General features: G+C 42.2%; 2 protein-coding genes across 2 annotated transcripts; both read right to left on the bottom strand.

The window, feature by feature from the left end:
- Positions 1 to 7,467: 7,467 nt before the first annotated feature.
- LOC142138440 (olfactory receptor 52D1-like) lies at positions 7,468 to 8,397 on the bottom strand. The gene has a single exon (XM_075195122.1). It carries the CDS (start codon positions 8,395 to 8,397, stop codon positions 7,468 to 7,470), a length of 930 nt encoding a protein of 309 aa, XP_075051223.1.
- A 51,711-nt stretch (positions 8,398 to 60,108) lies between these two features.
- On the bottom strand, positions 60,109 to 61,038 carry LOC142138418 (olfactory receptor 52D1-like). The gene has a single exon (XM_075195077.1). It carries the CDS (start codon positions 61,036 to 61,038, stop codon positions 60,109 to 60,111), a length of 930 nt encoding a protein of 309 aa, XP_075051178.1.
- Between the last annotated feature and the right edge of the window lie 11,051 nt (positions 61,039 to 72,089).

Here is a 72,089-nt window from a genome sequence, read left to right as displayed (position 1 = left end):
GCCAAGTAGCATACCCCTATTGAATTTGGGGGGAGCCACCTGTAGGCATTGCGTCCACATACATAATAAACATCATCTGGTAAAAGGTAGGGGATATCATAAAACAGGCAATATGTAGATACCTGTTGTCCTAAGTGACATGAAGTGTCATTTTCTGCTCTGTCATTGTCAAAGGCAGGCAGTGTGCCGTTTCAGGTGAGATTATATCTGTCATATTGACATTTTATACACTCCTGACTCTTTAAAAAAATAGTACCTTTTCCGGATTCCATCTTCACTGTTTGGTTGCATTCAGAATTACAGTGTGATAAATAAGGTTGGGTGAAATTCACTATAACTTGACAGCGTGATTTAGGGACAGACCCTAAAGGGAAACTCTTATTCTGGTAACTAATGCGTATTTGGCCATATGGGGTCCATATTGACTCATTTATAGCCCTATTGGATTCTATTCCCTTATTGAAACAATATTTTAAAGGACCTTACTCCCCTTCATGGTTTTTCCTGGGTCACCGTAGCCTTTTTGCAGTGGCTGGTGTGGATCCAAGGATCCTTTCCTTCAAGTCTCACAGAAGTGGGTGTAGTCAACAGAACTTGATATGGCCCCTCAAACCGTGGTTCCAGAGACCTCCTCACGTGTCTTTTTACGAAGACGTAATCTCCTGGCACCAGGGCATGTGTTCCAGTGCAATCCTCTGGATCTGGGATTGAAGAGAAAACTCAAGAATGTATGTTAGTGAGGGACTTCTGTAGTTCTTTCACATAACTAGTCAGTTCACCTTGGTGTTTCACTAGAGATTGTGGAAAATAACACCCTGTCTTTGGCGGCCCCCCAAACAGTATTTCATAGGGGCTCAGCTTGTGTTTCTTATTAGGTGTTGTCCTGACTGAGTATAGGGCGAGGGGAAGGCATTGCAGCCAGGGCATCCCTGTGCTTTTCATGGCTTTCTGTATTTTGAGCTTGAGTGCCATTTAGCCTTTCTACCTTGCCACTACTCTGTGGGTGGTAGGGGGTATGGAATGCTTGAGCAATTCCCAAGTCTGACATGATAGATGTCATCACTTCTCCTGTAAAAGTAGTACCTCTGTCTGATTCAATCACCTCTGGAACCCCGTATCTACATACTACCTCAGATAGCAGCTTCTTGGCTGTGTTTTTTGCTGTGGCTTTGGATATCCCCCACGCTTCTGGCCAATTAGAGAATAGGTCAGTAGCTACTAGGACATATTCATATATTCCACATTTGGGTAGCTGAATGTAATCTATCTGTATGCGCTGAAAGGGGTAGAGGGGTTTAGGTGTCACCCTGGGAGGTACTGTTACTGTATGACCAGGGTTGTGTGTGTTACAGATGGCGCAGGCCTTTACCAGATTACTGGCAGCTGTGCTGAAGCCTGGCGCGATCCAGTGTCTGAATACAGTGTTAATTATTGCGTCTTTTGAGACATGGGAAGGCCCATGCACTAGAGCAGCCAGTGTAGGAAAAAGGACTCTAGGGAGACAGTGTCTGTCTGTTGTGGCCCATATGCCCTCTATGTGTTCCGCCCCCCTCTTTTTCCACTCCTCTCTTTCAGATACTGCTGCTTGCTTTTGGAGGATTTTCAGCATTTCCAGATCTATAGGGAGGGTGGGGGGTGTTGTGGACACTAAATAGTGTTGTACTAGCGGTAAGTCTGCTGCAGCTCTTGCAGCCTGGTCTGCTAGTCTGTTTCCTCTTACTTCCATAGTCTGCTCTCTGGTGTGTGCTTTTACCTTTATGACTGCCACTTCCTTGGGCAGTTCTAATGCAGCAAACAACCTCAAAATGATTTCTGCATTTTTAATGGGTTTACCATTAGAGGCCATAAAGTGTCTGTTCTTCCAAATACTTTGATAGTCATGTGCAACCCCAAAGGCATATCTGGAGTCAGTGTAAATGTTAGCTGTTCTCCCTTCTGCATACTGACATGCACTTATAAGTGCTTCTAATTCAGCTTGCTGTGCAGATTGACTTGGTGGGAGGGGTTGCTGGAGTACAATATCTGTTTCTGTTGTAACTGCATAACCTGTTTTGGGAGAGCCCTCCTCATAGTACCTAGACCCATCTACAAACAGGAGTAAATCAGGGTTGCTAAGAGATGTCTCTTTAACATCCCCGGGAGGTTTAGTTTCCAGATCCATTAAGGCTAGGCAGTCATGATCACAGAAAAAAGTTTTTAGTTGTGTTTCCTGTTTTGTCACAGTCTCAACACTCTCTGTATTGTCTGTGTCTTCAGCGTCTATACTGTTACTCCCCTCTTTTATATCCATGCAACTTGGGAACAATGTTGCTGGATTTAAAACTGCATCTTTTTAGTGTAACGTTTGAGGGTGTCAGTAGTGCTACTTCATATTTAGTTAATCTAGCCGCTGAGATGTGTTTTGTTCTAGCTTGATTCAGTATTTCCATGACTGAGTGTGGTACCTGAATGGTGAGAGGGTGATCCAGCACTATGTCTGCAACTTTTTGTAGCAATAAAGCGGCTGCTGCTACTGCTTTTATACATGTTGGGGCTCCCACTATGACGGGGTCTAATTTTTGTGAGTAGTACCCCAATGGTCTTTGTCTACTCCCATGTTCTTGTGTTAGTACGCCATGAGCGTGCCCTTCTTGTTCATGGCAGAACAAGTTAAACGGTAGTTCATAGTTAGGGAGCCCAAGGGCTGGGGCGCTTGTGATTAAATCTTTGATCAGCTCAAAAGCTGCTTTTTGTTCAGCTGTTGACCAAAACATATTGCAACTTCTATTCATTGGAAGTTGGATCAATGCAATCTGGATTGCCTAAATGGTCTTTTTTTGCTGGAGATCTGTGAAGAAAAAAACTTTTGCATAAAGATTAACATTTATTCACTAGGAATTACAGTAACTGTTATTAATTCACGTTGAACAGCTGCTAATACGACACTTGCTTAAAAGTTTCTCTTTGTAGCTTAACTGTGACGCTATGCGTTCCATGCAATGAAAAACTGATTTCCTCAAAGAGGCAGTCCCCAATATCACAAACAGGGAATGTCAAAGTGACGAGACCTGGTCGAGTGTTCAAAGCCACTCCTTTCTCATCATCTTTGTAAACCAAATATTCACACATATTTCCAGATTCTGTGATTTCCATGTTTAAAGTACAAATATATATTCACAATTCTCGCTCACAGACGACATTTTATCTCGTAACAATTCTTTATGGGCATAACAAACCCTCCTGATTTCTGAGAACATTTATCAGCGCCATTTTACACAGATAAAAACAGCTTGTAATATATCTCCATGTAAAGCTCACTCCCACAATTCTCAACTTCATTAAAGAGAAAGCTATTTTTCTCAAAAAAAAATTAAAAATTACTTTGTTCAAATATAGAAACGGCTTGTTGGACCCCAGCCAACTTTGTTCTGAAACCAGTAATAGTGATAATGTGCATTATTTACAGTCTTGTGACGGACCAAAAACTTTAAAACTTCTTTTGCATCTCTTCAAAAACATTACATTTACAACTGTACAGCTTTTTCAACCTTGAAACATGTCTCTTGTAAAACGGTCAAGACAGACAAACACGGATCTCTCTCACACAGTAAGAAGGAGATAAAACTCACATACAGAGAAAGAGAAAAATTAACTGCTATCTTCCAGCCTACTGCTGTGGAACTACAAGTCCCAGCATTAGATTAAATACACATTAGCTTCAACATGCTAATATCAATCAGCACTCAGGACATATTTTTCCTATTGAAAAATAGAAACATACTTGGAAGAACCATTTTATCAATGTTACATTGTCAGATAACAAAAAAAACACAGAGTGCTTCTTATCTCAACACACTGAAATCTTTTACACAGAATAAGGGAGGGGCACATCTCACTCTTCAGCTGCGCAGCATTTAAACATACATTTTTAGTACACAACCTACTTGATTCATTGTTTTAGTCATTATATCATTTAGCTTGTGATACATTTTCTATTTAATCATTGTCACTTAAATTTGTTAACTGTAACATATCACAGCAATCATTGTCATTCTCTAATTCTTCTGACATTTTACACCATGCAACACATCTGTCAAAATAACCTTTTTCTTTCAGTGTTTTCTCATTGTCTTTAATTAGTTGTTTAAAAAATGGAACCTTTAATATACCGGTTTTCAGACACCCCTGCAGCTTTGAACAGTTTTCTCATCCCTTTTGTGAAATCCTTGCCTTTATGCTTTCGCATATACTTTATGGGGTCTAGATCCCCGTACTTTTCGGATTTCTTTCCTGTCTTGGACCCTTTATTTCCCATAATGGGATTACCTTATGGTCCAATATATTTTGAATGAGAAAACTTTTATTTGTTCCTGTCTTGCTTTACAACAAGTTTGCAGCTGGTCTGCCTTTCTGAATGTTCCTAACTACTTTCATTAAAATCCATCAAAAAACACAATCACGTATACAATCAAGATTATTTGCAGGGTCAACTGTGTGATCTGACTGAGTTCTGTGGTGTTATTCATGTGTACAGATGTATCAGGTGTATGGCATAGAGAAGACAATATATCAATACATGTAACAATACAAGACAGATTACACACAAGTACCTTGATACTCTTAATAGTATCTGTTGCCAGAGTTCAGGGATCTCCGTCAATCAGACTGCAGTACCCTCGAGCTGGGATAATTCCCCCTCCACAGAGACAGCTCTAAGAGCAAAAATAAAGCTTTTTGCTCACCAGCGCTGGATTAACGTCTGTCTGACTGGAAAGGGAGAACCCCGTTGTCGGGAGGTCTGATGTATTGGAGATCCCGGCGACGAGTCCCCACTGAAACTGTCAGAGATGACCTAAACGGGTCCTTTCTCCTGAACTCCAGCTGCTATACCTTGTGGGTATCGATCGATAGAGAAACAGACAACTTCAGATGTTTAGGCTGAAAATGATTCTGATTCTGACCAGCCCTAAGTCAGAGTAGCTTTATTTATGCATAGTTTCACAGACAAAAGAAGATAAGGAATCCAAGGTTTCTGAAGGCATCCTGTTCAGGTCAGCAGTTTGTAGACAGGATGTACAGCAGGTGTCTTATCTCAGTCACGTAGGCCTCAAATGGGGGTCGTGGGCTCCCTGTACTGAAACTGCTGGATGTGCACATTCTTGAGAAGAGACATATTGAAGAAAAGATAAGAATGTGAGGCAAAGTTCATTAGGGAATAGTAATTATACAAAATGCATTACTTTAAGAAGTTCATAAAATGTATATCTCTCACATACTCTAAATAACACCACACGGGGTATTACATGTGTATGTGGGCTGCAAGAGAAATCAAGAGGGAATGTAACTCTCTCTGCAGTCTGTTTCTGCAGACTCCCTGGGACTTTATCTATCCCTAGTCAGGAGAGGTTTGACTAATACCCCTCTTTGCCTCAAAAAATGTATATATATATATTTATATATATGTATGTACACACATTGACCACTCCTCTTCTAGACTAAAGAGTGGGTTTGGAGAGGAGCAAGGTGTCCCCATTTCAGAACTCCTCTCATGGAAGTAAGATAGTAACAGCCTAAGAACATACTTACCAACTTTTGAAAGTTGGCTTCCGGGAGCCTTCCGGTGGAGGTGGGCGTGATGTGGCGGGGCTCCAAAATTCGTGTCACTTTGGCCCCGCCCTGTGACTTAATGATGCAAACACAGCATTTTACAGCAGGGGGCGGGGCCAAATACCGCAATTCCCGATGAATCACAGCGTTTTGGACTTAATTCTGCTCACTTCCCTAGGAAGTGGGTAGTTCCGGGAGATTGCCACACTCTCCCGGGAGTCCGTGAGACTCTCACAAAATGCGGCAGTCTCCTGGACATTCCGGGAGAGTTGGCAAATATGCCTAAGAATCATTATAATATTTCCATAGGTGGTTGATCTGTTTGCTATTGATTGGTTGTTAATAGTTTCCATGTGTATTGAACATGTGTATTTAACAGAGAGTCGGGGACTATTCACCTACAGAATCAATATCAATGAAATGTTTTCATCATCCTTCTATTACTTAAGTAGAAGAAATATCTTCTTTGGCTCATCAATATTACTAGGATGCAGACCCTTGGATCTGTCAATACATAGTTCCTACTTATGAGGACATTGTGCTGCCCTGTGGTCTAAATTGTTAGATTTTACATTTTGAGAAAAGCAATGAAATGAACAGATTGTGGCCCCCATATATTTCCAATTGTAGCTAAATAAAAACATAAATATATATGGGCAGCACGGTGGCTTAGTGGTCAGCACTTCTGCCTTACAGCACTGGGGTCATGATTTCAATTCCTGACCATGGCCTTATCTGTGAGGAGTTTGTATGTTCTCCCCATGTTTGCATGGGTTTCCTCCGGGTGCTCCGGTTTCCTGTGGGTGCTCCGGTTTCCTCCCACAATCCAAAACATACTGGTAGGTTAATTGGCTGCAATTAAATTTCCATTAGTTTCTCTGTCTGTGTGTGTGTGTGTGTGTGTGTTAGGGAATTTAGACTGTAAGCTCCAATGGGGCAGGGACTGATGTGAGTGAGTTCTCTGTACAGGGCTGTGGAATTAGTGGCGCTATCTAAATAAATAGTGATGATGATGATGAAAAAGAAGTGATAGTTCCACTTCCATCTTCTCGCGCCCTTTGACCCTGTCCCATTCTCACTTTCCTTGTGCTCTCTGTCTGCCTGCCCCCTTAGATTGTAAGCTCCTCTGAGCAGGGCCTGATTCATTAAGGATCTTTACTTGAGAAACTTCTTATTTCAGTCTCCTGGACAAAACCATGTTACAATGCAAGGGGTGCAAATTAGTATTCTGTTTTGCACATAAGTTAAATACTGACTGTTTTTTCATGTAACACACAAATACTTGATAACTTATTTGTACACTGAAATTTATAGTTGATATCTGTGTGCTACATGAAGAAACAGTCAGTATTTAACTTATGTGCAAAACAGAATACTAACTTGCACCCTTTGCATTGTAACATGGTTTTGTCCAGGAGACTGAAATAAGAAGTTTCTCAAGTTAAGATCCTTAATGAATCAGGCCCCCTGTTAGTAACTCTTCACCTGTTAGCTCCGCCCACACTCTTGGGCACAGTTTCCCCGCTGTGCTGACTTTCCCCCACCCTTTCTTATTAGCTGTGCGCTGAACTACCTGAGTAATAGCGCTACTTGTTTATTGTACTGTAGTATGTACCCTGTTCTGTCCTACTGTTTCTTCATGTACGTGCTGCGGACACTTGTGGCGCCTTACAAATAAAATTAATAATAATAAAATAATAATAATAAACATATTAAAGATAGCAACTGCATGTGGAATTTCCACACCTATTAATACAAATACCCAGCAAGTGATAAATGTGGACCAATTTGTTCTTGAAAAACTAAATGTTTTTTTATTTACGTATGTTGCATACTCCAGAATTTTTTGTTAAAAAACATATTTAATTTATTCTTAGCAATTTAAGTTTTGCCATGAAAAACTTTTTGCACTATTTTCACTTTTATAGCCTTCATTTTCAAACCATACAGGAGAGGATTCACAATTGGTGGCACCACAATGATTTCCACTGACATGAATACCCTGAGTCCATAAGGGACTCTGGTAGGGACAAAGCGATAGAGCAGAATCTCAAAAATACAACCAGTAACAAAGATAATGATGGATATCAGCTGAGGAGCACAGGTCTGCATTGCTTTGTCTCGGACATATTTTGATTTTGCACATTCCTTTAGAATTCTAATATAAGATAAAACAATCAGTAACGGATTCACCCCCATTGCTACTACAGTGACAAAGAGCCCAAATATATTATTCACTGTTGTATCAATGCAGGAAAGTCTCACAACTGACCAGTTGTCACAGTAGATCTTGAGTATGACATTGTCACATAGAGGAAGTCTGGATGTTAGTGCAACATGAATAGTAATTAATATAAGAGAATGCATCCAAGCTGCAAACATCAGTTTGAATGCTGCAGTTAAGGTCATTATGGTGACATATCTCAGAGGGTTGCAGATACACACATATCGGTCATACGCCATTACAGCTAACATGGTGATTTCACATACAACATAAGTGTGAATACAAAACACTTGTATAATACAAGATGTGTAGGAAATATTTTGATTCTTATAAATTAAGTTTATAAACAGACTCGGTAAAACAGCACTACTGCCATAGAGACCATTTACACATAGAGCGGATATAAATATATACATAGGTTCATGTAAGCTCTTGTATAACAGGATTGTAGTGATCACTGTACAGTTGGATAGAACAATCATCATAAAACCGACCAATGTTATCATACTGTAGAAGTAATTCATGTCTGTAATTTCACCAAACCCGAGGATTAGCACAGAGGGAGGAGAGTATGTTGAATTTTGCATTTGTGTTCTCTGCAAAATTATTTCCTAAATTAAAAAAGGAGAAATAGTAAAATTAGTATTTTTGTCTTTTGAATTGTGTAGTTGACAAAACTACAGTATCATCATAAAAATCTATATTCACTGCTGGATGACCTTAATAAACTTGCAAAATGGCGAGGGTCTAATGTTCAGGACCACCGATGGTTGTGAGATATTAATCCCCTGGATGCCTATCATTATTCTCAGGCATTTTAAGGTAAGGAAATGCTGAGTTTCTCCTTAGTACACTGACTGCAATCCTTTAGTAGGATATATAATAGGACAATTAATCAGTATATTAATGAATATTTTGACTGAACTTGTTTGAAATTTGTACTTGTCAATATTTTTTCTTAGTGTTATAAAACCCTTTGGTCTGAGTTGTGTTGCTTCAGTGAATACTTAAATTATTGTTTATAGTATTTAACATTTATATCGGATTTAAGGTATATACACGAACACACAATTCTTTTTTGGGAATATATGTTGTTGTTTTTCTTCAATATGATGATCTTTTTATTAAAAAAAAATAAGGGCACATGAAGAAGTAGAATTTTAAATAAATTATTTTGCTTAAGAATTACATCTTAAATAGAGATGAACAAACTTTTCTGAATATTCACATTTGGATACAAAATTGTGCACATTCTGCAGCAGCTCTATCACAGCGACACCAGACATAAATATAAATTGATCATCATAGTACCAGCTCTGGACTATAAACTCTTCATACTGAGAACGTGAGCCCACTGGTTGGAGCACAGAGACTGTGTCATCATAATTGTCGCTCATCTGCAAAATGTCCCTTTTCTGCTGTGAATCTTAATCCAAATTTTGTATCAACTTTACGTATCTCTAATTTTAAGTAATTGCTAAAGATTTCTCAATTGAAACAACCCCCAAGAGATTTTTACCTCATATAATACAATTTTACTACTCAAACTGTGAGATTTGTAATTTGTCACTCATAAAATTTCTCAGGTAAAATCCGTGTTTAATATAAATATATTAAATTTCATAGTAACCCTCTATTCAACATAACAGAGAAGAAACTTGATTAGACTGACAATTGTATCAACCTAATATAGTCATCAAAAACAGCTACTGTAGATAGAGGGCAGCTGTGTAGCTGATAGATTCAAATATAATGAATGGGGAAAAATGGGAAATTGTTTCAAATAAAAGTACGAGGGAGGGTGGGGGGGGGAGTTTTAAATAAGAAAATAAAATGTACAGTAATGTTTCCTGCTTCCAATCACATCTGAGGTGATTAAACAGTCTGTAAATGAAGATAATATTAGTTGTCACAATGGTGACTGCTCTGAAAACAGCCCCTGACTGGAAGAGCTGACACTTTGACTGTACAGTTTCCATGGACAGCTGTCTGTATATTAACCAGAGAGCCACATCCTTAGCGTTTGCTGGACTCCAATGACTGTGGTACCTGTCACTATGCAAAGGGAGCTTCAGGAATAGGAAGGAGAAATGGTCTCCAGTACGCAAACACTGGGCAGCTTTATATTTACAGTGTGATTTAGAGCTGAGCTACGATGCGTCTCACCCCCCCCCCCCCCCCCCCTGCAGCAGTTCAACAGGATTTTGACAATTGCACCTTCTAGATGGATTTACTCCTAACTATTAAGAAGGCTCCAGTTGATTAATAATGTATTGTTTATAAATCATCAACATATTGCTTATTCTATAAACATTGCAGTCACACATTTGATGAAATAGAAGCAAAAAAGAAAATATTTTGCCCCCAACTTTTAGTTTGATTAAACTGCAACATTTATGACATTAATAATAAGATGGATTTTCTATAAAGTGTATTGCAAAATCTCCTTTCCAACAACAGATTATTGAAAGAAATGATAGCACATTTAGTCTTTTAAATTACTTCATGAATGTAAATATAATAGTGTTATATGTCCAGTACTGATGATTGTTCTGCAGAATGAGCCACATGAGAATCATCTCTAACTTCAGTGTTGGCAATTTAATGAACAATACTCACTGATACAGCAATGTGAAGCCTGTCCTCTGTTCTCTCAGCACTGTGTCTCTGTGATGGACTTTTATATAGTCACTAATTAATTGTGGATGTCAGTCACAAAGCTGGAATAAACTGAATTGTAATTAGTGCTGAAGATGTACACTAACAATTCCCCTGCTAATTACTGAGCATCATCCTTCAGTGAGTTCTCACTAGATATATGATAAAGTATGTTCTGTATAACATGTACTAGGATTTAATGATAATTCACCATTCCTTTTGCAATATGGGAATGAGGCATCTAAATACTGATTTACTAGTCACAATAACCTTAAACACTAAACATAGATTCCTCCTCCTAAAACAATAAAATGTTTAACAGTTATTGTTCTTATTTTAAATAACCTCTGTTACACTCTTAACATTCACTCTAAATAATTGACGCCAGACATAAATGTGGAATAATAGAGGAGTTTATTTAGAACTAAAAAACTCTATGGTGGAGGAGAAAAGTGTATACAGTACGGCACGGCCCATAACCGGATATCCCAATGTGGGTCTATTACCTTCTGGATATAAATCAACATGGATAACATTTTCACCCAGGCGCACATATTATCCTTCACCTCCACTTAGCGATCAATTATCCTGGGCATACCAGAGCCCACATCCCCTCTTGGCTGAAAGGAGCACACCCAACAAGCCAGCCTTCAAGGGCGGCACTTTGCCTAAAAATATAGCTGGGATAATGCCCCAAACCAAAGTAGTTTCTGCCACAAAGCATTGGTCGCTGACTGTACAGTAATTTTCGTCCACGCCTGATTCTTTAAGAACCAAGACTCGCCATCATACCTAAAGTTACAATAACTAAACTCCTATAAATCTCCCCGAAAAACAAACCCAGACCCATCCAACCCATAAAGGTAAACACCATGGGATCTAAACAGGAAGGCATTAAGGTATGCCAGAATGGAGGAACACAATACAGCACCTGAAGGACAAAAGAGCAGAAAAAAAAGAACGCAAAATGAATACGCTACTCCACTACCAATGACACGGTCCTGTATCTGGACACAACGCACTGAGCCCTCCCAGTGAAGCCAAACAAAATGCAAAATGACCACTGCAGAGCCAATCACGCACCAACATATACCCCCGCTAGAATTCAGCCAACCAAATCCTGTCACCACTTGCCCGAGCCATCTGTAGGGACCAACTGTCAGTGCTAACTCTCAACCAGCTAACTGGAACTTGTAAGAACCGTGACAAGCAGCTTACATCTAGCAAGGTCTGGTCTGTAAGACATCCAACAGAGCCTAAAATAAGCATGCTGGACAGCTGCTAAGACAAAAAAGCCAGCAGGATATGCAAAAGAGCACATGAGGGTGCGAACAGGGTTTTTATTTTGTGTTTTGTATGTATAATAAAAAACCATTTGTGATTAATATTCTGTCAATGTGCAATCTCCATATTATTCACAAAGCGCTGTGACTTTTTCAAACTAAAACCATTTAATAACATTCTAATTTTGGGTGTGCCGAGAACCAGTCAGCTAGGGTTGGTAGGTGTAACACTACACCATATGCAAGGAAAGGGCTAGTTTCCAAAGGAACGCAGACAAAATTAGATTGGAATTCCATTTGGGCTCAGGCAAGCAGTTATGACACTATCAAGGGAGATTAATAATGTAATCCAGCTTTCAGGTTAAATCTACAAAAAAGCATACACACTAGAAGGCAAGATATTGAGTAGGCAAACCAGAGGATGATGTCATGTTTTACAAAATGAATGCAGAATGTCAACATCACGTATCTTGAACACAAACCAACTGGAAAATTGTCAAGCCAATATATGAGATAGTATATCATAAAACTTGGAGACCTAATTTCACGTAAATCCCAAACAAAATCAAGCACTTAATAAATATGCTGACCATAGGAAAGCAGCAGCAAATGTTAGTAAGTAACAAGCCCAGGAAATAATTTTAAGGACATCGGAGGAAAGGCATAGGAGGGCTCAGCTGCACAAGGAGTGACCCAAAAAGAAGAAAACACCTGGGCTGGGGGAACAGGGGGACACTCTAGGACCCCTAGTCCCGTAAGCAAGTGCAAGTTTTTCATGATTCATATATCAATTTCCTGTTACATATCTGAACAGGTGCTGCCTTGTTCTTTAACAAGCTGGACTAGTCGCCGTGATATCTGGGCTGGGGGAGCAGGAGGGGAGTGGGTTGGGGGGGTTAATAATACCAAGACACCAGAAGCTCCAGGTATAGCTATTATAGTGAAGTTGGGCCCTGCTCTTAAGAGCTTAGAGTTTAGTGGAGGCCAAACAGATAGCAGGCAGGAAGGGACTTAGTAGAGAGGATCAAATGTAGGAAGAGCCAGTAAAGGGGCTGGGAAGAGAGAGGTGATGAGAACGAGCATAGAGAGAGGGTTAGGAGGATGGCTGGTAGGCTTTGAGAAACAGGTGAGTTTTAAATGCCCGGAAAAGAAAAAAATACCTAAATGTTCCTGGTGCTGAAAATCTATGTACCCAATTATTGGAAAGCTGGTGGCTCAATACCTGCAGCTGTACAGAACCTGTGCATTCTAAAACAGAAAAACTTGAAGAGAAAATATTGATAGCGCTGGCAATTGAAAACACCGCTATCCAATCATGAATACGTGAAATATATAAAATAAAACACAATTTTATTACATAACAGTAGATTATATTATAAATATTGTATATATATATATATATATATATATATATATATATATATATTTATTTTGTGGCAAGAGCCCGCTACTGCAGAAGCACACGCGTACAACTTCTTCCTTTTTATGGTTCTTTATTGTCAGGATGGTAATAATGTTTTGACACTGTATACTTGCACAGCAATTATGTAGACCCTCAACGCTTACTATACATAGTCCAGCTCTCTGTCCAGATCAGCCAGCTAGCCCAGCGTTGATCTCCCTGAACAATGAAACAAGCAAGGTTTTATACCTGACACTCCTCCCACAGGCCTAGCTTGATGGACAGGTGACACACCCACCTTCTCTTTAAAAGGAAACGCCCATCCCTGGCTCTGTTTAGACTATCAGACCCACCCTGTCTGTTTGCTGAGAGGAAGCAGCTTTTAAATCATGTAAGTAAACCAATTTTAAACTACACATATGTTTTTACCTGGTTTAATCTCCACCTAGGTACATAACTGTGCCAATGTTTTACTCTACTTCCCTGCTTTCTCTGCATATTGCCAGCTAAATGCCTCCTTTTGTTACTATATATATACATGAAATGCAATTCAGTGCACTGATTTCATCACCACTATATATAATTCAGCAAATAATCACATAGGATATCAAAACAGATGCATATCACATAAAATTGGCTGCCTGGAAAAATATAGTACCAACCACGTATCTTGTAGCACAATTATTAAAATATCCTCTTTACACCATTAGACCTAAAAGTTGTCCGTTTCTACAATCTCATCAGGATATTCAGTCACATGGATATAACTTTAATATCATGACTTGCTATGGTATTTCAAAGTAATCAGATGATCCCTCAATTAGATAATATTACAAGTTGCTAAATATAAATCAAAGCTTTCTCTGCTGAAAATAGATATGTCCGTAGCAGATGCTTATGATAGCAGGTATACACCATGCGTGTGATCTCAGATATGTTTGTTGGAATCTTCCAGCCTATAATCGGGACTCAGGCCGTGAGGTTACAGTAGTCTGTAGAGCACTGGGTTCTGAATCCATGTAGGTGCCACTAGGTCATACAGGGAATAGGGGGGAGGGGGCAGAAATGAGAGGGCAGATTAAATAGGGCTGGGCAGGAGCAACACAAATACCCCATCAAAATTTTTAGGAAAAACAAAAAGGGCGAAAATGGAAGAACAAAATTCCAGGAAATAAAAGGCAGACAGACAATTACAAACAGGGGTTCCACAACTCCAGTAAAAGAGAGAAATACGATGAATATGAACACTAGGGTGGAGGCACAAGGGGTACTTATCCCTCAACCTCCTGAATCCTAGAGACAGAAACCTGCCAAAGACTTTTATAGACTGAACCTTAACCTTCTCTTAGTGACAGTGGACGTACCCACATCCCTTGCCTGCTCCTTAACCATTTAGAGAGGTGCAACTAGTTATGAGCACAACCTCAGCTTTTAATTTCCCTTGTGTTTAATTCATCCCTCAGATATTAATCTTGTTAAATCCATTAGTACTTATTACTCCTCACTTTATCATCACTCTATCATCTTTACTATTGAAAGATACATTAGCCCATCACACATAACAACTGTTGGGAAAGTTGATTGCATTGGACATTTATAAAACAATACTAAGTGATAAGGGGTTTTATGAACTTTATTTATTGAAAGGTCAACATTCAACAGGTTAAATCCATCTACATGAAAATACTAATAAAAAACTTCAGAAAGTAGTAACTAAATACTTACTAAAATAACATCTATAACATTATGAAAGGGCCATGAGTAAATAGATTAGTGACAATGTTAAACTTTTAGTTATGGGGCGTTGGTTGCAGGAGGATAAATGGGGAAAAGGGAAGAGGAATGATTGCCCGCAGAAAGTGCAAAGATTTTTTCTGATAAAGTGATATTTTTTATTTTTATATCTTATTTTATTTATAAAAAACGTATTTACTGGTCAGAAGTTTTTTTGAACCCTAAACAAGTACATAGCATAGGCCCATTATATGCCTTCTCCAATGTTCATAACAATATAGTCAAACCCCACGGTGGAGGAAATGTGTTTATGTAAGAAAGGAGGAAAGGAAATCCTAAATTAAGTTAATTAAGTCTATTCATCTCAAAAGTGACAGACATCTATTTTGTAAGAAGAAGAGAAAAGAGAGAAGTGTGCTTGTTTGAGGCACTCCGCGATCTTCTAATTTGTAAAATATCTGAATCTTTATTAGTTATATTTAAAATTGAAAATAAATCCCTCCAAATGTAATAGCGAAATATAAAACCAATAAAGTGTTCCTAAAGTGAATTAAAATAGCAAAATAATTTGCTATGCCTCGCTACTATGATAATAAAGCTTTATAATCAATTTGTCAATATATTAATATACATCACTCCATTCTGATACTATCTTAATCGGATATAATAGTATAATACAGCTAGTGGTGTGATCATAATGTGATTTGTAATTAATCAGACTGTCTTATCCAATTCATTGTTATCATGACATTGCTGTATGATTATACTACAGATTTATTAAAGTCTCTCTCTAGCAATTCTACCAGTTGTATTGAGATTCACTGATTTTCTGACCTTATTTAATGATATAATGCCGTTGGCTACTAAAAGGTCTCAGTCCTGCCGTTAATACAATATCACGCACACACACTCTGTTATCCTAGGCTTAATGAGATTGAGCGCTGTCTATTATTGTAAGTCTATTAGTCAGACTCTTACAATGCTGCTGACAACTACTGCAAGGTTTCATTCATACGTTGCACGCTCTCACACATGCCCGCTAATATGACAGGCCCATAAGGCACTTATGTGATTCTCATTAAGTTAAACAAATTAATAGGAGTGAGGATATAAAGTAGCGAGGCAAACGCCAACGCGCGTTTCGCTACTCGCTTTGTCAAGGCAACCAGAAATGAGGAAGAATGAGGGTATTTAAGCTGTATAACACGCCCATTTATCTGAAGTGTAACTCTCCAATTGGTGGAGCGCCGTGTTATATGATTCCTATGAGTGATAGCATGTATGGCCTATCTTGTTGATGAAGGAATTCTAGATCCGCCCCTTAAAGTCGATTATTGGTAGATCACAACCTCCACACTGCAGTATGTAAACATCGGGGTATACATGGCCTGACACAAATTGTACTGATCTACTTGATAATATATCAGTACCGTTGTAGGTCTGAACATCTCCATATGATCATATAATGAGGTCAGTATAGTGAAAAATAGAATTATTTACATAATAAAAACAATTATGAAAGGTGAAAAAATAATAATGATAATAATATGTTACAAAACGTGAGGTGAAATAAAACTTAAATGGTGTAAATTAAGGCCCATATGCACAACAATTAAGAGGGCATTTGGTGATGAACCTATTATATTTCCGATGTATAAAATGTGCCTTCCTCATAGAATACATTAAGAAAGTGAACAATATTATTATATATTATTTTCAACATAAGGTGTAAAACCTGATATAGTTGTACTGTCAAAATATTAAACAGTAAAGTGACAATATGAAATGTGACAATAATCTCTTATATGTTAGGGATTATAAGTGATCTAATTATAATTCATAAGTAGACCATCAAATTATTAGAATCATTCAGACCATGTGGAATCAAGCTATTCATCATAAAAATTTGTCTCGCTTCTCGTTTGAGGAGTTCTTGATGGAAATCGCCTCCCCTGATCCCCAAGGAAACCTTTTCCATCGCAAAGGCCTGTAATAATTTGGGGCTACCCTCATGATGTAATAGAAAATGCTTAGCAACTGTAGTTAGAGGTTTAAATTTATCTCTGTCTCGAGAAGCATTTTTAATGTTGTTTACGTGTTCTAAGAGACGTTTCTTGAACGGCCTGCTTGTCATTCCAATATATTTCAACCCGCAGGGACAGGTCAAACAATAAATCACCCCAATGGAGTTGCAGTTCAGAAATTCTGTTATTCGCCAGGTCTTAGAATACCGATCAGTGTAATCCTTAGTTCGTATAGCATATTCACATGCCTTACACGTTCCACATTTAAAAAATCCTGTAATTGTCTTAGAGATCTTTTTGTTTGGGGTAAAATGACTATGGACTAAATGGTCCCCAAGATTTTTAGATCTTTTCCAAGTCATAGATACTTTATTATTCAATATTTGTTTAAGATCTTCATCTAACAATAGGACATTCCAATGTCTCTGAAAGATCTCTGAAATTTCTTTCCACTCATTACAGAATGATAGAATCATTCTTACTGCAGAGTCCTGGACTTTAACAACAGGAGAAGGATAAATTAGCGAGTCTCTGTTTCTTCCTTGAACAGAGTATGCTGCTTTTCGTATTATTTTGTTACTATAGCCACGTTGTTTTAGTCTCGTCTGTAATTCCTGGGATCTAACTTGGAAAGTGTTTTCATCTGAACAGTTACGTTTGGTCCTAAGAAGTTCACCCTTGGGTAGACCTCTGAGGACGGGAGGAAAATGTGAACTCGTGTAATGCAGTAGGCTATTGGTAGCTGTGGATTTCCTATAGATATCCGTACATAGTTTGCCATCTGTACTGATTTATATTTTTAAGTCAAGAAAGTTGATGGTGTTCTCATGTATCTCTGAGGTTAATTTCAAATTGAGATTATTTCTATTCAAAACTCCCGTAAATTCATGAAATAAGGTATCTGGTCCATCCCACAAGATCAAAACGTCATCTATATAACGAAGCCATAACAATACATGGCTTGTATATTTGTCGTTGACATCATTGAATACAAATTGTTGTTCCCACCAGCCTAGAAAGATGTTAGCATACGTCGGTGCACAAGACGTGCCCATAGCAGTCCCTCTGACCTGCAGAAAGAACTTATCCTCAAATAAAAAATAATTCTTGGTTAGAACAAAGTCAAGAAGTTCAATAAGAAACGTATTAAATTCTCCATGGGTCTTCATATCTAGGAAATGTTGGACTGCTATGATTCCATTCTGGTGTAATATATTCGTATAAAGGGATTCCACATCAAGGGACGCCAGCATTGTACCCTGGGTCACAGATAAATCATTAATCTTGGATAATACATCTAAGGTATCTCTTGTGTATGAGGGCAGACTTGTTATAAATTCACGTAGATGTTGATCTATAAATTGGCTTGCTTTCTCTGTTAAGCTTCCAACCCCTGAGACTATGGGTCTCCCCGATGGAACTTTGTCATTCTTATGAATTTTTGGTAAAGCATAAAGAGTTGGAATTTTTGGATTCTCTACCACAAGAAATTCATAATCCATTTTTGATATTATTACATTGTGGAATGCTCGTTTTATTAAATTCATGTATATTGACAAAAAGTTTGCAGTCGGATTGAAGATTAGTCTCTTATAACACGCAATGTCTCCAAGTTGGCGATATATCTCAGCCTTATACATTGTGACTGGCCATAGGACAACGTTCCCCCCTTTGTCAGAGGGTTTAATCACTATGTCCTCCCAAGTCTTTAACTCCCCCAAAGCAGTCATTTCTTGTTTAGTAAGATTACATTTAGATTTTAAAAGTTTAGATTTATCCATTAATTTATCAAGATCTCTTGACACTAAATCCCTATATATTTTAACTTGTGGGCATATTGACGGATCGGGAGAGAATTTTGATTTTTTCTTGAGTTTTTAACCTAAAATCTTAGTATCCTTAGGTATACACTGATCAGTATTAGTATCTAATTCCTGTAAAATCTGCAAAGCCTGTCTATCTTCCTCAGTTTCCAGGTCAATTTGTTGTGAATTAGCATTATTCATGTCTGAGTTAAATCTCTCTTTATTGGAAAAGAACTTTTTTAAAAGGAGTTTTCTTGTAAATAATGACAGATCTTTTTCCCATTCAAACCTATTAAACGTTTGAGTTGGAGAGAAAGTTAATCCCTTGCTTAGTACTTCAACATGTATAGTGTCAAGTTGTCTATCTGACAAATTTATTACTCTCAAAGTATCTTCTATGGTCTCTGTCGTCTGTTGTTCCTCCTGAACATTTGGGGACCTTCCTGTCCTTCTATATATTTCCTTTTTTTGTTGTCTTTGGGCTTTGCCCCTCCCCCTTCGTATCGGTTTGTATACATCTTGCCTCCACCTTCCATACTCCTTAGACTTCGTCCTAAAAAATCCCTAGATTGTAGATTGTGATCTCTATTATTAGGAGAGGTTTCAGATGTCTCACCTTCCGAATATTCTATTTCAGAGGTACTGAGGGAGGTGGTAGGTCTTTTGTATTTTTGAGAGTCCCATTTAAATATTTTGTTTTGGGCATAATCATTTTTATCACGAATGAATTTAGTACGCTTTTTCTCCATGATGAATTTTTCGTAATCATCCAGATCTGTCTTTATCTTATCATAAGCTTTCTGAAAACTGTCTATTCCTTCAAACTCCTTTAATTTATCTCCAATTCTTGTAAAATACCTTGTGTATTGTTCTAATAATAAGTTATCATGTTTCAGTAATACATTGATTAGATCTGTAGAACATCTTGTTAAAATGGCTTCCCATTCTTTCTTTAGGTCTAGTGTAGCTAACTCAAAGGCCGGATATAATCTCGGTCTTAGACCTCTGGGAATCATTTTTTGTTTGATGTAAATATTAAACATAGTTTTATTCTAATACACTTTTGTTTGTTTGAACATTACATTCTTTAATTCCATCAGGTACTCTGACCAGCCCTTGTTATCATTTCCCTCAAGGGAATTACCATCAAGGAAATCAATTTCCATATCTTTCAACCATTTCTCCTGTCTGAGATTTAACTCATGACTAATACTGAACGATGCCATTATATTTTGTTTTAAGAATAAATTGATATGTAATCAGAGGGGGATACGATAGTCCAGCCGTTATTATGCCTGTGCTATTTTGGCCTCAATGTCTAGCAGGAGATTGTTACCTGTTAGCAGGGCCGCCATCAGGGAAGTACAGGGGGTACCCTTGTACCGGGCCCGGGCTCACCAGCAGAGGGCTCGGCGGCACACACTTACCAGGGGATCCGCTGTCCTCCAGTCCCAGCGGACTGGAGGACAGCGGGCCCCCAGGTAAGGTAGAATGCAGAATGCAGAATGCGATCGCAGGGACGGATCAATCATTCCCCTGCGATCATGTGATATTCCTGTGACATCCAGGAAGCTGTCAATCGTGATCGCAGGGGAATCATTGCTCCGTTCCTATGTTCATGTGATTTTATATATATATATATATATAAAGTGATTATATATAAAAAAAGTGAATATATATATATATATATATATATATATATGTATATATATATATATATATATATATATATATATATATATATATGTATGTATGTAAAAAAAAGTGATTGTACATATATATATATTTAATCATTTTTCTTTTTTACATAATAAATAAATATATATATATATATATATATATATATATATATATATATATATATATATATTAGGGGCCCCTTGACTTACCTTTCAATCGCCTAATTCCGATCCACTTCACCGATGAGGGGACCAGAGAGGGAGCCGGATCATGACCACAAAAGGTAAGGGTTTTTTTGAGGTTTTTTTCTACAGGATTTTTCTTTTCATTGCCTTGGGCCCCTTTCCCCCTGGGCCCCCGGGCACCTGCCCATCGTGCCCAGTCAGAAAGACATCCCTGGTTCATCAAGAGGGGGGGTGTTTCATGGGGGGGTCATCGGGGGGCCCTGCCTGCTTCATTTGTAATGCGCCCCATGATGTCTGATGGCGGCCCTGCCTGTTATCATGTCTTGTTAAAGAGACAGAAAACCTCCTAACAGTATAGACAGCAGATTTGAGGAAATCAGGTTGATGTGTAAGGTAAATTGTGATAGATGCAAGATTAGATTAAATCCTGATGTTAAACTCTCTAATGTGATATTAGATGTTTCGGTGCCTGGTCTGATCATGTTGTCGGGCTAGGCTACCCCCTGACAACATGTGTATAAAAAGAGGACTGTTTGACCATGTAATGTATCATTTTCCTTGCCAGAACTGTTGAGAAATAAACCATCACTGCTTGAAGATTCTGTCTTCGACTATTATCTGCTGTATCCTGTGACCAACAGATAAGAGCTTACACTCTAGTCTGTTGCCCAAATGTCCTGTGTTGAACCCAGCATCTCTGTTTCAACCCTCTGCCTGCTACCTTGCTGCCCTGATCCATAGTAAGCAGTCAGGAGGTACCAGCCAGCCCACAGCAAAGAGGGATTACAGCAGCTATACCAGCTACCCCAGAAGTAAGTGGTTCTGGATGCCACAGAGGAGTCCAGTGGTGCAACCAAACTCTCCAACAACTAGTGCAAGGTTATCATTTGCAGTTGGCGAGTGTCTGGTGGCAAAGTGACAACAGTAGGAGTGATCAATAACGGTCGGTTACTGACGGGGAGAAGGAAACCAAGATAAACTGTGCAGGAAGGACATCCCTCCATTCCTCATTCCTCTCTACAGACAGGGTGGTGAAGTAAACCCCCCCAGTCACAGATTATAACTGGTGGCAACCGGCGGGATCATCCCAAGTGGTTTATCGGAGACCAGTTTCGGAGAGTCGAGTTACTCAAGTGAAGAGTATCTGCAGTACAGGGGAACGTACAGGATGGCTAAATACAGTGCTATGTCCAAGACGGACCTCGTGATCCTGTGCCAAGCAAAAAATATCAAAATTCATTACGCACCGACAAGAAGCAAAATGAAAAGGGGTCTGATGGCAGTGAAGCAGCCCAGGTCAGCGGATGGGGAAGCTGACTGCAACAGTGACCAGGAGGAGAAGCCAACGCCAAATCTATAGCTATCTGCAGTATTCATGCAGCAGTAATTAGTTGTAGTGTTGAAAACAGATCTCCAAAGACCTTTGAGGAAATCACCATAAGGATATGAAACATGTTAGACTATCTGGATAGAGGCCGATTGTGCAGGAGTTATTGGTCTCTATTAAAAGAAATTTCTAATGTTTCTGGACATCATTTTACAACACTACAACTGTTTACTGCTGCATGAATACGCTAGTGATGACATTGTGCCAGCGCTTATAGGAGCTTTGGGAGCTGATACATGTGGAATATGTACGCTGTTAACTAATTGTCATTCACACACAGAAGACTAATACGCTTCACAGGCATTTGAGGAGGGAGCAATTTTTAGTCTACAAGATCGTGCATGGCTGAGGACGGCGAGATTGAACTGTAATAATCCAGTGAACTGGTAAGACGCTGGTTATTCCCTCACCATTATAATAGCTTGGTATTATTGGAATTAGTGCCTACAAGCCTGAGACTAACCTTCACTATTAATTGTGTAATAGCAGCTCGAAATAACAGCTGGATGTAGTCAGTAATTATAGGATTTTACATGCTGTAGAATTATATATTCACATTCTCACAATATATTCGGATCCAAGGAGTTGCAAATTGGCCAATTAATTATTATTTTTCTTATTGCTGTACAGACCCTTTTTTGGATCTCTTGGAGAAACCAAGGAATTTCAAATGGACAGATATTGATTGTTATATTCCTATTGAGATATAGTATGTGATATTAGGTCATGTATTGTTTTTTTCATTATACAAGTGTAGTGTAGTTTCCAGATACAATCTGCATTTTTATGAAATACATGTGATATATTTATACTTTGTTATTGTATGTGATATGCTTTTAGTGAAATTGTATAATAAATAATTTTTAAACATCCGCAGACCCTACAATTGTTCGTAGCTGCATATACAATATTGCATTACAAAAAAGTTTCTACTTGGACGACATTTTTATCTTCTCCAGGAATGTGGCATCACATCGTGCCCACGTCAAAGAGGTTCCCTCACGACTCCGTACCAACAAGCTCTTTTGGCAAATTGGAGAAATTTACCTTTCAAGTACTATCCTTCTCCTTTTTACATACATTATATCTGGCACTGACTAACAGATGGATCCGGAGAAGCTCAAGGCAATTCTCAACTGGCCCCTTCCAACCACTCTCAAGGCATTTCAATGTTTTCTGGGCTTTGCAAACTATTACAGAAAATGTGTAGGATATTTCTCCATTTAAGTGGCTCCAATCACAGCCCTTACCAAAAAGGGATCTGATCCCTCCAAGTGGTCTGAAGAAGCTAAAGAAGCATTCCATTGCATCAAACACATTTAATTTCTGTTCCAATTCTTCCCCAGCCTGATATGTCCCAACCATTTATCCTAAAAGTAGATGCCTCTGCAGTAGGTGTAGGTGCTGTTTTATCCCATGTTTTCGAAGAAGGATATCTTCATCCATGTCGCTATTTAACTTGCAATTTTTTTCCGGCAGAAAGAATCTACTTTATAGAAGATCCGGAATTATTAGAAATTAAGTTGGCTTTGGAGGAGTGGAGACATTTTTGTTGGAAGGTGTTAAATATTCCATCTCTGTCATTACAGATCATAAAAAATTCTGAATCTAAAATCAGCACAGTGTCTCAATACAAGTCAAGCTTGATGAGCCTTGTTCTTTTCCAGGTTTGACTTAATGGTAATTACCGGCCAGGATCCCGGCATTGTAATGCCGATATCCTTAATTTCTATGGTTCAAGGTGAGCATCTTTGCCTCACTTAAAAAGTTCTATCATCGATCCTGTGTCCTTTTCTACAGTCACAGACAAAAGTTTTGCGAATGACACAAGTATTAGTTTTAACAGAGTTTGCTGCATCAATGTTTTTAGACCTTTTTGTCAGATGTTGCTAATGTATAATGAAGTAAAATTACAAGCATTTCATAAGTGTCAAAGGCTTTTTTTGACAATTACTTTAAGTTTATGCAAAGAGTCAATATTTGCAGTGTTGACCTCTGCAATTCACCCTGGCATGCTGTCAATCAACTTCTGGGCCACATACTCACTGATGGCTGCCTATTGTTGCCTAATAAATGCTGGAGTTTGTCAAAACTTGTGGGTTTTTGTTTGTCCACCCGCCTCTTGAGGATTGACTGTAAGTGCTCAATGGGATTAAGGTCTGGAAAGTTACCTGGCCATGGACTCAAAATATCGATGTTTTGAATCCCAGAGCCATTCAGTTATCACGTTTGCCTTATGGCAAGGAGCTCCATCATGCTGGAAAAGGCATTGTTCATCACCAAACTGTTCTTGGATGGTTGGGGGAAGATGCTCTTGAAGGATGATTAGGTAACATTTTTTATTCATGGCTATGTTCATAAGCAAAATTGTGAGTGAGCTTACTCCATTGGCTGAGAAGCAACACCACACATGAATGGTCTCAGGATGCTTTACTGTTGGCATGACACAGGACTGATGGTTGCGCTCACCTTCCCATCTCCGGACAAGCGTTTTTCAAGATGCCCCAAACAATCTGAAAGGGGATTCATCAGAGAAAATTACTTTATCCCAGTCCTCAGCAGTCCAATCCCTGTACCTTTTGCAGAATATCAGTCTGTCCCGGATGTTTTTCCAGGAGAGAAGTGGCTTCTTTGCTGGCCTTCTTGACACCAGGCAATCCTCCAAAAGTCTTCGCCTCACTGTGCGTGCAGATGCATTCACATCTGCCTGCTTTCATACCCGAGCAAACTCTGCATTGGTGGTGCCCCAATCCCGCAACTGAATCAAGTATAGGAGATGGCCCTGGCACTTGCTGGACGTTCTTTGGCATCCTGAAGGCTTCTTCACAACTATTGAACCTCTCTCCTTGAAGTTCTCGATGATCCGATAAATGGTTGATTTAGGTGCATATCTTACTAGCAGCAATATCCTTGCCTGTCAAGTCCATTTTGTGCCAAGCAATGTTGACTGCACGTGTTTCCTTGCAAATAGTCATGGTTAAAAGAGGAAGAACAATGATTTCAAGCACCACCCTTCTTTAAAATCTTCCAGTCTGTTATTCTAACTCAATCAGCAAGGCAGAGTGATCTCCTGCCTTGTCCACGTCAACACTTTCATCTCTGTTAACAAGAGAATCACTGATCTGATGTCAGCTGGTCCTTTTATGGCAGGGCTGAAATGCAGTGGAAATGTTGTTTTGGGGATAAAGTTCATGGCAAAGAGGGACTTTGTAATTAATTGTAATTCATCTGATCACTCTTCATCACATTCTGGAGTATATGCAAATGCCATCATAAAAACCGAGGCGGCATACTTTGCGAAAAATAATATTTGTGTCATTTTCAAAAATTTTGGCCATGACGGAAACCACCAATATTGTTCCTACTCCGCCTACAAGAACAATTTTAATAGCACCAGCACTTCACAAGAAATTGCTTCAATGGGATCATGCTTCCCAATTCTCTGGACATTTCGGAATTCAAAAAACCCTCAATTTCATTCAAATAGCCTATTGGTGATCTATTCTCAAGCAGAACATCCAAGAATTCATAGCTTCCTGTTCTAAATGTGTCCAGAATAAAATACCTTGTCAGACAACTGCCAGTCAGCTTCAACCATTGTCTATTCTGTTATGAGTCTCGGCGGTGCCCCTTGCCGCCACGGGACACTTTTTACATTCGGACCGCATCCCGGACGTCGCGATGATGACTGAGATGTCACTTTCTTTTTGTCCTGGCCATCTCCAAGGCAAATGCCGAGACGCTCTGTCAGCTAGCGCCGCGGTCCTGCATGATGCAACAATCGGGTGCGTGTACAAAATTGATTAACATCCTCCCCTGGTTGATTGTTCAGATGTGACTGCATTCTGTGATTGGTTCCTCAATGTATTTAAGGCAGGGAGGGCTTAGCCTCCCTGCCAGTTACAGTGTGGATTCTGTTTGTTGCTGACCTGCTCTGTTACCATGTTCTGTAGTTACTCTGCAGTTCTTTCTGATTGATTTTCTGTTGTGACCCTTAGCTTGCTACTGGACTTGAATTCTGGTTGACCTGACATTTATATCTGTTCCTTGGATATTCCTGTTCGCTCCCAGCCCTGACCCATTTGTCTGTCCCTGACCATTGTGTCTGCTATGGACCCCTGACCTCAACCTGCTTCGACCACACACTCCATTCTTGCTACCGACTCCTACCTTCCAGCTTCAGTATTGCACATAAGCATATACTATACAAGAGTTAAGTCCTGGTAGCCAGGGGTGGATTGGCCATGTAACCTACCGGGAAAAGCCCTGGTAGGCCGACGCCCTCAGGAGGCCAACTGGTGTCTTTTTAGAAAAGAAGAAAAATAAAATTATGTGTAGCGCCCCCTCCCCCCCTTGGACTGACGGGGGGCAGTGTGATACTAAGTTGCTGGCCCCTCCTCTGGGACCAGCCACCCACCTTAATATGGCCGTGGATCCCTTATTTGATCGGTCTCTCCCTCTTCTGTGGCTGCAGTCTCCTACACAGTTCACATGGGATGTGTCACATGACAGCTGCCGTCCCATGTGTGCAGGGAGGGGAGACTGCAGAAGGTATAATGTAAGTGTATGTCTGCTAAAGTGTGTGTGTGTGTGTGTCTCTCTCTCTGCTAAAGCGTGTGTGATTGCCTCTCTGCTAAAGTGTGTGCGTGTGTGTGTATGTGTGTTTGTGTGTGTGTCTCTCTCTGCTAAAGTGTGTGTGTGTCTCTCTGCTGAAGTGTGTGTGTCTCTCTGCTAAAGTGTGTGTGTGTGTCTCTCTGCTAAAGTGTGTGTGTGTGTGTGTGTGTGTGCAGGGCTGCCAAGAGGAATTCAGGGCCCAGGTACAACAACTTCATGGGGCCCCCCTTACAGTTTAGCGGCGGCACAAATTTTTTATGTTGATGTGGTCATACTATTTGGGGCGTGTCTATGCATCATTGGGGCATGGCTAATAGGTAAAAAGTGCTAGGCCTCCATCCTGTATCACTCTGTGCCTGTCTCCCCGCTTTCTGTATCACTCTGTGCCTCTCCCCCCCATTATCACTCTGTGCCTCTCTCTCCCCCTTTCTGTATCACTCTGTGCCTTTCCCCACCATTTCTGTATTACTCAGTGCCTCTCTCCCCCCTTTTATCACTCTGTGCCTCTCTCTCCCCCCTTTCTGTATCACTCTGTGCCTCCCCCCCTTTATTACTCTTTGCATCTATCCCCTCTTTATCACTTTGTGCCTCTCTCCCCCCTTTATCACTCTGCGCCTCTCACCCCCCCTTTATCACTCTGTGCCTCTCTCTCCCCCCTTTCTGTATCACTCTGTGCCCCCCCTTTATCACTCTGCGCCCCTATCCCCCCTTTCTGTATCACTCTGTCCCTGTCTCTTACCCCTTTCCGTATCACTCTGTGCCTATCTCCCCCCTTTCTGTATCACTCTGTGCCTCTCCCCCCATTATCACTCTGTGCCTCTCCTCCCCCCATTTCTGTATCACTCAGTGCCTCTCTCCCCACTTTTATCACTCAGTACCTCTCTCTCCCCCCTTTCTGTATCACTCTGTGCCTCCCCACTTTATCACTCTGTGCATCTATCCCCTCTTTATCACTTTATGCCTCTCTCCCCCTTTATCATTCTGTGCTTCTCACCCCCCTTTATAACTCTGTGCCCCTTTCCCCCTTTTCTGTATCACTCTGTGCTTCTCTACACCCCCTTTATCACTTTGTGCCTCTCACCCCTGCCCTTTATCACTCCGTGCCTCTCTCCCCCCTTTCTGTATCACTCTGTGCCTCTCTCCCCCCTTATCACTCCGAGCCTCTCTCCCCCCTTTCTGTATCACTCTGTGCCTCTCTCTCCCCCCTTTCTGTATCACTCTTTGCCTCTCTCCCCCCTTTCTGTATCACTATGTGCCTCTCTCCCCCCTTTCTGTATCACTCTGTGACTCTCCCCCCCTTTCTGTATCACTCTTTGCCTCTCTCCCCCCCTTTCTGTATCACTCTGTGCCTCTCCCTCCATTATCACTCTGTGCATCTCTCTTCCCCCTTTCTGTATCACTCTGTGCCACTCCCCAACCCATTCCTGTAACACTCAGTGCCTCTCTTCCCCCTTTTATCACTCAGTGCCTCTCTCTCCCCCCTTTCTGTATCACTCTGTGCCCCCCCCCTTTATCACTCTGTGCCCCTATCCCCCTTTTATGTATAACTCTGTGCCTCTCTACACCCCCTTTATCACATTGTGCCTCTCACCCCCTTTATCACTCTGTGCCTCTCTCCCCCTTTATCACTCTGTGCCTCTCTCCCCCCTTTCTGTATCACTCTGTGTCTCTTTCCCCCATTCTGTATCACTCTGTGTCTCTCCCCCCCTTTATCACTCCGTGCCACTCTCCCCACTTTCTGTATCACTCTGTGCCTCACTCCCCCTCTTATCACTCCGTGCCTCTCTCCCCACTTTCTGTATCACTCTGTGCCTCACTCCCCCTCTTATCACTCCGTGCCTCTCTCCCCACTTTTTGTACCACTCTGTGCCTCTCTCTCCCCCCTTTCTGTATCACTCTTTGCCTCTCTCCCCCCTTCCTGTATCACTATGTGCCTCTCTCCCCCCTTTCTGTATCACTCTGTGCCTGTCTCTCACCCCTTTCCGTATCACTCTGTGACTCCCCCCTCTTTCTGTATCACTCTGTGCCTCTCCCCCCCATTATCACTCTGTGCATCTCTATCCCCCTTTTCTGTATCACTCTGTGCCACTCCCCACCCCATTTCTGTAACACTCAGTGCCTCTCTTCCCCCTTTTATCACTCTATGTCTCTCTCTCCCCCCTTTCTGTATCACTCTGTGCCCCCCCCTTTATCACTCTGTGCCCCTATCCCCCTTTTCTGTGTCACTCTGTGCCTCTCTCCACCCCCTTTATCACTTTGTGCCTCTCACCCCCCCTTTATCACTCTGTGCCTCTCTCCCCCCTTTATAACTCTGTGCCTCTCTCCCCCCTTTCTGTATCACTCTGTGTCTCTTTCCCCCATTATGTATCACTCTGTGTCTCTCCCCCCCTTTATCACTCCGTGCCACTCTCCCCCGTTTCTGTATCACTCTGTGCCTCACTCCCCCTCTCATCACTCTGTGCCTCCCCCCCTTTTATCACTCTGTGCCTCTCTCTACCCCCTTTCTGTATCACTGTTTGCCTCTCTCCCCCCTTCTGTATCACTATGTGCCTCTCCCCCCCCCATTCTGTATCACTCTGTGACTGTCTCTCACTCCTTTCCGTATCACTCTGTGACTCTCCCGCCCCTTTCTGTATCACTCTCTGCCTCTCTCTCACCCTTTCTGTATCACTCTGTGCCAGTCTCCCCCCCCTTTCTGTATCACTCTGTGCATCTCTCCCCCCCTTTCTGTATCACTCTGTGCCTCTCTCCCCCTTTCTGTATCACTCTGTGCCTCTCCCCTCCTTTCTTTATCACTCTGTGACTCTCTCCACCCCTTTCTGTATCACTCTGTGACTCTCTCCCCCCTTTCTGTATCACTCTGTGCCTCACTCCCCCTCTTATCACTCCATGCGTCTCCTCCCCCTTTTATCACTCTGAGCCTCTCTCCCCACTTTTTGTATCACTCTGTGCCTCTCTCTCCCCCCTTTCTGTATCACTCTTTGCCTCCCCCCCCTTCCTGTATCACTATGTGCCTCTCTCCCCCTTTTCTGTATCACTCTGTGCCTGTCTCTCACCCCTTTCCGTATCACTCTGTGACTCCCCCCCCCTTTCTGTATCACTCTGTGCCTCTCCCCCCATTATCACTCTGTGCATCTCTCTCCCCCTTTTCTGTATCACTCTGTGCCACTCCCCACCCCATTTCTGTAACACTCAGTGCCTCTCTTCCCCCTTTTATCACTCTATGTCTCTCTCCCCCCTTTCTGTATCACTCTGTGCCCCCCCTTTATCACTCTGTGCCCCTATCCCCCTTTTCTGTATCACTCTGTGCCTCTCTTCACCCCCTTTATCACTTTGTGCCTCTCACCCCCCTTTATCACTCTGTGCCTCTCTCCCCCCTTTATAACTCTGTGCCTCTCTCCCCCCTTTCTGTATCACTCTGTGTCTCTTTCCCCCATTATGTATCACTCTGTGTCTCTCCCCCCCTTTATCACTCCGTGCCACTCTCCCCCCTTTCTGTATCACTCTGTGCCTCACTCCCCCTCTTATCACTCCGTGCCTCTCCTCCCCCTTTTATCACTCTGTGCCTCTCTACCCCCTTTCTGTATCACTGTTTGCCTCTCTCCCCCTTTCTGTATCACTCTGTGACTCTCCCGCCCCTTTCTGTATCACTCTCTGCCTCTCTCTCACCCTTTCTGTATCACTCTGTGCCAGTCTCCCCCCCCTTTCTGTATCACTCTGTGCATCTCTCCCCCCCTTTCTGTATCACTCTGTGCCTCTCTCCCCCTTTCTGTATCACTCTGTGCCTCTCCCCTCCTCTCTTTATCACTCTGTGACTCTCTCCACCCCTTTCTGTATCACTCTGTGCCTCTCTCCCCCCTTTCTGTATCACTCTGTGCCTCTCTCACTCCTTTCTGTATCACACTGTCCCTTTTTGCTTTTCTCCCCTTGCCTATTCGCTCCTTTACTTACCTTCTATTAGCTTCTTTCATCTCTTCTCTTCTTACTTCCCTCTTCTATATTGTTTCTTCTTTCTTGATCCTCTCTGCGTCTCTCCTCAGCACTGAATGTCTGGCGTGACTTGATGATGTCACGCCCGACATCCAGTGTGAACGAAACAGAGAGGAGGGATGCCAGCACCACGATCAGGTGAGTTGGCCCACTGGTATGTCCGGACCCGGGTAAATAGTACCCACCCCCCCTCTTGGCGGCCCTGTGTGTGTGTCTCTCTGCTAAAGTGTGTATGTGTGTCACTCTGCTAAAGTGTGTGTTTGTCACTCTGATAAAGTGTGTGTACTTGTCACTCTGTTAAAGTGTGTGTGGCTGCTAAAGTGTGTGTGTGTGTGAGAGGGAGGCTACTAAAGGGTGTGTAGGATAGGAGTGGGGGCTACTAAAGGGTGTGCAGGATTTGAATGGGGCTGTTAAAGGGTGGAATGGGACGGTATTTATATATTGTGTAATATGAGGGAAGGGAAGGAAGCTGTCCTAATAGTTCATGGGTGGGAGGTAGGGTATTAATTTAATGGTGCAGTTTTGGTTGGGGCTAATTATTGTCAGGCGTCGTCTCCGCACTGGCACTTGGGGCAGGAGACGGACGCCTGCACCTTCCAAGCAACCACGTCCTGTTGCCTAGCAGCAGGATGCTATCTCTGCTCACCTGTCTGCAGCCAGCAAGTTTTACAGCTAAAATCTCCCTAACCCTATCAGGAGACACCTTAGGGTATATAAAGCAGCCTCTGACACATGTCTAGTGCCAGAGTATTTAGTCTTCAGCCTTGCTCCAGCATTTGTTCCTGTGTTGCTGTTACTTGGATTCTAACCCGGCTTGTTCCTGACTTCTCCTTCGTTTCCTGATTCTGGCTTAGACTGATATTTGGTATTGACCCGGCTTCCTGACCTTTCTCCTGCTTCTGATTTGGCTATATCCGTTCCTCTGGTTGTGACCCGGCTTGTTGACTACTCTTCCATCCTGCATCCTGGTGGGCTGTCACCGCTGCCTCAATTGTTACCTCGCCAGCTGACTGATACTAAGGGCCGCAACCTGCGCGTCCCTTGCAGCGAAGTCCATACCTCCTTGCAGGGGTTCCTTGTGAAAACCAGGGGCATGTTAGACTCCGCGCCTCAGTACTCAGTAGCGCCAAATGCTGGCAGGTATCATCAATTCCACAGAGTAGTTCTGACAGTATACTCTGGCCATGTCAAATGCCGAAGGCGCCGGTGACCTCCTGCAGCACCTGACTTGCCGAGTTGATCAACAAGAGGTTAACCAGACTCAGCTCCTGCAGTGCCTTCAGGGATTGGCTACACACATGGATACCCTCCAGAGAACCCTGACTCCGCCCGGAGTATCTGTTGCTCCCGTACCCCCCGCTGTTGGCTCTCCTGCTTCAGCTGCACCTAATCCTACTGGAGGGATTTGCATCCCACCACCCGACCAATTCGGTGGTGATCCGAGGAAGTGCAGAGGATTTCACAACCAATGCGCTATCCAGTTCGAACTATCACCAGGAAATTTTTCTTCAGAACGTGCCAAGGTGGCATATATTATTTTGCTACTCACGGATCAAGCGCTTGCCTGGGCCTCTCCTCTCTGGGAGCATGATGACCCCCTGTTACAAAATTCGTCTTCCTTCATACACCTTCAGAAAAGTATTCGATGAGCCTGGTCGAGTTGCTTCTGCAGCCACCAGCATTCTAAAGCTACGTCAGGGAAGCCTTCCCGTGGGTCAGTACGCGGTTCAGTTCAGGACTCTCGCCTCAGAACTAAACTGGAATAATGAGGATCTTGTAGCTACCTTCTGGCAGGGGCTGAGAGATTGGATCAAGGACGAGTTGGTCTCCAGGGATTTACCAGCTACCCTAGTTGATCTGATCTCCTTATGCATCAAGGTCAATATCCGGTTTCTGGAGCGTAATCAGGAATGTGAACAATCTCGCCGGGCTAGTCCACGCTTGGCTCCCACTTTTCAGAACCCACCAATTCTGCCTGAGGAGCCCATGCAGATCGGGCGTTCTCGCCTAACTGTGGAAGAACGGGAACGAAGGGTTAAAAACCATCTATGCCTCTACTGCGCTGACCCCTTTAAAATTCTATCACAGTGTCCCAAGAGACCGGGGAAACGCCAGATCCTAGTCTGTGCCGGGAAGGCCGGTCTAGGGCTGAGTACATCTTCCCCAAATTCTCCAGACAAAACTGACTTTTTGATGCCCATCATCATCCATGCTTCCCAGGGTCTGGTCTCCCTTCAGGCCTTTGTGGATTCGGGGGCAGCTGGAAACTTTATTTCTGCATCCTTACCAGCTAACCTTCATCTACACTGGAATCATAATTGCACCCCTTGGTTCTGACAGCGGTGGATGGTAACAGAGTGGCCAATGGATCTATCTCTCAGGCCACCAGGCCGATCCATCTGCAAGTTGGTCTCCTCCATTTTGAATGGATCTCATTTCTAGTCCTTCCGCAGACTGTTAATCTAGTAATATTAGGACTACCCCGGATAAGGGACCATTCACCCCAATTTTATTGGCAACGTGCTCAAGTTACTTCCTGGGGTCCGCTCTGCACTGATCGATGCCTCAAGACCCTGCCTATTAGGTGTCATGCTCTCACACCCAATCTTGTGTTGCCATCTGAATACGCTGCCTTCGTGGATGTCTTCAGTAAAACTGCCGCTGAGACGCTGCCACACTTTTACACAAGGAATATCACTGACTGGTATTAGCGCTACTAACCTGAGAGGCGCAGAGTCTAACACACCACCTCCGCAAGGAGGTTTGGGCTTTGCTGCGTGCGATGTGCAGGTCGCGGTTCTCCCAGGAAGTCACTAGTGCAGCGATTAGAGGGTAGTCAGAGAGGCCGAGTCGAAACTAAGGAAGCGAGGTACCACGGAGAGTAGGCAAGAGTAGTCAGGAACGGTCCAAAGGTCAATACCAGTGCGGGCAGCGAAGTACAAGGGATCTCCGTAAGAGAGGTCAAATAAGTCAAGGAGTCAAATACACAGGAGGTCAGGAACAGGAATATAAACTAAATGCTGGAGCTGGTTAGAACCAATACTCTGGCACTAGACATGTGTCAGAGGCTGCTTTAAGTACTCTAAGGTGCCTCCTGATAGGGTTAGGGAGATTAAGGTGGTTAAGACATGCTGGTTGTAGACAGGTGAGTAGATATAGAGTTCTGCTGCTAGGCAACAGGACGAGGATTGTGGAGAGAAGGTGTCCGTCTGCGGCGCCTGTGGAGAGCGCGGAGACGGCACCTGACAGGCGCTTCCACCCCACCGTCCTTGTGATTGTTCCATTGAACTTATTCCTGGATAGAAGATTCCTCGTGGTAGAACGTACTCTCTTTCCCTTCCTGAGACTCGAGCCATGACCGAGTATGTATCTAAAAACCTCGAGGATTTATTAGAAAATCTTCCTCACCTGCCAGTGCAGGATTTTTTTTTGTAAAGAAGAAGGATTGTTCTCTAAGACCATGCATCAACTACAGACTGCTCAATGCCATTACCGTGAAGAACAGGTACCCCATACCCCTGGTTTCTGAGTTATTCGATCGGATCAAAGGTGCCACGATTTTCACCAAACTAGACCTCAGGGGCACCTATAATTTGATTAGGATTCGTGAGGGCGATGAATAGAAGACTGATTTTAACACTCGGGATGGCCACTATGAATACCTGGTGATGCCTTTTGGACTTTGCAATGCCCCAGCGGTCTTCCAGGAGTTCATTAATGACATCTTCCGAGACCTACTCTATCTCTCAGTCATTGTCTATCTGGACGACATACTTATATTCTCCAGGGACTTAGAATCCCATTGAGGTCACGTCAAGGAGGTTCTCTCTTGACTACGTTCCAACCACCTTTTCTGCAAGCTGGAGAAGTGTGTCTTTGAAGCATCTCAGGTCCACTCCTTGGATATATTGTGTCCGGTGCTGGTCTTTCCATGGATCCTGGGAAAGTGGTTGCCATTCTCAATTGGCCACAACCATTGGGTCTCAAGGCTATCCAACGTTTTATTGGCTTTGCCAATTATTATCGGCACTTTATCCAGGACTTCTCGACTCCCATTTCTCCCATTACTGCTCTCACCCGCAAGGGAGCAGCAAAATCATGGTCTGCCAAAGCCCTCAGTGCCTTTCAGTCATTAAAGAGGGCATTCTCCTCCGCCCCTATTTTGCTACAACCTGACTTGTCTTGGCCGTTCTTTGTTGAAGTTGATGCATCCTCCATTGGCATAGGAGCCATTCGTTCACAGAAAGATTCTCATGGAAAGTTTCATCCCTGTGGTTTCTGCTCCAGAAGATTTTCCCCCAGTGAATTAAACTACGGTATCGGGGATAAAGAATTTTTGGCCATCAAAACAGCCCTAGAGGAGTGGAGACATTTGCTTGAGGGGGCTGAGCATCCTGTTACTGTCTACACGGACCACAAGAACTTAACGTACTTGCAAACAGCTCAGTGTCTGAACCCACGTCAGGCCCGCTGGTCCTTGTTTTTGCCTGTTTTAATCTCATTTTGACCTTTCGACCTGGGGTTAAGAATATCAGGGCAGGTGCTCTCTCCCGGTCATTTGATGATAGAGATCTTCAACCCGCCCCCATCCCTAGAACCATCTTGGACCCTACTACCATTGTGGCCCTCACTAGAACTTCAACCAAGGTTCCTCCTCCGGGTCGCTCCTTTCTCACTTCCAGGCTTTGGCATAAGGCTCTCAAGTGGGCCCATGTTTCTCTGTTTGCCGGGCATGCGGGTGTCAAGAAGACCTTCTTGTTGATTTCTAGGCATTATTGGTGGCCCTCTATCCGGGCGGACGTTAAGGCCTATGTTGCCGCTTGTGGAATCTGTGCCAGACACAAGACACCTAGGCAGTCTCCTGCAGGACCCTTGGTACCACTTCCTATTCCAGAGAGACCATGGACTAGTATTTCTATGCATTTCGTCACCGATTTACCAGCTAGCCATGGATTCAATACTATCTGGGTGGTAGTGGATAGATTTTCCAAGTTGGCACATTTCATACCTCTCAAGGGACTTCCTTCGGCTTCTATCCTTGCTAACCTCTTCATCAAGGAGATTTTCCGTCTTCACGGCTGTCCCCAGGATATTATCTCGGATAGAGGAGTACAGTTCGTGTCCAAGTTCTGGAGAGCATTCTGCAAAGAGTTGGGGGTCAATCTAAAGTTTTCCTCAGGGTACCACCCTCAAACCAACGGCCAAACGGAGAGGGTCAACCAAGACTTGGAACAATTTCTCAGGACCTACTCTTCGGGTAATCAGGCTTAATGGAGTCGTTTCTTGTGTTGGGCAGAATTTGCTCATAATAACCTGGTGCATGTATCTACTGGTTCGTCTCCATTTTTTCTTACCTATGGGTTTCACCCTCTCCTTCCTGAACTTTCCCAACCTGGTTCAGCTCTTCCGGCCGTGCAGAATCTCATTCAGGACTTTTCTCAAATATGGTCTCAGGCGAAGTCCAAATTATTGGAATCCTCCCGACACTACAAAGCTAGCGCAGATCGTCACCGTAGACCAGTTCCCAGACTTCAAGTTAGGGACAAAGTGTGGTTATCCACAAGGAATTTAAGACTGCAAGTTCCCACCATGAAGCTCGCACCCCGTTATATCGGACCTTTTCAAATCACTCAAGTTATAAATCCCGTGACATTGAAACTCCTTCTTCCTCCATCACTCAAGATTCACAATATGTTTCATATTGCTCTAGTTAAACCCCTTGTTCTCAACAGATTTGTCAAAAGAACCCCACCCCCGGTCCCAGTAAAGACTGATCATGGGGAGGAATATGAGATCAGTCAGAATCTGGATTTCCGGATCTCCAGGGGTCGCCACCAATATCTTGTTGACTCGAAGGGTTATGGCCCCGAGGAGAGATCTTGGATTCATGTACAAGAGATACATGCCCCTTGCTTATTGGCCAAATTGAAGAAGGACAGAGAGGCGACCTTGCAAGCCCTGAAAAAGAAGAAAGGGGAGAGTACTGTCAGGCGCCGTCTCCGCACTGACACTTTGGGCGGGAGACGGACGCCTGCACCTTCCAAGCAACCACGTCCTGTTGCCTAGCAGCAGGACGCTATCTCTGCTCACCTGTCTGCAGCCAGCATGTGTTACCGCCAAAATCTCCCTAACCCTATCAGGAGGCACCTTAGGGTATATAAAGCAGCCTCTGACACATGTCTAGTGCCAGAGTATTTTGGTCTTCAGCCTTGCTCCAGCATTTGTTCCTGTGTTGCTGTTACTTGGATTCTGACCCGGCTTGTTCCTGACTTCTCCTTTGGTTCCTGATTCTGGCTTAGACTGATATTTGGTATTGACCCGGCTTTCTGACCATTCTCCTGCTTCTGATTTGGCTATATCCGTTCCTCTGGTTGTGACCCGGCTTGTTGACTACTCTTCCATCCTGCATCCTGGTGGGCTGTCACCGCTGCCTCAATTGTTACCTCGCCAGCTGACTGATACTGAGGGCCGCGACCTGCCCGTCCCTTGCAGCAAAGTCCATACCTCCTTGCGGGGGTTCCTGGTGAAAACCAAGGGAGTGTTAGACTCCACGCCTCAGTACTCAGTAGCACCAACTGCTGGCAGGTATCATCAATTCCACAGAGTAATTCTGACAATTATTTAATGGGTGTTTTTATTTGTAGGGTAATGGTGGGGCAATTTAATTTATTGTTGAGACAAATTCATTTAATACTGGGGCCTATTAAATTAATATAGAGTGAAGGGACCTTAAATTTAATGCTGGTATGGTTTGGGGCTATTAATTGAATGTGGGGCTGAGTTTGGGGAGGAGGGCTATTTACTAAATGTGAATATTAATTATTTAATGCCGTGATGTTTGTGGAATATGGTTATATTAAATGTAAATGCTATTCATTTATTGCTGGGGCTGTTTGGAGGAAGGGAAATAGGCCTAATTTTTAAATGTGGGTGCTATTGATTAAATGCCAGGGATGGTTGGAGCTTTCTAATTTTCATGTACCCATGAAATTTTCCAAATAGAGCCTCCAACATTCCAGGATCCAGACAAGCAGCAACTGATCCAGCAGCCACAGGTGGTGAAAGTGCCAAGAACAGGTAGGAGAGAGCAGAACAGTCTGCCAACTGTCCTGAATCTGGTGGGACAGTACAGAATTTCGGTGACTGTCTCGCTTAGGATTTGGTCTGACTGAAAGGACAGTTGGGAGGTATGACCCACTTCACATTGTACTACTTGTGAAGGAAGAGCTGCGTGTACCTAACAGTAGTACACACAGTTTTGCCTGTTTATTTGTCATATATGATAACCCCACTCTCTTAAGTGCCCCGGGCCTCCCAGAGTCTTATTCCAGCTCTAGCGATACTTTAGTTGTTCTCGCCTTGATTCCATTGCCTGCCCTCTGCCTTGCATTGGTCCCATTCTCAGATCACTTTGTTGAACATATGGCCAGCCCCCATTGTACTGACACTATAATTAATCCTGCCTCCTTTAAACTTACTATATCACCAGCAAACCCTTGGAATAGCTCTCCCCTTCACATATACCATTGTCTGCTAACCCTCCGTGCACTGATATTAATTCAAACCACCACCAATCACTGGGCACATTTAGGGCTCATACACAATTGTTACAAAAGAAGTGTTTTCTTGCAGATGCTTGAAGCATTTCACCTTTGCGGTGATCGCACTGGATAGCCATTTATTACAAGGATTATTTTTAATGCATTATTTAAAACACACAGTGCACATTTTTATATATTAAAGAGAGAGATTTGACTGGTAGTTTACAGCTCATGATGTCAGTTAATGATGCAACAGAGCGGTGAGGTGCTCATATGCTGCTCTGGCAGACTGATCAAATAGGATTCTGCCAACATGTTTTGTAATAGTTAAACTTAATAAACAAAATCAGATATGTTTCTGTGAAGGGAATATTGGAAGGATGTGTTAGTAGGCAACTAAAGACGTTTGAGCACAGAGACATAAACCAGTTACAGATAATGTAAAAGGACTCATGTATTTTTATAGCACAGGACTGGCAGCTTTTTCCCTGCTTTGCTTTAGAAATGACCCACTGTGTCTTAAGTTATCACATATAGGTTTTTTTAAATGTTACTACAACCGAATTCCAGTAGTTCTAAGTCCCGCCTACTTTTGTGTTGGCCCCACCCGCAGTTGATTTGGACCTGCCCACATGAGGCCACTTCAAGAATTTTTTCCAGGGCCACTTTAAGTTCCCATTCCGCCCTTGCTGGTAGTATCCAAGTACCTGCAAGCTCTATGGGAAATTCGGCTGCTATAGATGAAAACCTCTGTCACCTGTTCTGCAAGCTAATGTCAAGTACCGCTATCCGTAACATATTCCTCACAAACCCTGGACTCATCTGTCCATGGACTTCATTACAGATTTACCAGTCTATAATGGGTTCAGCACATCTGTTTTGTACTTGACAGATTCTCAAAGATGGCCCATTTTATTCTCCTCACTTGACTACCCTCCAATCCAAAAATTGTTTATTCAAGAGATTTTCAGACCCCAGTTTCAGCCTCTTTCTTCTGCCATTGTACCTGCTGCTAATAGTACTTTAAGTCAGTTCACTAAAATATGGAAGGAGGTTCGTTCTTCCCTTTTAATGGCTTTCTACAATTACATAAATTTCACTCATTGCAAACATCAAGCAATACCCAGTCTCAAACAAGGTGATTGAGTCTGGCTTTCTACTCGCAACCTGAGGCTTAAGGTACTGTCCATGAACATTGATCCAATTCCCATAGAGCGGGTCATCAACCCAGTAACTTACAAATTCCACCTATGCTTTTTGAAGTCTTTGACCTTGAATTGGCTTCATTCTACACCACCCTAAGTCTCTTAGGTCTATATTTACTAAACTGCAGGTTTGAAAAAGTGGACATTTTGCTTATAGCAACCAATCAGATTCTAGTTATTTATTTAGTACATTCTACAAAATGACAGCTAGAATCTGATTGGTTTCTATAGACAACATCTCGGCTTTTTCAAACCCTCAGTTTAGTAAATATACCCCTTAAAATCCAAACTCAACAAGAAGTTGAGGAGGAAGTAGCAAGAATACTCAATTCACAGATTTGTGATGGTCATATTTACTTTCTTATCAATTGGAGAGATACGGTCCCGGAAGAATGAGCCTCGTTTCACTGATGTATATGATTTCATGAAAAATTGCCTTTAAAGTCCAAGTGGTGTCAGGGACCACTCACAAAACGAGCGGTACTCTCACGGACCAGACTCTCAGGTCCTGTTACTTGCCCTCCACTGTCTTTCTCAGCTGTCCCTGCAGGCCACAGTCTTTGCTTGTCTCAGATCTCTCTGCAGGATGCTGCCAAGTCTATCTCCACTCCAGAGATCCCTTTAAAACAAGAGCATGGGTGCTGCCATCTTGAATTCTGTCACATGCTCCCTCTCATCCAGTCAGAGCGCTGCTTCGGCTCAGCTGACCGTAGTCTTCAATCAAGTCATAGCAGTTCCTATAAAAGGACTTCCTGGACCTCTAACCCTCAGCCAGTGCAACGTTGATTCCTCAGACGCCAACCAGGTTTCTAGCAGTCTCAGTCTCAGTTAATTCTGCCCAGACAACACAGTCAGCAATCCGGTTCCAGTCTAACCCAGCAATCCGGTTCCAGTCTAGTTCATCAATCTGGTTCCAGTCTGGCCCAACATTCCAGTTCCAGACTGTTCCAGCTATCCAGTTCCAGTCCGCTCTAGTAATCTGGTTCCAGTCTGGTCTCTACTGCTAAATCTGATTACTGACTCGCTCTTCTTGACTTCTTGGGAGTCTTCTATGCTATTCATATTTAGTAATCTCCTGAACTCTCAGCAACCACCACCTGCAAATATTCTTTCCTTCTCATGTGAAGGAACCTAATCAAGTCACCCAACTTTGTGCACGTAGTCATCAGTTCAGTTCAGAGAGACAACCCAGTCCGGGTACAGACATATCCTCAGGTGTGATACTCCTTTTGGGTCAGCATTAGATGGCTGAGATGGATGCTGCTTTGATCTGGAAAGAAGATCCTCTGTATGCCAAGTGTCTCACAAAACAAAGTCTGGTCTTCTGGAATGAGAAGCTTTGCCAATTGCCTTTATTTGATGCCTACATGCTCAGTGGAAATCCCCAGCAGATCCTAATATTCTATTTCTATGTTCATCAGTTAGCGGCAGTAAGAGGTGCCGTTCATTCCAGACATTTCATAACCCAACCTGGTTTCGAGCAGTCGGGTGACATGAATAGAGCAGAATTAATGAAGGTGAGGTACACTTCTAGTTTGTGAAAGGCACTGGAATAATGTAGATAAATAGGGTATAGGAGTAGTTAACATGTGGGCTTTTAGGCTTTAATAAACCGACAGGTTTAAAGGGAGCATTTGAAGCTGTTGCATCCTAGGAGATAGTCTGACCAAATGAGGGAGATTGTTGCAGTGGTAGGGGTTACACAAGGGAAATCTTGGTTGTGAGAGTGAGATGAGGTTACTAGAATGAATGTGAGGCAGGAGACATTGGTCGATTTGACGGTGTATAAAAGAGCATGTATGGAGGTGAGGTTGTAGATGTAGGGAGCAGAGGAGCTAGATATTACTTTGTAAGTGAGGATAAGGAGTTTGAAGAGGATTCTCTAGGGAAAAGGGAACCAGTGTAAGGTTTGGCAGATAGTGAAGCAGAAGTGGACCAGCGAGAAAGGAAGATAAGCCTTACCGCCGCTTTGAGAATAGATTGAAGATATATGGCAGGCGTTGATGCCAATCATCATCATCAACATTTATTTATATAGCGCCAGCAAATTCCGTAGCGCTTTATAATTGGGAACAAACATTAATAAGACAATACTGGGTAATACATACAGACAGAGAGGTAAGAGAACCCTGCTCGCAAGCTTACAATCTATAGGACAACGGGAGTTTGAAACACAAGGGCAAGTGCTACATCATATTGTGCAATGGACCAGCTAGAATGCAAAGGTTAAAGTATTGAGTGGGCTGTGTGTGGAAATGTTGGTCAGAGGGTTGTTGTCTTGCATTAGCTGTGTAGAGCATGGTAACAGGGTAATCTAGGGAGATTAAGATGATGGTTGAAGAATATCATAACCTTGTCTGAAAAGGTGGGTTTTCAGTGAATGTTTGAAGGTTTAAAGACTAGAGGAAAGTCTTACTGTGTGAGGGAGGGAATTCCACAAAGTGGATGCAGCCCTGAAAAAATCCTGTAACCGAGAATGGGAGGATGTGATGAGAGTGGAAGAGAGACGCAGAACGGAGGTGTCGAGTTGGGAGATATTTTGAGACAAGTGAGGAAATGTATGTCGGTGCAATTTTGTTGACGGCCTTATATGTTAGTAGAAGATTTTATATTGGATTCTTTGAAATACAGGCAGCCAATGTAGAGACTGACAGAGTGGCTCAGCAGAGGAATAACGGTTTGCAAGGAAAATCAATCTAGCCGCTGCATGCAAAATAGATTGTAGGGGTTTAAGTCTGATTTTGGGAAGACCAGTAAGGAGGGAATTGCAATAGTCGATGCGGGAGATGATGAGTGCATGAATTAATGTTTTTGCGGTGTCTTGTCAGATATGTGCGTATTCTGGAAATGTTCTTTAGGTGTATGTAACATGATTTAGATATAGAGTTGATGTGGGGAATAAACGACAGTTGTGGGTTAGGGATTACACCTAGGCAACGAGCTAGCGGGGTGGGATTTATGGTCATGTTTTCAACAGAAATAGAAATGTAAGGCAGGGAGCTTCTGTTTTTGGTTGGGAATATTATTAATTCAGTTTTTAAAAGATTGAGTTTGAGTTGGCGAGAAGACATCTAAGATGAAATGGCAGAAAGACAGTCAGTAATGCGAGACAACATAGATGGTGAAAGATCAGGAGAGGATAGATAGATTTGTGTATCATCCGCATAGAGATGATACTGAAATCCAAAGGATCTTATTAGTTTTCCAAGAGAAGTGGTGTAGATAGAGAATAGCAGAGGACCTAGGACTGAGCCTTGTGGAACTCCAACTGATAAAGGAAGCGGAGTAGAGGTGGATCCAGAGAAATTAACACTGAAAGAGCAATTAGATAGGTAGGATGAGAACCAGGATAGGACAGTGCCTTCAAGACCTAGGGGTTGTAGCGTTTGTATGAGGAGAGAGTGATCAACAGTGTTAAATGCAGCAGAGAGATCCAGGATAATTAGAAGAGAGTAATGGTTATTAATATTTTTTGCTGTGATCAAATCATTGACAAACTTGGTCAGCGCAGTCTCTGTGGAGTGTTGAGAGCAAAAGCCTGACTGAAGAGGATCCAATAGGTTGTTTGCTGTAAGAAAGTGTGTGAGGCGAGTGTAGGCAATTCTCTCGAGAAGCTTGGAGGGGCATGGGAGCTGGGAGATGGGGCGGAAATTTAGGAGAGAGTTTGGGTCAGAATTTTTTTTTTTAAAATGGGAGTAATCACTGAATGCTTGAATAGTGATCAAAAAATACCAGTAAAAAGAGATAGATTACAGATTTTAGTTAGAGGGGGAATGAGCACCGGAGTCAGGGACATACCAATTTGTGAGGGAATGGGATCAAGAGGACAGGAGGTAGAGTAGGAAGATGAGAAGAGAGTAGAAACTTCCTCTTCATTCATGCCAATAATACATAAACTTTTTTTATGCAAAAGAGAAGTTGAGAGAATATGGTAATGACACTCTCTCAGTCTCTGTAAAAGAGTCTGAGAGATTTATATAGAGAGAATTATGGTGTAGAAACGTAGAGCCATCGTAGACCTAAGAGAGCCTGGCAAATGATGCCAGCAAGGCAAGTGTGTGGTCAATTAACTCTCATCAACTATGAAAATTACTTTTGCATTGTGTGGCATAATTAATCAGTGAATGTTGAGTGGGAACATGCAAAAGTTACCTGTTAGCAAACTATGCATAAAAACACTGATATAATAACCCAAGTATAGTCAGATGTGTAATGCTGCTTTGATATTATAATTTCATCATCAGAGGCAGCACCACACTGTCATAGGAAAACTGTATAGATAGTGTGACCAGATGAACTTACTTTGCCACCCGGTCTGTAGGGTGAAAGGAGGAATGGAGGGATGTCCTTCCTGCATAGTTTATCTTGGTTTCCTTCTCCCCGTCAGTAACCGACTGCTATTGACCGCTCCTACTGGTGTCACCAGACATTCGCCAACTACGAATGCCAATCTCGCACTCATTGTAGAAGAATTTAGCTGACACCACTGGACTCCTTTCCGGCATCCAGAACCGCTTACTTCTGGGATAGATGGTATAGCTGCTGTAATGCCTCTTTGCTGTGTGCTTACTGGTACCTCAAAACCGCTTACTATAGATCAGGGCTGCTGGGTAGCAGGCAAGGCGTTGACACAGAGATACTGGGTTCAACATAGGAAAACCGGGTAACTGATTAGAGTGTAAACTCTTATCTGTTGGTCACAGGATACAACAGATTATAGTCACAGGCAGAATCTTCAAGCAGTGATGGTTTATTGCTCAAGAGTCCTGACAAGTACTTTTACACACTAGTTTGTGGTACTGGTGATCATCCAGAAGTTCAGATGGAAAATGATACATTACATGGACAAACAGTCCTTTTTTACACATTGTCAGGGGACAGCCCAGCCCTTGATCTGACCAGGCACTGAAATGTCTGATAACACATTAGATAAGTTAACATCAGGATATAATCTTATCTTGCATCTAACACAATTTAACTTTCACATCAGCCTGATTTCCTCAAATTTGCTGTCTACATTGTTAGGAGGCTTCCTGTCTCTCTAACAAGACATACTAACAGGTAACGATCTCCTGTCAGGCATTCAGGCCAAAGCAGATGTTTGTCATTTCTGAGATGAAAACACTTAATTAACTTAATTTAGGATTTCCTTTCCTCCTTTCTTAGTCAAACACATTTCCCCCACCATGGATACTGCATCAGAAATGAGTACATTTCTAATACACAAACATAACATAGTATCAAAATCAGCACATTTGCTATGATATAAATTGACACACTGTGCTAATAATTGAAATATATTTATACAATAAGTTATTTCTAAGTGATCCGGCCACGCTCCTCCCTCCCTTGTCCATGTAGGCAACCAGCGGTCATGTGCCCATGATTTGGGCCCTGGTCCCACAGTCTCTTGGGGTTACTGGAGGTGACCCGGGGGATCCGGCTCTTCTTGCTGTGATAGTCCATCTGCATTGCTGTGGGTCTTTCCTTACTTGTGAATGACATGAAAGTCATACATTTTAAGTGCAAGGCTCAATTGGAAAAGTCTGCCATTCTCCCCCCTCCATCTCATGCAATAATACAGATGACAGCAAGAGAAAGAAAAAAACACAACTGATAAAACTATATCACACATACATTGTAATAACTACGCATTTTATTACAGATAGGTATAAAGCTACCCCCAAATCATTGCAAAATTCTCTAATGCAGTCCGGATAACTAGGTAAGCTGTTCTTTCTAAATGTGAAGGTACCTGAACATGGACATATCCAGCAACGTTACCAGAGCACCGAACAGCTGGTTCCCATGAGGCACAACTGGGCTGGTTAGATGATAACTGAACACAAACTGTGATAGATGTTACTGTCAGACATGACCAATATCTGAACTTTAATGACCATATGTTAGTCAGGATCAGCAGTCATTTAGTGTCAGCAAATAGCTCTAAAATATCCCAGATGGCTCTCAAAATCACAGCCTGCTATGGTTCCTTTAATTGTATTGAAATCAATATACCCAGAATTTATTAGATAACGAATTACAAGGTGATACTACTTAGGATAGTTGCTAATATATAGAATATTGAAGCTGCCTTTCATGATCATAATGTTACATATTGTGAAGGTTTATACATTTCAAAATGCACTAAAAATACAATTGATACAAATGTTATTTATAAGCATAGTGTATTTTCCATTTTATTGCAATGATTTTCTTTTATTTATTTGTATATGGGACCTGCTGTATTTTTTTTTTAGTAACCGTTTTTATATAGCACCTACATATTATGCATCACTTCAGAGGATATTAAATAATTCACCTCAGTCCCTACCTCTATCAATCCCTATGTTTTAATTTGCTTTGCATTCTGCTTCTTTCTCAGACCTGTTATGCAGTTTAGGTTTGAATCTTAGTGCTGATTTAAAGGCTGTATTTCATAAGCTGTCACCTTTCCTGTATGATTGCCAGTGATAGTGTTAGACACTTGATTCCTGGCTCCTGTATCTGTGTCCTGTGTGCTTGCATTAAGCAATTCCTGGCTCTGCGCTCACACTTTTCATGTAGCTCTTCCAAGTATAATTTTACATGGGATACAATAATTATCATTGCTTTCTCTGTGTGGCATTTGCAGGGATCCACATACTGTATCATATTCCTGCATTACCACAAAGACTGTGTTATATTCCTGCATTGCCAAACAAATTGCACTAAATTCCTGCATAGTCTTTTGACTATGATTCATCTCTGCACTACCTCAGAGCCTGCTGTTTTCAATTATCTTCTTTTGTTTAAAGCAAAATCCACTCTATTTTGTTCAAACCATAATTATATGTGGCAAACTGCAATAAACTCCATATTTATATCACTACAACATCACCATATTATCTCATCATCATATTACCTATATTCCCTATGACATGGAAACACGCATACATTGGCATTAAATTTCTCAGTAGCCAATTAACCTACAATTTATGTCTTTGCATTGATGGAGGAAACCAGAGCACCTGGAAGAAACCCAGCTTGAATATTGAGGTAAATGTAACAACATGAAGGTCAGAGGTGTATCACAAGATGCACCCTCTCAGGGCATCATTGACGATCTCATGAAAATATTTACTTAGAAACTAGACATTGCCCCAATAAAATATTCATTTTTGACAGAGCGCACAGATCGATTAGGTCAAGAAGCCCATAGACTGAAGAGCCGCAAGATGCTGCCTCTATTACTACAATGTTAAGGAGGAGACTGTGCAAAAAGCTAGAAGGATCAAGGACATAGAGTTCAAAGCCAACAAAATCCAAAGTTTCCAAGATATGTCTTTGCAGACACTCAAAGAACAGTACCTCTTCCTGCCGCTAACCGATGAACATAGAAAAATAATATTAGGATCTGCTGGGAATTTCCATTGAGCATTTAGGCATCACACGAAGGCAACTTCTCAATCCACCTTACTGTCACGGGCACTAGGAGTCTTTACCCAGGGATCACCAGGTGGTAGGCTTACCAGAGCAACGTAGATGGTAATAGAGTACTCTGGTAGCAGGGTGATCACGGAACAGGCAATGGTAGATGATGAGATGCTCAGGAAAGTCTATGACTAGCAGCACTGGTAATATGGAGGTATTAATACACGAGGAACTGTATGGACAAGGACACGTGAAGGTAGTCAGTGGTCTGCGATAGCAAGTTGTACCACTGCTATAGTGAGGAGGAATGTCCAACAGCAACGAGGAGGTGATGAGAGTCAGCGGTCTGCGGAGAGCAAGTTGCACCGCTGTCTGAGTGAAGGAATGGAATCCAAGTGGAGGTATCCGGGTAGTCAGTGGTCTGCGATAGCAAGTTGTACCACTGCTATGTGAGAGGATACTGGAACAGGTGATACAGGAAACAGGGATCAGTGGTCTGCCTTCAGCAAGTTGTACCACTGAATATATATGTGAGGAGGTGTACGGGGAGAGACTGCAACACAGGATGTACACGGGCGCCTTAAACACGATCCACAATAATATGCACAATATATATAAATGACTGAACAGGTCTGCAAATATAGAAAGTCTCTTGAAGTAATCCAGCACAAGATAACACAGTCAATGATGGCAATAGACTCAGCGGATAGCAGACTCCAGAGGAGAACCAACACAGTCCAGCAAGGTATGCAATACACCAGCACAGTCAATGAGAAGTATGCATACCGTGGTTCAGAAGTAGGCAGTCAGATAGGAGTGCAGCGATACCTGAGCGGCAGGAGGCTGGCAGGATGAGAAGTCCCTGGAGGAAGAGTCTAGTAGGTGCAGCGCACAGGTAAGTAGACCAACAGGGACACGAATCCACAGGAATCAGTAGAACGTGGAACTGGACTCATGGAGGACCCAGGAGAATGGAGATGATCTAGCAGAGGAGTAGCTGATGAGATACGAATCCAATGCTGACAGGAGGGTAGAGACCAGCAGGACACAGGAAGGCGTGGAGAGCGGATCAGCAGCGGGTGGACGATAGCGCTGACAGCAGCAGCAGGGCTCTGCGGACACACGGAGGTAACCAGTAGCAACCAACAGGTACCAATAGCGATGGAACACGGGAGAGCAGAGTAGACCAGGAGCTGTTGATCACGAAGAGAAGCAGATGGTAATAATAGCAGCAGTCTCGAGGAAACACGGGAGAGATGAGATGAGGCTGAGGTGCACAGGAGCAGCGGATAGGAATCAGCTAACAGTCACGATGGTGAACACAGGCGAGTTGCAAGCTGGAGACTGTAGTGCACGGAGGCAGCGGATAGGAATCAGCTAACAGTCACGATGATGAACACAGACGAGTTACCAGCTGGAGACTGTAGTGCACGGAGGCAGCGGATAGGAATCAGCTAACAGTCACGATGATGAACACAGACGAGTTACCAGCTGGAGACTGTAGTGCACGGAGGCAGCGGATAGAAATCTGCTCACCGACTTGATGATGAACAGGTGAGTGGATGTGGAGAGAAGGCTGTAGTGCACGGAGGCAGCGGGTAGGAATCAGCAAACAGTCACAATGGAATATGATAGCGTTGAAGTGGTATAGAAGACTGTAGTGCACGGAGGCAGCGGATAGGAATCAGCAAACAGTCACAATGGAATATGATAGCGTTGAAGTGGTATAGAAGACTGTAGTGCACGGAGGCAGCGGATAGGAATCAGCAAACAGTCACGATGATACAGTTGATGGTAGAAGTGGTATGGAAACCACAGTAGTAGAAGTGGTTTGGAAACCACAGAGGTAGAAGTGGTTTGGAAACCACAGGAATCAGCTGCGCTGAATACACGAGGAAACATAGGAACACCTTCAGAGACTCATGGGGAATGAGACTCCAAGATCAGGCAACGTGGTGTTGGGCACAGGTGCTTAATATAGGGAGTGTTGCCTGATCTGCCAATTGAGTTAAAGGGACATACACTGAAGTATAGGAAAGGGTTGCGCATGCGCAGACCCTCAGGATGGAGGACGGCCACGGTTCCTAAATGTCCGGGAAGAGGCACTCACGGTCCGGTGAGTGACACTTACATTGTTTTGTGAGACACTTGGCCTACATATGATCTTCCTTCCAGATCAAAGCATGCTTATCCCTCTTCTGATGACTATGTGCACAAACCTGGGTGGCTATATTAGGTTCCATCGCATGACAAGGAAAGAACTGGTGCAGGTGGCGAGAGCTCAGGAAATTACTAAATATGAATGGCATAGGAGACTGGCAAGAAGTCAATAATATCAAGATGGTGATTAACTTTAGCAATAGAAACCAGACTGGAACCATATTTCCAGAGCATACTGGAACCAGATCGCTGGACCAGACTGGGAACAGATTGCTGGACCAGAATGGAACCAGATTGATGGACTGGATTGGAACTGGATTGCTGACTGTGTTGTCTGGGAGGATTAACTGAGAAGACTGCAGACTGCTAGAAACCAGGTTGACGTCTAAGGAATCAACGTTGCACTTACAAAGGGTTAGAGATCTAGGAAGTCCTTTTATCACCCTCCTCTCTATTCATGCTCCATCTCGCCATCTCCGATCTGCCAATGACCATCACCTCTCTTCCCCCCTGATCACTTACTCCCATGCGCGTATCCAAGACTTCGCCCGTGCTGCCCCCCTCCACTGGAACAAGCTCCCTCCCTCCATCAGAACTTCCCCTAATCTGTCCAGTTTCAAACGGGCTTTAAAACCCCACCTTGTTTTTAAAGCCTTCCAGTCTCCCACTTAATTTCCTACCTTTTCTTCTGCCTCTTCCCCTTCATTCCCCTTCTCTTATCCTCCGTTCCTCCTTCTCTCCCTCTCTCTCCCGTGTCTCTCTGTCTGTCTACCCCACCCCTTAGATTGTATGCTCATTTGAGCAGGGTCACCTCTCCTCCTGTGTTCACCACTTTTAACTCTGCTCTCCAGCTACCTTGCCCTCCTCCTCAAGGACCCTCTTCCCCTCTCGCTCCCTCCTCTCCCCTCTGGGGATCTTTCTGTCATCTGTGCCCTCCCTCTTGGGCTCCATTGTATGCAGACCTTCCCTTCTCCCCTCCTCCGCCCCTAGCTGTGCTTTGAGCTCACGGAGTTACTGTGCTTATTGTTTACTGTACTGTGCTGTCTCACCTCGTATTGTAATTTCATTTGTCCCTGTTCTGCGCAAAGGACACCTAGTGGCGCCATATAAATAAAAATTAATAATTAATAATAATAATAATAGTAACTGCTATGCCTTGATTGTAGACTGTTGTCAGCTGAGCTGAAGCAGCACTCTGACTGGCTGAGAGGGAGCATGTGACAGAATCCAAGATGGTGACACCAATACACTGGTTTTTATTGTTATTTGCTGCGGTTGTTTTCACCTTTACCCCAACTATCAATTCCGCTCATCCAACACTTGTACATGATGGACACCAACATACTAAAAGGAGAGAATGTTTCCCCTATCCTCTCCTCAGCAGGGAAGTTCTCATGTATTCTATGGTTTATTTTATTCATTTTTATTATTTTTGTCTTCTTCTCCCTTTGTCATCCACCTCCTTTGCCTCTTTTTTCTATTTTTCCCCTATCCCTTCTGTCTTTGTCCACCCCCAGTTCAGATTGTCTGAGTTTGCAGAAAGCCTGACCCTCTGCAGGTGTTAGAGCAATAATGTACCCAATCTTCTTTAAATTTAAGATCATATCTACAGCAGTCAAGAGTTTGAATATCCCTAAGAAATGGTCTAGGTTATTACTTTCCCTTCACATGGAGAAAATTGACATTGTCTTTGTTCAACGCCCTCTCTAATTAATCACAAATTCCGCCAGGCTAATTGTAGAAATAATCCCAAACGCAAATCAAAAGGAGTTGCAATCATTTTTCGAAGGAGAAGGTAGATGAAGTCTAATTCTCATCTCCTCATCCTGACTTCTCACTTTTTGTCACTTTGTGTCTCCTGTAAATCTGTTACTTCACCAGGCTAATGTTTGCACCGCCATACTTGACCACTGCACTTGGTTCTCCTCTTTCCCCTTGCCTTCGCATCTCCATCATTTATCTGTTCCGGTTAATTTGCCAACGTTGCGCGGCACAGGTTCTGCTTGCCTTTCCCCACCTTGTCTTTCCTTTCCTGGCTTCTAAGTGTTGTAGAATTCACTTATACTTCCATGTCCTGTGCAACTGTTCCCAGCTGATTTGATTTAATTGCACCTTGTTTTTGTTTTTTTTGTACTGCCCTGTATGCCATTTCCGTTTTGTCCAAGGTCTATGTACGGTGTTGCTGACCTTTTGTGGCACTGTATAAATAAAGATAGAAATAATAATAATAATAATAATAATAATATGAGGGGAAATATTTTTTCAAATGTACATGTTCCAATATGCACAAACTCAGGGTCAAGACTCTTTCATATTTCATTTGTTGGAACAGATTTCTCTGCAGCAGGAAGGTAGTGGGAGAAGACCTTAATTGGGTCTTTTTGATCCTTAAGTCCAGTGAATATGGTATCAAAATGAGTGAGGTGGGTGAGATGAGTGTTTCATGACCACCAGTTGGCCAATGCATGGAGATTTATTCACCTGGATGTAAAAGATTACACTTATTTCTAGCCTCAGCAATCCACATATAGCAGAATTGATCATTTCTTTATAGGACATATGCACCTCCATCTACTCATGTCAAGATAGGACAAATGCAACAAACTGTATTACTCTGTCTATAGTTGATCCTCCTCATAGGGACTGGACTTGGCATTTTAATGAGACACTTTTACAAGATATATATTAAATATCCAATTGGAGGAGGTGCTTATTGGAATATACCTCTCTTAATGACAGCAATAAAATCTCCAAAATTACTCTATTAGAGGCCCATAAATTTGTAATAGGGGAGAAATTTATTCAGTTGGGAACCTTCCTCAAGAGGTAAAAGAAGGTCCAGTAAGAGGCACTGCAACATGTCCTAGTCAGAATACAAGGAATTGAAGGAGACAAGGGCAGCCTTGCACAAGCTATGAAATGGACTCCGGCGTCGGGAGGGTTAATAACCGGCGCCGGAGGGGTTTAAACACCGCCGCTAGGTGCAGCGTAAAGTGTTATTAATGAAAATGTTTTAATTGTAAATAAAAATGTTTTATATGTGTGCTGCAGCGCTGGGTGCTACCCAGTCAGCGCTGCAGCATGCAAGGGGTTAAACGACGGGGAGGGTAAAAGTGCAATATAATAAAAATGAATGCGAGATGTATATGTGTGGGCGTTGCAGTGGCGGTAAAGAACCGGTGCTCAGCACTGCAAGAGTATCTGTATATTTTAAATGTAAAAATGTGTGTAAAGTGATTGCATATATGTGTAAAATAACGAAAAGTACTTACCCTGTGCTGGGGTACAGCACCTCCTGGGGGTCCCAGGAAGCTAAGTCCCTAGCTGGAGCTCAAAGAGCTTCAACTAGCAACAGGGACTGGCTGCTCTCCCTGAGTACTAATTTCGGTGAGTGAGCAGAGCCAGACCCCGGAGCCAAGTCCCTAGAAGTCAGTTTTGGCGGGAGATTTAAAAGATACAATTCCCACCCCAGACAGAGAGGCAGCAGCGGAGGAGATTGGGCTGAGCCCCCCTCTCCCTGGCAGCTCATGGACAGGGGGAAAGTATACTCCCCGTTGCCACTAGCTTCTATGTAAAAAGGTGTTGACCTCTCTGGGTTGATTCACTTGCAGGCTGCATGAATCCACCCAGACTGGTTAAAGGGACAGGAGGATGGTTTAACTCCTGCTAAGACTAGTCTCCAGATGTGTATAAAAACAGAACTGTTTTGTATTAAAGGTTGTTCTTCTTGTTCCATCTGACCTGATCACTGGTACCTTCAACCAGTGTAAGAGCAAATAAACATCACTTGCTTCAAAGGCCTGCTTGCAAACTTCTCTATGCTGAATCCTGTGACCTACAGATTAGACCCAACTCTAACCTGTTACCAGCTGTTCTGAGATTTGGACTCAGCTTTCCGATACCAACGCTCTGCCCGCTAACCAGCAGCTCTGGCCATTGTGATAGGCCAGGTGGAATCCATCCACAGCAACTTTGATCCATAGGAAGATCAGCCCAGGTGCACCAGTAACGGGGTATACTAGCTGTATCAGTTACCTAGAAAAAACCTGGTTCTGGATGCCGGTAAGGAGTCAAGTGGTGGCAGCATTTGTAAGCCCCTCCTACTGCAGTTAGAGGGCGCATTTGGGATACCGAAAGGGAACGGTGGCAAATTTAGCCCAAATGGTTACCAGCAACAACAGACAGGGTGGCATAGGCGGTCCATCCTGTCACAGATTTCTGGTGGCAAGCGGTGGGATAACTCCAGGTGCCTTTTCGTGCACCAATCAGGTGAGCTGAGTTATTCAGGAGAGGAACATCTGCAGCCAGGAGAATGCACAGGATATCTAAATACAGTAAAATGTCCAAGGCGGACCTCGAGATACCATGCCAAACAAAGAAGATAGAAATTCATTACACAGCAACAAGGAGCAAAATCAAAAAGGCGCTGTCGGCCTGGGATGCGTAGTACAGGTCAGCAGATGAGGAAGCTGACAGTGACCAAGAGGAGACGGTAACGCCAAACCTAGAGGTACCTGCAGTAACATCCCAGAACACAGCACCTGTTTCCAGCGACAGTCAACCCCCACAGAGTGACCCAGCTGTGCAAGTTGAACAGCGTGATGAGGGTAACTTTTCTGTACTAATGCAACAGCTGGAGTCCCTGGGAGACAAAACAACTGAGGTGGAGCGGTTGCTTATCATCAAGTTGTGGGACAATCGATGGGCACCGCCTCCTGCAGCGGGCCGTGAACAGTCATCTGCTGCGCCCAGATTAGGCTCTCTCCACTTTAACAATTTTGATGACACTGTTGGAGATATTGATGGACATTTGCAGGAGTTGTAAATGTTTTGTAGCTTCCATGACTTGCTCAAACAGGAGTGGGTAAAGTATCTGGTTCCCACACTACAAGGTCGTGCAGTGGACTGTACGGACTGCGACGTGGTAAAACGGCCCCCCTTAAGCGCTATATTATTACCTCAGACACCTACCGGCAGAAGTTTTGGGACTTGGCTTAAAGCACACATATCAACCATGAGGAATTTGCTAACCAGTTGAGGCAGTTGGCAATAAGTTGAATTAATGGATCTGACACGAAGTCCTGGGAAGAATTAGTGGACTTAATTTGCAGAGAGCAGTTTCACCGCCGGTGTGCACCGGAGGTGAATGAGTGGGTATTGGACCGTAGCCCTGCAACCTTGGAAAAAAGAGGCCCAGTTGGCAGATCAGTATGTGGCAGTGAGGCCACACTGGCGGAAGCACCAGGTTAATGGGCACCCTCAAAGGACTGTACAATTAGTGGGGACACCCCTCTTCTACTCACCCCCAAAAGCAAGTACCTAGCCCTTCGGGTACCATTCGCCAGTCACAGCCACGTCCTGTCCCTGGGAGTTATCAGAGACTACCGGAGCCCAGGCTGAATAAGAAGTGCTACAACTGTGGGAAAACCAGTCACCTGCGGATGAACTGTCTCACAACCCCAGCACCCCAGACTCGTGCTCCTAATCCGAGTCCTGGGGCCCTACTGACTTGCTTAGCTGGTGATGGTGAGCCATTGGAGACTGTTTCCACCCCTGCTAGCCCAATGGAGGGTGGCATGTCTGAAGGTGACCTGGAGGGAAGAGTCACCTGTGTGTCCAAAAGACATGTGGAGGAACATGCAGCTGGTCCAATTGGGACCCCTGCAGGGAGAAGGACTGAGAGACTTAGTGGAATCCACAACTAAACTGTGTTGCTTCAGAGATGGAGCTCCTTCTCCTTGCTCTCCAGGCAGTGATGATGTCACACACTGTCCAGGGACTGGGAGCTGCTGACATCTGTCAACTCGCTTGTGCTGTCACTGCGGTCTAAATTATTAGAATTTGTATTTTGGTGAAAGCATGGGTGCAATTAATAGATCGGGATCCCATATTTTTCCAATTATAGAGGCGAAAGATCTGAATAAAAGCAAATAAATATTTAAAGAATTGATAGTTTTACTGTTAATTTATTATAGATGCTATAAGCATGTGGAAAGTCGAGACTTAATAATACTATTACATAACAAGCAATTAATGTGGACCAATTTCTTCTTTAAAAAGGAAAATTCTTATTATTGCTTAATAAGCAACTGCTTAGGGCAGACGTGCCCTGTGAGCTCTCCACTGGAGCCCAGCCTGCTTTCTCTTCTGGGCCCCGAATTATGCCTATGGAGACGCTGCCTTCCATGCTGCCTGCCTCTGCTGCTAGCCTACCCATCCATGGGCGGTTATTGTGGTCCTCCTGAGTGCTCTTTCCATCGGCCGCCATTTACCACAACCCCCGCCTCGGGCCTCCTTTCCAGGCAACATACTTACCTCTACTCCTGCGGTCTCCTGCTGCCTGCTGTTCATGGCCTGATGACTTCCTGCAGCTAATTGCCCTGCCGCCGCCACCTCCTGCTCTAATCCCGACGGCGCTGCCACTCTATGACGCGTTCTGGGCCTCCCGACAACGCTGCCACTCCAGCACCTGGATTCGGCCTTCTTCCTCCTGTCTCCTGCTCTGATGTCCTACTGCCTCCTGCCACTGCTTCTCGTCGACCAAGCTTCTGATGCTGCCTTCCGCTATCTGCACCTCCCCCGCCCAGCCGGAATCAGTCACGACAGGCTGCGACTCGGGACTGCTCTCCTCCACTCCCTCCATCCACTCCCTGGCCCTGTGTCTCTCTCTGCTGCCGGATGCCCAGTGAACCCCCCTCCGTCTCTTCTACTGCCCCATTCCTCTCTCTGGTCCTCATTGAACTCTCTCCCTGTTCCCCTGGACACTCTCCTGGACCTACTTGCACCCTTGGACCCACCGAATCCTTCCCCCCCTGGACTTGCCGGTGCTCCTGCTCACCACCCTGAAGGCACCAGCTCCTGTGGACTCTCCTGTTCTGGACTAACCGCGATCACACACCACCTACATCTAGTGTGCCATGTCCTTCCTGCCTGGTATTGTTCTCACTCTATACTACCTCCCTAGGTGCTCTCTCATCACTTCATTTGGTCTTCAGTATCACCTATACACCGATGATTTTCAACTTCACATCTCTTCTCCTGATCTCCCCCCCCCCTCCTCTTTCGTGTATCTGACTGCCTCTCTGCCATCTCCTCTTGGATGTCCTCACGCTTTCTCAAAATTAACATTGCTAAAACTGAACTTATTGTTTTCCCTCCGTCTATGTCCCCATGCCATCTGGATCTCTCCATCACTGTCAACAACTCCACTATCTCTTCTGTCCCCCAACTCCACTGCCTGGGAGTCACCCTCGACTCCTCGCTCTCTTTTGCCCCCCACATTCAGTCCCTTGCCCAATCCTGTCGCTTCCAACTTCGCAACATCGCCCGCATCCGGCTCTTCCTATCTCATGAAGCAACCAAAACTATTATCCACGCGCTTATCATTTCCTGGCTGGACTACTGTAACCTTCTCCTCACTGGCCTTCCCCGCTCTCACCTTGCCCCCCTTCTCAATGCGGCTGCGAGGCTTATCTTCCTTTCTCACCGTTCATCTTCTGCCTCCCCTCTCTGCCTTGCCCTACACTGGCTCCCCTTCCCTTACAGAATCCTCTTTAAACTCCTTACCCTCACCTACAAGGCTCTCTCCCACTCCACTGCCCCTTATATCTCCAATCTCCTCTCCATCCACACTCCCACCCGGTCCCTGTGATTGGCCAATGACCTTCGCCTCTCCTCCACTCTGATCACCTCATCCCATTCCAGAATTCAAGACTTATCCCGAGCTGCCCCCCTGCACTGGAATGACCTCTCACGCTCTATCCGTTTGTACCCTAATCTGTGCTACTTCAAATGGGCACTCAAAATTCATCTCTTCCGCAAAGCCTACCAGCCTTCCACCTAACACTCTCTCCATGCTCACTCCCTTCACTTCTCTCCTCCTCAGTAGTGGGGAGCTTGCTCCCCTCCTCCGACTACATTTGTACCTGCCGTCTGTCTACCTATAGGATGTAAGCTTGTATGAGCTGGGCTCTCCTCCCTCCTGTCTCGCTACCTTCTCTTCTGCTCCAACTTCAATATATTTGCCTTGCCTGGAGCCTCTCAAGTCTTGGTACTACTCGTTTATTGTTTTGTACTGTTATTCCCTGTACTGTCTATTGTTTATACTGTGTACGGCACTGCGGAAACCTTGTGGCGCCTTATAAATAAACGATAATAATAATAATATTATTTCACATATATATTGCATGCTCTAGATATTTTTTTTTCATAAACATTTTATTTGTTTGTTCAAAAAGAAATAATAGGCATTCTGTGACCATTACATAAATAAGTGGTTACTAAATAATGGATAAATTACATACGGAGAAAAAGTGTAACTACAAACAGATACAGGTAATGATTGCATGTAGTGCACCACTATGTGAAAGGTATCACGATGTCATTAAGCATGAAACATACAATACTATAAAACAAAACAGGCCTGAAACGTCATATAGCTATCAGCAAACACAGTAGTGCATATGACATCTCAAAAGAAAGAGATTGAGATAAATGTGTGGGTTACACCAGATATAAAGTATCAACAGGCCCGGCGCTCCCATTTGGCAAGGTTAGGCACTTGCCTAGGGCGCCGGGCTCTGGAGGGCGCCTCAGAAATAAAATTACTATAAAACTGTGCGGCGACCGCTGACCATACCTTCCACGGCTGCCGCACAGCGTTCAGATAAATCCACGGGGAGGGGGGAAGGGGCTATTGATCAACACTGCCGCCTCTCTGCTTCGTCTCCTCCCCTCCACTCACTGACTGTCGGGCGTGACATCTTCATCACGGCCCAACAGTGTCAGTGAGTGGAGGGGAGGAGATGGAGCAGAGAGGCAGTGGTGTTGAGGCAAGGTAAGGAAAGACATGGGGAGGAGGGCGCCGATTTTGACAGTGCCAGGTGCCGATTTTTAAAGTGTGCCTGCGGCGGGGGGGGGGCGCCGATTTTTAAAGTGTGCCTGCGGTGGGCGGGGGGGTGCCAATTTTGACAGTGTGCCTAGGGCGCCATGGACCCTAGCATCGGCCCTGAGTATCAAGACCCATTAGCTTTTTGATCTGGCGAGGTGGAGGGGAGATTCTGTCTATTGCAATACAAGTGACAGCAGAAGGGGGTACATACCCTATTGCAATTAAAGCGAATGAGTGCTTGAGTCATGATATATGTTAAACAAGCACCCCAGTCTCCTATATAAGGACCAGGTGGTGGACTCATACACTTTAAGTGTGGTATTTTGCTGAGTTTCTGGTAATGACTCTATGTAAGAACTCCATTTAGAGTACATTTTCTAACTCCCTTCTTGATATCCGGAAATGCCGCTCTTCTATCAAAGATAAGGATCTCTAATAATTCTGCTTTCACTTCAGTAAGGAAGAGACGATAAGAAGCGGTCTATTTACATAAAATTACTTTTTTAGCTACTGTGAGTATAACAGTTACAATTGGAATGATATTACTAGAAGGGAAATTATCTTTCCAGATATCATAATTGTATAAAAGTATTGGAGTGGGTTCCCAACACAGAGTGATCCCAAATATTGAATTTAGAAAGGCTAAAATCTTACTCAAGAATCGTGTCATTTTCCGGTATTCCCAAAAATTATGAAAGAAGGTGGCTGAAAAATGTCGGCATTTCGGGCAAGTGTCATGTTCATTAGACACGAAGGGCCTGATTCATTAAGGAAAGGAAAGCAAAAAAATTAGGAACTTTAAACCTTGGCAAAACCATGTTACAATGCAAGGGGTGCATATTAGTTTATTATTTTGCACATAATGAAAATACTGGCTGCTTTTCCATGTAGGACGCAAATGTTTGATAGCTCTATTTTTACACTGACATTAAAAGTGGATCTAGGTTATGCCCTACCCCAATTATAAATCTGTCCTCACATATTAAATTTACCTCCAATATAATATGGTTTCGCCAAGGTTCAAAGTTACTTTTTTTTTTTTTTTTGCTTTACTCTCCTTAATGAATCAGGCCCAAAATGTTTCCTCTGTGCTTGTCAAATATAGACTCGATTAATCATTTTAATGTGTACTTTTTGTAAATTTGCTGAGTTCAGACACTTTAATATGTTATCATGATAAGTTAGTAAGATACCAATATCGGAAATTGAAGGAATGCCATGGAACCAGGCATTAAGTGAATGACCCCAGAGCCTATCATTGTTTGATTTTAAGAGGTCTTGATATAGGTATCTACTTCTGAACTTATTGTTTTTCAGGAAGTGTCTGGCTCCGGACAGATTTGTTATGTGTTACAGACATAGCAAAATGTCTAACCTGTAGATATATGTAATTGTTTATTATCTAAGAAATGTTTTTGAGAGAGTTATTGGAAGGATTGTAAAGATCTTCCAGGGTCAAATACATCTCTTGTAGAAGAGTTTCCTTTACAGTTCCACTCCAGATAATGATTTTTAGTCAATCCAGATTTGAAAAGAGGGCTACCCCACATAGTGGTATACATGGTGATCATAGGGGATCTTTTCATTGTTTTATTAATCGCATGCAATGTGTGGAATGTATCATTAAGTAGGACATTATTGTCCAGCTCAGGTGGGAGAAGATGGGGGGGGAGGGCATATGCAACAGAGCGGATGGGGAGTACGGAACATAGTGAGTCTGTTGTAGCAACCAACCTGAAGCATAACGAAATATAGCAGAACAGCCACAACATCAGAAAAGCCAATACCTCCTCTCTTCCGATCATCATCATCATCATTTATTTATATAGCGCCAACATATTCCGTAGCGTTCTAGATGCAGCTTTGATTTTGCAATTCCAGGTGTACATTTATTCCATAGAAATTTAGAAAACATCTTGAGACATCTAGCAATGTCTTCTGTTGATAGACTGACAGGGATCTTCTGCATTGGGTAGGTGAGCTTTGGAAACAATACAGTTTTAATAACTGCATTTCTTTCAAGCATTGAGAGATTAAGGTCTTTCTAATTACTCATTTTGTGTAATATAGTGTCAATTATATTTGTATAGTTACATTTATATAAATTATGTAGCTTGGCAGGTACAAAGATACCCAGATATTTGAGTTTATCCTTCACTATCTTAAATTGGGACAGTATACTGTGGAGCCTGGGAGGAAGAGCACAGTCAGTAAGGCCTCCGATTTGTCTACATTGATTCTTTATCCAGCAAAAGATCCAAATGTTGTAATCATATATTTGTTTTTGTTTTTAAATTGGTAATTTATTATTATATTAATTTATTGTTTTAACTTTGTCCATGTAAAAGAGTTTGCACTATTTTCACTTTTATAGCCTTCAGTTTCAGTCCATACAGGAGAGGATTCACAAGTGGTGGCACCACAATTAGTTCCACTGACATGAATACCCTGAGTCCATAAGGGACTCTGGTAGGGACAAAGCGATAGAGCAGAACCTCAAAAACACAACCAGTAATAAAAATTAGGATGGATATAACTTGAGGAGCACAGGTCTGCATTGCTTTGTCTCGGACTTCCTTTGATTTTGCACATTCTTTCAGAATTTCAATGTAAGATAAAGCAATGAGTAACGGCATCACCACCATTGAAGTTACTATAATAAAGAGACCAAAGATATTGTTCACTGTTGTATCAATGCAGGAAAGTCTCACAACTGACCAGTTGTCACAGTAGATCTTGAGTATGACATTGTCACATAGAGGAAGTCTGGATGTTAGTGCAACATGAATAGTAATTAATATAAGAGAAAAAATTGAAGCTGCAAAAATCAGCTTAAATGCTGTGGTTAAGGCCATTATGCTGACATACCTCAGAGGGTTGAAAATACACACATATCGGTCATACGCCATTACAGCTAACATGGTGATTTCACACAAGACATAAGTGTGAGTACAAAACACTTGTATAATACAGGCAGTGTAGGAAATATTTTGAGTCTTACAAATTAAGTTTATGAACAGACTCGGTAAAACAGCACTACTGCCATAGAGACCATTCACACATAGAGCGGATATAAATATATACATAGGCTCATGTAAACTCTTGTATAACAGGATTGTAATGATCACTGTACAGTTGGATAGAACAATCACCATAAAACCAACCAATGTTATCACACTATAGAGGTAATTTATATCTGTAATTTCACCAAAGCCGAGGATTAGCACAGAGGGAGGAGAATATGTTGAATTTTGCATTTGTGCTCCTGGTAATATTGTTTTCTAAATAAAAAGTAGAGAAATAGTAAAATTATTGTTTCGGTCTTTTGAATTGAGCAGTTGACAAAAATACAGTATCGTCATAAAAACCTATAATCACTGCTGGGTGACCTTACAAAACTTGTAAAATGTGATATATAATATAATATAATATAATATAATATAATATAATATAATAGGAAATATAGTTAATTGGTATATTAATGAATATTATGACTGACCATGTTGGAAATCTTTACTTGTCAATATTGTTTCTTGGTGTTATAAAGCCCTTTGGTGTGAGTTGTTTTGCTTCAGTAATTACATGTTAAATTATTGTTTATAATATTTAACATTTCTTGGAGAGTGAAGCTATATAGACGCACACACAGTTCTGTTTGGGGTATATGTTGTTGTTTTTCTTCAATATGTTGAACTTTTTATGAAAAACAGGCACATGAAGAAGTAAATATTTTTTTTTTTTAACAATTACTTCGTAAATAGAGATGAACAAACTTTCCATACTTGTCTGAATATTCACATCACTCAGGTTTGGATTCAAAACTGTGCACATTTTGCCGGCAGACTTGCCCCGTTTCAAGGAACAGAAAAGGGAAATGGTCTCCAGTAGACAAACACTGGGCAGCTTTATATTTACAGTGTGACGTAGAGCTGAGCTATGATGCGCCTCACCCCCCCCCCCCCCCACACACACACTGCTGCAGTTTAACAGGATTTTGACAACTGAACCTTCTAGATGGATTTTATCCTAACTATTAAGAAGGCTCCAGTTGTTTAATAATGTATTGTTTATAAATCATCATATTGCTTATTATATAAACAGTGACTTTATTGGCTTTTTTCCCTAAATTGTGCAGTCACACATGTGATGAAATAGAAGCAAAAAAGAAAAGATTTTGCCCCCAACTTTTTGTCTGATTAAACTACAACATTTATGAAATTAATAAATAGATGGATTTTCTGTGAAGTGTTTTTAAAATGTCCTTTCCAACAACAGATAATTTAAAAAAATAAATGATAGCACATTTAGCCTTTTAAAATACTTCAACTGTTTGAGACAAATACATTTTTTGTGTATGAATGTAAATATAATAGTGTTATTTGTCCAGTATTGCAGAATGAGCCACATGAGAATCATCTCTAACTTCAGTGTTGGCAATTTAATGAACAATACTCACTGATACAGCAACGTGAAGCCTGTCCTCTGTTCTCTCAGAACTTTGTCTCTGTGATGGGCTTTTATATAGTCACTAATTAATTGTGGATGTCAATCACAAAGCTGGAATAAACTTAATTGTAATTAGTGCTGAAGATGTACACTAACAATTCCCCTGCTAATTACTGAGCATCATTCTACAGTGAGTTCTCACTAGATATATAATAAAGTATGTTCTGTATAACATGTACTAGGTTTTAATGATAATTCCCTATTCCTTTTGCAATATGGGAATAGGGTACCTAAATACTGATTTACTGGTCACTAAGACCTCAAACACTAAACATAGGTTTAAGACTCCTTCTCAACAGCAAATCTTGTTAAATTCATTAGTACTTATTACCCCTCATTCTATGCACAGTTGAATTCATCATCTTTACTCTTGAAAGATACATAAGCCCATCCCTCATAATAAAATGGTGGGAAAGATGTTTGCATTGAATATATACTGTAGAAAACCATACGCAGTGTAACTAGGCTGGCTTATACTAAACAGCCATGTGCTGAGGTTGCTATGGAAAGCAGAGGTCAGCCATACTAGAGAGTCTGTGTGGAGAAGAGAGAGAGGCAGGAAGGAGAAAACTGACAACAGAAGGAGTGATGTGTTTGTAGAAAGCAGAGTCTGCCGAAACTCCCAAGTGTACAGAGGAAGAGAGGGATACCCAAGTTATGCAAAGAGAAGCTGGGTGTACAGAGAGGGCTTGTAGCTTGATCACTGCAGAAAATCCACTATTAAGTCGCCTAAGGAGCCTGAGCCGCTATTAGTGAATTGCATGTGACCAAAGAGGGACAGCTAGCAAGATCAGGCTTGCAGTTAGTCCACAACCCAACAGTGGCTAAGACCCTCATCTTCAAAGGAGAGAGATAAGTAAGAAAACCACACCAAACACTGTGACACTATTAATGCTGCACAAATATCAGAGACTGTGTTACCTTTCAGAGATATAATGAAAGTTACAACATTTCAACAAGTGCACCAGCGTTAATTAGTTAACCTCACAAATTATTTAAAAATGGCAGGATTGTGATTATTGTTGATTTATTTTTTCACACCTATGTGGGTGCGTTGTGGGAGAGTTTGGGGTGGCAGTGTATGTATATATAGCGGACATCTTGTTGTTTAGTTATTACTGTACTATTGCCTTTGATTAATATCTTACCCGCTGTCCCACTTATCCCGTTCATAATTTCCTTAAATTTATTCCACCTCTCCCATTTATTTTCCCCAAAATGCTATGCCTAATGGCTATTGTCATAAGCTTGTAGAACAGGTGGTAGAGGCCTTCACCTATAGTAGCCATTTTTCCCGTAGAGCTCGTCACGCTTGCAGGTACTCAGATGCCCCCAGGTCTTAAACTCAGCATAGTACAAGCTTATGGATATAACCGTAGCGCGGGCAAGGGGATGATTGCAGGAGATAAGCATAGTCAAGAACAGGCTGAGGTCACAGGGCAAAATCAGGCAGTGAGGTGAGGTAGAAGCAAAGGGTCAGGATAGCACAAAGACAGGATATCTGAGTCACAAGTAGAGTTCAGTGTAACCAGCAATAAATCACAGTCCAAAAAGCAAGCCAGAGGTCATACAAAGAAGGATCTATCCAGAAGTGCAGGAACAGAGTACAGGAGCAGGTCAACAGCCAGGGAACTGAACGCTATAACCGGCAGGGAGGCTCAATCCTCCCTGCCTTAAATAGATAGCTAGAAAGGCACAGCCTAAGATAATTAGCCCCAGGAGGCTGATAATAGATTGCCCCCTACAATGCACATGCCCAGCTAAATCCCCCGCCGGGACCCGGTGAACTGACATCTATGAGTCCGGCCCATTGCTCTACCAACGGTCGGTCTGGAAGCTGTAAGTGACGTCCCGGTCGCCAAGGAGACGTCCGGGATGCAGGGAGCAGAGGAGAGCGAATTGCGGCGGCTATGGGCACAGCCGCGGCTCGTAACACAAAATAAACACCCAGTTGATTGTTTGCAACCAAAGTGTGCACTACATTATTATATAGAGGTATTACATATTATATATGTAGTCGGGTACCAGGGGGTTCCCGAGTGAAACCCTTGTAGATTTACTTACAGTCCGGCATCCCACCATGCTGTACAGAAGACTTGGGTGCACAGTGGCCTAGTGGTTAGGACTTCTGCCTCACAGCGCTGGGGTCATGAGTTCGATTCCTGACCATGGCCTTATCTGTGTGGAGTTTGTATGTTCTCCCTGTGTTTGCGTGGGTTTCCTCCGGGTGCTCCGGTTTCCTCCCACACTCCAAGAACATACTGGTAGGTTAATTGGCTGCTATCAAAATTGACCCTAGTCTCTCCCTCTCTTTCTCTCGGTGTGTGTGAATGTGTGTCTATATTAGGGAACTTAGACTGTAAGCTCCAATGGGGCAGGGACTGATGTGAATGAGTTCTCTGTACAGCGCTGCGGAATTAGTGGCACTATATAAATAGATGATGATGATGATGGGTGGAGGCACTGAAGCGAGAGAGAACATTTCACCGCCCCTTTCGGTGTATTAGGGAAAGGGCCATTGCATAAGTAAGTGATAAGGTTATTTCTATGAACTTTATTAAAAGACCAACATTCAACAGGTTGAAGCCATCTACATGAAAAAGCAGAAACTAGTAACTAATTATTGTAAAAGTAAAATAATTGATATTTTTGCATTTTTATGTACAAGTAGAAATGGCAGCTTCTTTGCTGGCTTTAGCAGTGTGCTGGGGGATTTTTCTCAGTGTTTGTTCCTTTCAGGATAACCCCGTCCTTTCAAGTACCTCCTATGAGCCTATAAATTGATTGAGCAACTTCCACTTCTGTATTCTTTTTCTGAGAGGCATGTTGGTGTCAGTAGCAGAGGGGGAGTGCTGGCATTGTATTGCCATTTGGAGGCTTCTGGGGTACCTCTTGGCAAGTTAGCTCTCAATTTAAAAACACATATGTATGGCCCAAATATATAGGACTCTCACTGTTTAGAGTTCAGACCACCCTATTAGCAAATGCGCTAACGAGTGGCGGGTGGTTTTCCATACATTTGCAAATGTGTGCAACTGAGACTTTTTCATTTTAATGTACAAGTAGAAATGGCAGCTTCTTTGGTGTCTATAGCAGTGTGCTGAGGGATTTTTCTCTGTGTTTGTTCTTTTCAGGATAACCCCACCCTTTCAAGCACTTACTATGAGCCTATAACTTGATTGAGCAACTTCCACTTCTGTATTAAATAATTGGATAAAGTAAGCTAAACTTATTAATATTGTTTTACTGTGTGATTGCATTTAGTACGCTACGTGTAAAAACGCATTTGCATGGATTAATAACACACACATTTACATTTGCACTTACACTTGTAAATAAGACACACAAAAATATACCACTAGGAGCACAAAAGCATAAATGTAAACAAAAAATTAATGATAGAGATAATAGCTGCTGAAAAATAGGGGGTTGCAACCCCCTTGTTAAGGTTTTCAGGAATAATGCAAAGACGAAGTCTCTTCAGTATATGCTCAGTTTATTCTTCTATGCGCAATACAGACCATTCAATTCAATCAGAACAATAGTGATTACATACTATTTTTGCAAGCATTTTATGCCCTAAAACCACAAACTTATACGTAGATAGAACATCATATAAGACTTCAAACCAATAATATCACTCCATTTAACAGGATCACTCAATATCACCCAACATCCCCCCAGATACTGGCATAAATCCAAGTAGACCTTGCCACATCTTATCTTTCAGTACCACAACTTCCCCGTTTCCCGTCATGAACAATGGAGAGCACATTTAATTTTAATCAAGTTACGGTATATAAAATATTTTAGACATTTTTCCTCATATACCTTGAGCAATACTGTCTAAGAAGCAGAAAAACAACTTCATTTGTCAATATATGCACTGTAGCTTTGTTACCTCTTATGCGTCCTACTACTATTTTATAACCAGCTTTAATTCAACTTCCATTTGTGTGAATTGATGATCCATATTACCCCCTAGCGTAATTTTGAAAAAAAAACAGCACACAGATGCAGCGCTAACAATGCACTAGAATTAAAAGATGGTCCCAGACAGGCACAGTCAGGAAGGATAACACATGCAACAACAATAATAAAAAATATCTAATTTATTATAACACAAATAGAAACATAAATTACCACTAATACAATAAAATATAATGAAAAAAAAAAAAAAAATATCAAGATGAACATCATATGAAAGAAACCCTAAAACAATATATCAAAGATATGTCCTCTCAAATTGAACTCAAGGACAATGAAAATATAGCAATAACCTGGATAGAAGGTGTGTGGGCCCACATGAAGATTGATTACCAGGGAATTAAACAATTAAAAGTCCTCTTCTGTCAAGACGTTTCTAATTAGAATATTTGATTCTTAGGAAACATACTTGAAATACGACAACATCTTTCTGGTAGGATTACAGTAGACTCCACATGGAGATTGTGCACAGCTCGGTAGCAAAAATAATTAAATATATTGGTAGGACAACCAGGCCCCTGAAAAGTAGAGTCACCGAACATAGAAGAAATGTTTTGAAAAAATTTCAACTCCGTAGTGTCTCTAGACACTATGCTGAAGTACATAAGGGAGATCCTTCTTATTTATCTGTGATTGGAGTAGAACAAATTAAGGTGACAGAAAGATGGGGGGACAGGAACAAAATATTTTGCAAATAATATGTTTATTGGATGCACCAACTTAGCACTATTTGTCCAGACAGTCTCAATGAGGCACTAGAGCTCAATAATATCTTTTTTTGTGCTACGTGGGGCTCTTTGTATCTGATGTTTACTCCATGGAAGGTTAGTAATTTATATTTCTTCATGACCGGGATCATCTTTTAATTCTAGTGCCTTGTTAGCGCTGCATCGTTGTGTGGCTTTTTTACACTGGTAAATAGTACACATTTATTAAGGTTCCAATCCACATTTATTTATTAGTAAAATGTATAAAAGATTATTAATACAGAGATAAAACTATAGTAAAGCTATTTATGGTTCAGGTCCTCTAATGGGTAAAGAGACTCATATTTAAGCTTATTTCACCAGCATTAACCCGGTTTCGACAGAGTAGCGATCACATCTAGCTGTCGCAAGTTATGAGCAATATGATATAATACTCAAAGTACTTTGTTTATGGGTCAGTTTAACCTCATTATTGGTCAGGAAGACACGTAAGCAACAGTTGGGAGTGAGCAGCCCCGTCATTTGTGCAAAGATCAAATGAACTGACCTATGACCAGCAGTCTACTGGAACATCGTTAACCCTGGACCAATGAAGACATCTCTTAATGTTATTTGTGTATATTCATGACATCATCACTATCTGTTAATTCAAACTGCATATCAGCAAGCTCCTGGGCTGGTGTAAATCTCTTTTATTGACTACAAAGATGAACATGGACCTGGGCCCAGGGAACGTATTCAGTTTATTGTTTCCTGTTTATTATTATTATATATTTTATGCTTCAGCATGGCTTTCTGTAAATCCTGCTATATTTTGCTATTAAATTTTTTTGTGCATTGGAACCACAATAATCGCATTGGACAATGTTTATTGTAGCGACAAAATAAACTATTACAATTTGTGTCAAAATAATATCTGTAACATTATGAAAGGGCTATGAGTAAACAGATTGGTGACAATGCTAAACAGATTTTTTTAATTAAGGGGAGTTGGTTACAGGAGGATATAGAGAAGGGAAAGGGGAAGCAGAGTGGTGGCCTGCAGAAAGTGGAAAGGTTATTTTCTGATTAAAAGTGATATTTTGTTTTTGTGGACTATATCTTATTTCATTTTAAAATTCATGTTAACTGGTCAGAGGTTTTTGTGAACCCTCAACCAGTACTTAGCATGCTCCAGGAAAAAGCCACAGACTGGGTAGGGCAATAGGATGAAGAATGACATTCTGCGCCACCATTAATCACAAGAGTCCAGTGGGGAGGGCTGTTGCACTAATCTAGGAAATGCACACAATGATTATCTAACATATTGTTTCTCTTCTACATCCTTGTGATAATCATGTCTTGGTCGTGTTTGATAAAATCTGTTGTCTCTGTGTCCTGTTTGGTTTCACTTCATTCTTAATATTAACCGCTATCTGGATCACTACCCCTTTTTGTTTTGACCTTTTGCTGTCAACTCTGAACTCATGACCCTGACCCGTCTATTTTCTGTGACTTCTTCCTTTAGTTTCTATATCTGTCTTGTTAGGATCCTTTGTTATTGTGAAGAAAGCATTTTTTTGTTGTTACACTGTTGACATCCAATAATTTTAATATGCCTATTATAGGATGGTTGTATTGCTAAACTGGCTTGTTGTATTGTTTAAATGAAGCCAGGTGGGTAATGCAGGGGCGCACGCAGGGAGGTTTCTGAGTCTCCAGAAACCCCCCCCCCTACGCGGATAGTAGTCAGGCAAAAGCATGTTTTTAAACATGCCAAAGATTTTTTCTATCACAGCACCGCCGCAACGCTTCTGTCACAGCGCCGCGGCTGCTGTATAACTCCCGTTCGGCGAGGAGGAGCTGCTGCGCATGAATATCTCCCGGCATCACTGGCTGGCTTCCCTGCTAGGGCACGGTAGGGCTTGATATTTCAAGAGATATATTAAGTAATAAATAATAAAATGGCTTCAGATACTGGCCACAATTAATCTGATGTACTGTTTTATTAATAGACCAAAGACTCCATTTCTGGGCAGCCTGCAGGGTATGCAGAGCTGTGTTATTGTATATAAATATTGTATTATAGGATTAAAAAAGTAGAGGATTCCTCTACCCTGCAGGCTGCCCAGAAATGGAGTCTTTGGTCTATTAATAAAAAAAACTACATCAGATTGATTGTGGTCAGTATCTGATTTCACCCTGTAACCCAATAACAAATCTATATAAATATATATATAGTCCAAACTTGTGTCATGTTATAAATGTTTTTTGTTTGTTTTTGTTGTTCGTTTTTTTCATGTACATTAGCAATGCTCGTTTTAATGTGTGTTATCAATGCTATTTTGATGTGCGGCTTCATTGTTAGTTTTAATGTTTATTATTTATTATTTTCAATGTTATTATTACATGATGTTATACTATGTGAATAAGAATTTATTTTGTGACTAAGTTGTACTTGTTATTTACAGTAAAAAAGTTTATGTTGACATCTTATTGTGGCTCTTTATTTTTTAAGTTGTATTTTTGCTTTGTTCAGAATTCAACTATTTGGAACCCCCCCCTTTAAAAATATTGCTTTTGCCCCTGTAATGAGTGACAAGATGGTGACAGTTGAAAACACTAAGGTGGTATGTCAGGTAAAAACTGACTAAAGCATGGAAGGGGTTAATGTGATGCTAATTACACATGTTGCTATGCTATTGCAATTATCCTGACCTTTGTTCTTTGCCATGCAGTCTTTTATGCTACTGTGGCTATCTCCAGACCTAGCGAAGCTGTCCCACTAGGGGAGATACCTAGCCCATGTCTCCTGGAGGTAAGAGGAGTTTTGTCAGAAAGGACACTAAACCAATATGAAGATGTACACTGATAGGGGGCAATCAGTTCCCAGGGGGCCCTGAGATGGGGTTTAACAGAACCTGTTCTGAGAGAGAGGGTGTATGTAATTTGTGAAAAGACCAACACTAGAGATATTACACTAATCGGAGTAATCTACCCCTTGTATTATACCTTGCTGGACTGTTGAAACTGTATGCCATATTAGATATTAACACCTTTTTACCCTAATATTGTTCCTGTTTTACTTCCAATATAAAATATTGTTGGGGCATTTCTGTGTCAGTATTGAGTGAACTGAAGAACCCCTATCAGCCATAATCACTCTCTGCATAATCTACCAAACTACTAATGTTGTCTACAGATTTTAGTTTTTGGGATTCCATATACTTTCAAATATGGGTCAGCGTTTCCTTGCAGATCATTAGACAAAGACAACTCAATTCAACAGATTTTGATATTTTTCCAAATTTCAGAGATTCAAAGTTGGTTAATTAATTATCAAATTGTTCCAAATTTGCCAAAATTACTGTCAATAAATAACACCTACTGGACAATTGAGCATCCCCAGCCCTGCGAACACAGCAACTGTGGCCAATACAAGTTCTGTGTACAAATGAAATAGCTTATTACTACAAATGGATATTCGAAGGTGGGTCTTACACCTGATGAAGGCCACATCCTCTGCTAGATAGGCAACCTGATACACATGAACCTTCAATAGGGCGGCACGTTACCTTTTATCTCAGTATGTAAAAAGGCCCAACATTACTTCTGCCCCACATCACACATCCTAAAGTGCTCTCATACGTCCCTCAGACCTCCTGCTTGCCATAAAATGTCTTCATGTTCAATTTAATCAAAATTTGCAATAACAACCTCATGTTTATTTCAGATATTATATTGTATATTGATATTACAAAATCTAATACACAGATATTTTATATTGGTAGTGCATCTTTAGTGTGTAAAGTGTGCTCCTGCATTGTTGTCCTGTATTATGTAAAATTAGTCACATTGGTGATGCAACTTTTCATTCATTTTACAAAATTGGATGTGCAGACTAAATCCCCTTTGATTTTTCTGCTTGCGCTGTAACTGATATCACCCCATCCTGTAACGGATATGGCCCAGGACCCCATCCTTTTATTTGTAGGTGTTTTAAACAAGGTAGCATTCAGCTATGACCTACCGGCATTAGCTATAACCTGTGTGAAGATGCAACAGAGATGTTATAAAAATGAATTATTAGTGTAGACACTCACCTGAAAGCTGTAGGTGGGCATTTACTGTACATCATCATAATCTGCACTAAAAACATCATGTTTATTTCAGATATTATATTGCAAATTGATTTTACAGATTGATAAACCCTTTTTTCATCAACAATGCGCATATGTGGAAAACCATATGGAAAGGGGAAATGCAATAATAAATAAATAATTGGTGAGCGAGTATACAGGTGAAAAAGACATTCATATAAAATATATAAAAAAATAATAGTTAAATAATGAATGACATATTGCAATAACACCAATAATACCAATTGTTCAAATTTTTAGTAACTCCATTAGGTAAGAGTAGACTGGATTATTCCTTTACCAGAGTCTAATACTCAACATACTAGTCACTATACTGAAAGTACTTGTCATGATTCTATGGGTTTCAGAAAGATCCTAGTGGTCTGCCTGGCTTACCACCACCCTATTAGGAGGCTCGGAGTCTTATGTGGCAGAAGGTGTTTACCAGGAACCACCACAAGGAGGTATAGATTTTGCGGCTTCCACCCCACAGTTTTCCTTTCTTTAAGCGGGTTCCAGGCAAGACCAGTTGGAGCACAAGAAGCAAGCACGTGCAGGAGGAGAAGGTATGCAGGAGGTAGAGATGGTCCAATCGCCATAGATGTCTGGGAGTCCAGGTAAGGCTGGGAGGCCCGTGAGCTGAAGACCAGACAGTAGCTGTAAAAGCCTGCAGACACGGAAGCACTCAGAGATCCAGATAAGCCGGGAAGCTTTGTAGCTTGATCACAGGTGGTGTAATAGTCTGCAAGCACAGAATAACAGGGAGGTCCAGGCAAGCTTTGTAGCTTGATCACAAGTGGTGTAATAGTCTGCAGGCACAGAATAACAGTAGCCACAGGGAGCCACATCTGAACAAGCAGTGGGACTCAAAGACCTGGCATCATTGGAGAGGCACAGGTGCCTTAAATAGTCTAACAGCCATAATACATCAAACAATGGCAGAAAGATGAAGTTGATAAAAGATGCGCAGACCCGAAAACCAAAATGGCG

Source organism: Mixophyes fleayi, chromosome 2 (genome assembly GCF_038048845.1).
Source record: "Mixophyes fleayi isolate aMixFle1 chromosome 2, aMixFle1.hap1, whole genome shotgun sequence".
NCBI lineage: Eukaryota > Metazoa > Chordata > Amphibia > Anura > Limnodynastidae > Mixophyes > Mixophyes fleayi.
The sequence above is the reverse complement of the archived record's forward strand: the minus strand, read 5'-3'. Positions and strand labels throughout refer to the sequence as shown.

Excerpts from the sequence above, each read along its gene's own strand:
- LOC142138440 (XM_075195122.1), bottom strand. The coding sequence starts at position 8,397 with ATGCAAAATTCAACATACTCTCCTCCCTCTGTGCTAATCCTCGGGTTT.
- LOC142138418 (XM_075195077.1), bottom strand. The coding sequence starts at position 61,038 with ATGCAAAATTCAACATATTCTCCTCCCTCTGTGCTAATCCTCGGCTTT.